Here is a 72,089-nt window from a genome sequence, read left to right as displayed (position 1 = left end):
TGCATCGATGATTGATTCTATCGCCTATTTTTGCATTCGGACATGCTGTAGAGTTACTTTTCGAAGATTACGTTCTGAATTAATAAAATCGTTGTCAATAAAAATAGTTGAATCTTCAGGTGTGAATATAATCCAATCCATTCTAACAAACCGGGACATACTTCGACACTCGACAATTATGCCGCTGTTCCCCCCCCCCTTAGAAATTTACGACAGTGCCAACCCACTACCAATTACTTTGGCATCGCTTCCGCTAAAACATCGTTTCCCTAAAGGAGAAAATTGTAAATCGTGGAACGTCTCTGAAACAACTTGATTGGATGTTTATCATGGTACAACTTGATTGGATGTTTATCATGGTAAAGAACTGAAAACTCTTACGCAAAGCATGAATGTTTGTATACTATATAAGGTTATTTCGCTTCTCTGTGACTTGAGGAAAAAATTCATATGAAAGTAAAAACGGTTTCCCGTATGATGATACTTGCTTTTGAATATTTGCAGTGTTCATCTGTTGCTCTGGCAACCTATCAAGGGACAGTTGCGATCGTTCTTATTTCTGTGCAGCGACCCTATGTATACTTGAATCACTGTGTTTGAGAAAGATATAAGGGAGCCTTCAGTTATTGTGAGGTGGTGGGCCGGAGGAAACTGAGGGTGGTCCATCATGTAAAATGTAACCCCCCCCCTGATGCCCCTTCTTAAAATTTGACCCTCCCTCTCCAAACTCAAAAGTTTGAAATGTGTGTATAACCTTGATAGAACTGCTGACTTTGTTATATTACAAATAAAGATATTAAAGGGGCATTTGCTGTATCTTTGGATCATACTTTTAGTTTTCTTGTTCTGTGTATCAAATGGTGTTTTCTGTCTAACTCCCTATAACATGTTAGTATGCCAAGTATTCTGCTTGTCAACAAAGCCAATACACGTATAATGACTATTATTATTGTTGATAAATGAATTGTTTTCAGGACTTGAATTCAACGTCAACAATAACAATACTGACTGTTCTAATGTAGGATGTGTTAATGAACTAAAATACTGGGCATTTCACCATATCTCAAGGATTTAATTAGGCAGTGCATTTGATACAAGGAACCAAAAATACTATAAAAATAGCCAAAAGTCACAACTAATGGAGCTTTAAGACTAGTTAATAAAACAATCATACGTTTGTGGGATGCTAAATGGGTGTGAAACTGTGAAAATCACACAATTCAAACTTACTTTCATTAATACTGATACCGTGGTTTCCAAGTTGTGCACACTCTACCATATCGTGGCACTTGTAAAATATCTGTTATATCATTGCCTGTATCACTATCATTGTCGCTGTTTGTAGATTCATTACAGTCTGAAACACTGCCACTCTTCAAAACATTTAAAATATCATCATCATCATCATCATCATCATCATCATCATCATCATCATCATCATCATTATCATCATCATCATGATCGACATCATCATCATCATCATCTCTTGTAACGTATTACTACTGTTATTCTGTACATTCAAAAGATTCACTCTCAGTAGTTCTCTCTCTCTCTCTCTCTCTCTCTCTCTCTCTCTCTCTCTCTCTCTCTCTCTCTCTCTCTCTCCACTTTGCTGTGGTAAAATATATAGTATTTTTTTTGCAAAACATGTTAAATATATATATTTAACAGCTTTACTATTAGACATTGCATATAGAACACGTCGTTTTTGTAAAACGTGAAGCTGATGCTCACAAGAGAGAGAATTTGTTATTCCAGTATTAAAAATGGTTTCAACTGCATAGGTATAGGTGCTTCGTGTGTACTTTGTTTGCATACAATTGTGCATTTAATTTATGCAGTTTATTGATACTATGCGAATTACACAGTGACTGCGAATGCAAATCTTATGGTATTGTTGTGACGTTGTGAAGGGCAGAGGGAATTTTAATTTTCCTTGGGCAGGGGACATATTTTTAGCTGGCAGGGAGGCGATTTTAGTATTTTTTGTCGGGAAGGACAGATATCGGTTGATTGGCCTGGGGACTTGGATGGGGAAAGCGAGGAAAGGGGAAGTTACTAGTACTTGTGAAATGTGGACGGGAAAATCGACAGGTCATTTCATCACTGGGCAGGGGAGCCTCTATATGTCTGCAGGGGAATGATAAAATTTTAAGGGGAAACCTTTTCTAGGGCAGGGGAAATCGATGTTTTTTCCCCACAGGGCAGAGAGCTTCAAAAATTCACAATGGGGGGGGGGGGGAGACAGGCAAAAACATTTAGGGAGTGTGTAAAAATAAAAATGGAGTTTGAGTATGGGAGGGTAAGTCGAAACATTTTCAGTTGGAGGACAAATTATGAACAGCTAATTAATTACCCCCTGAACTTAAATCAGTCAGTTCACATTACTTGTCCTGCACAATATATTCATAATAAGGACCCCTTTAAAGGTGCATTGTTCGTTGGCTGAACCTGAAAAAAACTATCAGATACAAACCGAGAATTCACGCTAGAATTTGCCCAACTATTTGATTGACAGCGAGTTTCAGTTCACAAATAGTCGCTTCTCGTCTAACTTTTTGTACAAAAGTCTCAAAAACACAGTCCCTCCACTAAATTTAGTGCCAAGATTGTGCCAAAAGTAAATGTAAGTGTTTCACATTCCAAAAGTAAGCGCTATTATCGATCGTCCATATATTTATATTTACGATTACGACAATGGTAGTGTTTGTAACTGTTCAATCGAAACCATCTTAAAACGCTAAAACGATAAATAAAGTAAAGTTTTTTTTTTCTTTCTGGAGCTCTGCCTTTGTTGTTTGGTGGGAGTTTGTTAACTTTAATGATATTTTTGCTTATTTTCCTCACCATGACGCAGGTTAGTTTTGACTTAAACACTTATTTTTGAGTTAATTGTCGATACCCTCTCAGATTGGTTGAATATGTCTATCCTTTATCACTTTTGGTTGAAGAAAGATTGTAATCATGTACACTGTCAAAAACCGTTTTTATTTTGCAGTACCTGTATACTGGCAAAGCTGTCGAATTTATAGATAATCATGACAAGACGAAACCCATGTTTCTGTACGTGGCATATCAAAATGTACACAGTCCTCTGCAGGTACGTGACTTTATGATTTCATCCTGACGACAAACGCATTATGTATAGTTTATGTTTTCTTTTATTCGGCTATGACACGACTCTGAGACGCATTAGACAGCGCCCACAAAATGACCCCGTCCTCAATACACGATAAAGCAATAAAAAAATATATGAAATCTATGGAAAGGACCAATGACAAACCAAATACTAAGCGACAATCATGAACACAAGAGATAAAAACCAAAAACATTCTAATAAGATCTAAACAGCTCAGATACAGATAAAGTACACTAAACTTGAAACAAATCTACGGCCAGCGAATTGCCTCTTCCCGACCCACGTAAACGTTTTTAGGACAAAATAATTATTTAGATGATTCATCATTTAGATGATTTGTGTAGTTTTTGAAGAGTCTGGACTCGCAAGATGCTACACATGCAAGCAAGTGCTTTCACTGTAAATGGCATTACATTAAACAGGTAAAAATTATGTTAAACAAGTCATAGTCGATGACATAGTCCCCGCCAAAAATACATTTGTCAATGTGCAACAGTAAAAGTGTACAAATGTCATTGTAAATGCAGATTGTACATGCAGTTTCCAAGTCGAGAAGTGCAAAATAGGCAAAAGACTATTTCCTTATCTCTTTAAATAGAAGTGGTGACATATCCTGAAAGTTTCTTGTATTCATTTAAACATTTGGGATCAAAACATGGAAAATACACAAATGAATGTGCCTGTGCCATGCTGGCAAGATAAGCGTTTTGGCAGGGTCAGGTTTAGTAGAGAATGACAATGGCGGTAGCGAAATGGTCAAAGGATAGAAACTGAGGCAAGTATCTTGCAAGAAGTCGTAGGAATTTTCAAGTAAACTGGTCGTACAGGGCGCTATCACATGTAATCTTGCAATAGTAGCTGGTAGTGTGTTCAAAGTGAACTGGATAAGGTTCACTTGAATGTGGCTGTACAATGCTCAAAAGTGAATAATGTTGACAGGTTCCCTAGGTTTTGTAAAAGATGATGGAATTGAAGTAAAATAATTCCTGGACCGAAATCACGATAAAAATACCCACTGTAGTAATGGAGAGCATGTAAAGGTACAAACATGAATTTCACTATACTGCATAAATGTATAACGATATATTGAAAAATGCTACATGTCATTTTATACATGATATAATCAGAGTACCCACATGGCTGCCTGGAGGCCATATTTGATCGTATTATAACAAATTTGATGTGCAGATGTAAGACATGGTGTGTAGTTCTTGTGCCAAGTTTAAAAGAAATTTGTCAAGGCATGTCTTAGTAATGGCTCTGTACATGAAACAAATCGCAAGAAAATGGCCACCTGGCGGCCATATTGGATTGCGTCACAAAACAAATCTCAATAAGCATATGTATAGTATAGTGTATTATCTTGGTGCCAAGTTTGAAAGAAATAAAGAAATTTGGCCAGACATGTTTGAGATACTGCTTTGACGGACGAACTGAAGGACGGACGGACTGACGGACGGACGGAGCCCAATGGTATCTATAAAGTCCCCCGTCCCCCGGACGACTAAAAATGAAGAACAAACTTATAACGCTTTCAGTTTTAAAATGAGGCATCTTCATAGAATTATCGTTGGAAAATTTGAACTGAAGACATTAATTAGTATTCCAATCAAACATACACTATTTAAACAATTTTCAAAGAAAAGTCGTTTATTTACTTCAGTCTCCTTTTTAACTGAATGAGAGCAGATTTAGTTTAACCATGTATACTTTTTAGTTGGGTTTCTGAGTATATCCCAAGCTACATTTGACTCCTCCTTTTTGAAACCTCCATATGAAGCAATGAATGTGTTGTTGTGACAGCCCCTGACTAAAAAGAGTAATCAAAAAGACTTCAAACAAGTACAAAACGTACGTTTTCTTTTGGAAGGAGAAATGTGACCGCAAATGCGTTGAATTGGTCCTACCAAGTGACTGGCTCTTTTGACAGATGCGTTTATGTGATTGTGTCATGCCAGATTCAAATATATTTCAACATCGAGATGATGGATACTGTCAACTTTCTAGAAAATAATGCATCCTGTGTATGAATAATAGCAGGGGTTTGGAAACGATTTCTATCTATATTCACAAGTTGCTCAAGCTCGATCGTGTGTTATGATACAATTTGCAGTGTAATGTATAATTATGAACGTTTCCAAGTACTTGTCGCCAATATTTTGCATGAAATTTTTTGTCTTTTCATGTTTCTAACACATAGGTTCCACAAATTTATGTCGATATGTATCGATCGGTACAGAATAAAAACCGGAGAAAACTGCTAGGTGAGACAAACATAATTAAAATGTACAATCTTCTTGATTCTAAAAAGATGTTATACCTATCACTAGGTTTGCTTTAAAATGTGTATAGTTGGACAGTTGGACGCTCGACTACAAAACAGCTGAACCGACTGGAAGTACTTGTCAGTACATAGAATGTAATATGACAATGTGATCGTGTTACGTACACCGTATACCATTTATCGTGCATCTGGGATTTCGTTGTGTACTACAGCAAAAAATCCGCTTAGTTTAATCACAGTGAGGGACAGGGTTGTATGTAAGATAAAGACAGGACTTCATAATCATTTTAAAACTTCTCATCTCCTAGGTATGGTGTCAGCTTTGGACGACGGAGTTGGTAAAGTCGTCCAGGCACTCAAACGAAACGGGATGTTGGAAAATACTCTAATAGTATTTTCATCCGATGTAAGTTAAGTCGCTAATCACATGAGAAATGTCCATTTCCCTGTACCATGTATAGGCAAAAAGTGCTCTTCTTGTGGCTTATAGTGACACTGTATGTGTCTATGACAGGGCATGATTGGTGTATAAACATAACACTGCTCCAAGAACAGAAAAATGACTGTTTCTCTGACTTCTGTCGATTGCAGAAATGCATGCAATTGGAGTTACTTACCGACCAATTATCATTTTCAAAATTGCCATCTGTACTGTCGTCGTTGCTATTGTCAGATGTTGGGGTTACGTCGTTCCTGTTTTGATTTACAGAATGGAGGACCGCAACATGACAGATTTGAAGGTAACAACTGGCCTCTGCTCGGCAAGAAACATCAGCTCTTTGAAGGTGGCACTCGGGTTGTCGGATTTGTCCACGGCGATATGCTTCACAAGTCGGGATATCGATATCATGGGTCAGTATGTTAAAAGGCTTTACATATGATTCATAGACATAGTGGCATGAAAACAAGTTTATCGCATATAACTCACTCTCGCTCCTCCGGGAAATACCTGCTATGAGATACACAACTATCTCACCAACTAAAAGAAGTCACACGTCCGATTTATTCTAAAGAGACGAAGCTTCTGGTCGACTCTCCAGTGCTTCTCCGATAGTGTCGTGTTTCTTATCCCTCGTGCTGTTTTCCTCGCTCTAAACGAGGTTTTATTAAAGATTTTTGCTACAGACATAGCTTAACTCTTACAGTACATTTGATTAAGGTAGATTGTGCTCAGGGGACAGATATTCGGACTCTCAAACTGTTCAAATTTATTGCATGAACTGGCCCGGATCGCCACCTTTGTGACGTAGACCAGGACAGATCAAATATCCATATTACCCCTGCTCTACCGGAACTTTTTTCCTGCACGCGAGTGTGTACAGATCGATCTGTCTTGATCGAGACCTTATTTGCTCACTATATGTCTGTAATGATGTTAGTGTGACGATAGCAACAAAAAGTTCTGTCCTCGATTTGTGACTATGTAAATATCTGTTAGATTCAACTGCTAAAGAATGGGTAGAGATTCTAAATAGGTGCAATGCGTTGTTACGGTATTTGGGTACATAAATGACAAATGAACATGTTTCCTGTGTAAACGGACATTTTAATTATTTGACAAGTAGTGAGAGTATTAAAAGCCTGGGAAACTAGCTAACCAATCTTTTATGTAAATGCCTTTGCAGTTTTTTTTAATAAAATTGTAATCTAGCCTTGATAAAACTTGTTTTTCCCGTTACCACAGAAAACTAGTGGCTTTTTAATCCAATAAAAACAACACAGTTTGTCCTTTTCAGCTTTGTATTACTGAAAATGGAAACATGAGTGCAAGGCAAATTTGAGGTACTGATAATAATCTGAACCTGTTATTTTCAACTCGAGTTAATATCAAGGCACGAACGAGGAACCGGCCAAGTTCACCTTCAGAAGCAAGGTAGACGCATTATGGTACAGGTTCAGGACAAAAACGATAAAACTACTTGTGGACAATTTATAATTTCTCCCCTATCAACAGAGCCCCTAATTTTTGAATTGGGATGATCTTGTCTTCTAACAGCTGTAGGTATGGTTTGAGTGGCAATTCACAAGAGGAAGAACTCAGCAAAATGTTGGTACCTACTGAACAAAACATGATTTTAGCTGAGTAATTTCCCTGTGATGTTGTTCGAAGATAGTGCTTTGTGAACTTAAATACTTACACGTCTCCTCTACCCTGCACTGTTGTTTCTATCTTAATCGTTTTTATCTTTGTTCCTCATCAATCATCCTAATCAAAATGAGCTAACCGTTCTTTAAATATTGTCCGAAAAATGCTGGTTTTCATGTTGGATGCTACTTGAACTAGTTTTTATCTTTCATTCAATGGTTGTTGTATTGCTTCAACTGACATCGATGTCACAGTCTTCAAGAAAACACGAATTCAGTGATATTCCTGTTACAACTTTTTGTTCTCCTATCACAGGATGATGCATTTTGTTGACTGGTATCCGACTCTCGTGGGTCTTGCAGGTGGACAGCTCACAGGTATTTATATCCGTTATCCAAAGGATGCAAAACTACTTTCTTCATGCAAATCAAGACCAGCCACGCAAAATGCGACTTGCTGCAGATATTGACCGAAATGATAATACACAGGTTTGCGTGTCATTCTTTTGATGCCATCTACTATGGATCTTACATGTGACCATTTTGCCGTATGTTTAGCTCCACTAGTGTCAACAGATGCGCATGGTCAGAAAAGTGGTTGTCCGCCGTCGCACATCAACTTTTCGCATTCAAAGCTTTTTCTCCCAGACAGCAAGTTCGATTGCTTTGAAATTTCATAGGCAGGTTCCTTAGGGTAACCTTAATTCGATTTGTTTAAATTTTGTGAAAGTATGCATATTTGTATCCTTAGGGTAATTTTTCCAGTTTTTTTGTAAAAAAATCTTCTTCACAGAAACCACTTGTCCGATTACCTTGAAATTGGCATGCAAGATGGTCTTAATGAGATTTGTTCAAATTGCGTGAGAAGTTGCCGCATATTTGTATTCTTTGGGCAATTCCCCAATTTTTAGTCAAAAAGTATTTTTCTATGAAATTGTTAGTCTGTTTGCCTTGAAATGGAATATGCATGATGCTAGAAGTGACCTTAGTCAGATTTCTTCAAACTGTGGTGATTTTTACATATTTTTGACTCGGGCAATTTTTCTCTTCTTGGTTACAAATTAAAGTTTCCTCCTCTGAATGCGATTGTTCGATTGCTTCGAAACTTAGTATAGCGGTTTCTTAGATTGACCTCAGTCAGTGTTCTTCAAATCGTGGTGAAATTTGCACTATTTTCTATTTTGGATTTTTTTCTTTCGTAAAAATGTTCTCTTCTCTAAAACCGCATATCAGCTTGCTTTGGACTTTGATATGAAGGTTCCTGTGGATAATCTATATAAGTTTTGTACAAATCGTGACGAAACCTGCAAAACTCTATTTTTAGGGCAATATTTGCTGTTTTTGGTCAAACAAAATGTCTGGGTGTACAGAATAGCTATGGTTAAAAGTTAGTAATCAAGCAAAGTACGCCACCAACAATGAAGGCCGCCAGCAGTCGCGGCACTGATGTATGCAAATGGTCACCGGCTGCACTCGTTCCCATCCCAAACAATCACCTACAGCACATCCAGAGATTTTCTTCCGATGTTCCGATATTTCCCATGTTCATTAGTATTCCCGTTATTGACAAAACATCCCACTCCTATCTAAATTATCCCAAACATCACGGCAAAGCCATATCGGCCGCTAGATTGCTTATTTAATGTAAAAAAGCATTGCAAAGATATTCAATGACAAAACATTTCTTCTTAAAGGGCCATTATTGTAACTTTTGATCATTTTTTACCCCGGAAAATTCCATGTTGGAGGCTCATATTTGTTGCAAAATTTTGTTTTACGAAGAAACAAACATGATTAGTGATGTTATAGCCACATAAAACTGCTAATTTTTGTTCAAACGTGTTGCCCTTCCGAGCTCGTTTGTTGACGTCTGGCATGCTCAGCGTGCTGGGAAGAACGCAAATATGGTGACGCCGCGATCACGCGAGATGTACAAGTTCACGTTTATTGCGGGATCAAAACAACATTGCGTCGTGGATTGCCAGACATCTGGCTACGCAACGTGCTCGGACAATAGACTACGACGTAAGTACCGGGCATAAGTAATGAATATTTATTTTGAAATTGCTGTAAATGGCTCGCGCAGGTGCAGAAGAATGCCTACGTTGCAATCCGCGTGTCAACAGAGTTTGTATTTCTGTCCGGACAAAAATTGAAATTTTCGTTGTAAAATCACATGTTATTTAGTTGTAGGGCACGTAATGTTTCCGAATAATATGCGATTCTCTGTTATTTGACAGGCTATTCAACATGAGACAGTAATCATTTCAATCAAAACTACCAACGGAAAAATCGCTAGAACATACAGCTATGGAACTTTAAGCTAACAGTTGGACAATACACCATGACACACATTATACATATCAATTTGTTTGTGGTATGATGGCTGCGGATAGGCCACTCTGCGAGTTTGATGTCCAGACATGGCTGAATTAGTACGCAGACAATACATCATAAAATGCAGTCATATAATGTTTATGGATCATATGTGACTGCAGTGTGGCCAGTGAGCAATTTTATTAAAATGAGACCTAATTATCATGTACGAAGGTATACGTTAGCTTATTATTTTGTTTCTCAAAACTGTCATGACTTAAATTGGAGGGTTGTTTATCATTTCCGTAATGCCACAACTACATTGTTTACAGTGCGATGTAACCTAAATTCCTGTATCTCTAGGTATATTATGATACTCTCCAATAAAACTTGCATCTTCAGAATATTCCCATCAAAATTTACTACTACTGTATCAAATCAAGCTATAATTCGTTGAAATTCTATGAAACTTTCTCAACCATATGACCTGGAGTTTGTCCACAACTACGTATGCCTCATTTTTGCGGGCTAGGTCTATCACTTGCTAGAAAGCAACTGAACCAATTTAATTGTAATAATATTCTTGGTTTAATTTTGAGTCGTTTAAGCAATTCAACACCATTTGTGAAGACCGCTTGTACTCTGCTTCTTTATCAAACTGTAGATCAAGAAATTGATGGTATTGATATGTGGAAAGCACTATCTATGAACAGACCATCACCAAGAAAGGAATTCGTCTACAATGTTATAGACCAGCCACATCTCTGTGAAGCAATACGGTAATGTCCTTCTCTATCAGAGTTACAGTGTTCCCTATAGTCACAAATTGACCTTTTTGTGAAGCATCTGTTTCAACGTCCACTCACCTTTCCATCCAGCCATTCATCTATGTAACAAATTCATATAGCTTAATATCCAAAGTTAAACAATGCTCAGTGGTGCTTTGAGTGATAATTAAAATGATCTCCGAAAGATGTACATTTTAAGCGTCCTTAGAAAGTGTCGAGATTGGGAGAGGTCTTTATGTCCAAGGGTAAAGAGATAAGGACAAGAGCTGACGACGAGAATGGGCGGCAACCTTAGGAAGTCAGATTCTACCTGGGTGTGTGAAGAAGGTGGTTATCCGGTGAGCGAGGAGTCTTTGAAGCAAAAAGTGATGTTATTAAGTTCCTGGAATATTGTGGAAAGAGTCCATTGAGGGTCTTGCAAGTGATGAGCAGAAGTTTGAACACATGCAATGACGTAGAGGAAGCTAGTGATGTTGCTTGAGAACATGAGTAATGTGGTCCAATGTCTTCGTTTTGGTGACAATTCTTGCTGCTGTGTTCTGAGCACGGTGTAAGCGCTGTAATTGCCCATCGAGCAAGCCATACATATTATAGCATTGCTACAGGTAATCCTTGCTGATTTTACAGCAAGGGAAACCGTTTTTTCATTTCTTTCTTGGAATTTTGGAAACAAACAAAAGTCCTTTCAATGGGATTTTGAAAAACGGATATATCTAGGCAACAAATAGCTGTCATGGAAACATGTGACATGAAAACATAAATTTTGTTCATTTTCACAAAAAAACAACAACAATAAAATGATTTTTTAGCAATAAAATCTATCATTCAATGGGATAGGGAAAATTGTACGTCAATTTTTTCGATAACGGATGGTCAGATCTCTCTCTCTCTCTCTCTCTCTCTCTCTCTCTCTCTCTCTCTCTGACACACACACACACATACATACAATACACAAACAAACATACACGTGAATATGTTAGTTTTTAATCTCAGGAACATTTCTTGTACTTTAAAGAAGTAAATATACGTTACGTTTGCGGTCAGAACTTGTATCATCACCTTGCAATCTACTAGTCACTCAATTTTAGTTACTCAACTGCGATGATTTTAATAAAATTCTTTTCAATAGAGTACATTTAAGCTTACACTCATGGAAAAGTATGACATTTTAACTATGCATTCTGTCCATCAGGGTTGGCGATTACAAGTTAACGAAAGGGTCTTGTGGAGACTATGGTAAGACATTTTTACTCAAATTTATTCACAAAATTATTGGCATTAATTCAAAGGCGAATTAAAACGACAAAACATATGTGCTCAGGTAACGTGCCTTTGAAGACAGTTTGTGGGACACTAGTAAGAAAGCTGATTTACAGAAGTTTAGAAGTACTTTTTTCCGCGGCCGATTACAGAAAGTGAGAAGACAACCTCGAATTCTTCTTATACAATTTAACAACTACGCTTTGCTGATTTCCAGCATGCTGGCTACCTCCACCAGAAACCGAAGGCAAGTTAGGAGAATCGCAGTGCTTTAGCGTGAGTCGTCTTGACGGCCTTTACTTGTACAATATAAAAGGTCAGTTTACAAACAAACAAACAAACAAACAAACAAACAAACAAAAAAACAAACAAAGACATTCCATATTTTGAGATGGGTTTCCACTTTGGACCTTTTTTCGACATATTCATACACATTTTGCGTAGAAAAGTGGTCTTCACATCACTGCTATAATTCAATGCTGCTATTATATCGATGGTTTCGTCTCAATAAGTTTTACAATCAGTAGTCTGGATCGAATGCGATACTGAAACGTTTAATTCACATCTGATTTTGTCCATATGATGTCATTGTCTGTACCGTTTATCAAAACAGAAATTCAATATATTTTCCTCTGTAGATGACCCAACAGAGCATCATAATCTAGCCGAAGAAATGCCGGACAAGGTCAGAATATTAACGGCGAGGTTGCAGGAATACAAAAAGAAATATGTATCTTCATTTAACAATAGCAAGACAGGGACCGAGGATTGGCATCCTCGTAATTTCGGGGGAGTATGGTCTCCCGGTTGGTGTTGAGGGCATAATATATTGAAAGTTCGAATGTTTCTTCATTGACCTTTAGTTTGAAACGTACACACTATTTGACTCTGCACCAGCATGAATACCCAGAAACAATTTTATATCTCAAATTGGCGGCCTTCAGTCTGAATATTGGGTCAAACTTTTTTGTTTCATATTCCTGTTCCTGTTGCCGTTTCATTTGATGCAAAAGGACATGGAAAACGCAGCATTGCTGTGAAATGAGTGTCATGTAATAAACTTGAATTATTCCAACTTTTGTGATATGATGTCCTCTTTTTTGTCGTTTTACATGAAATATCATGATTTACTTTCCAATTTTTAAAAGAAGTATTTCGGACTATTGGCTGCGGCGGCGCTGGTAACCTCGGACAATGTGCGATTGAAGGCTCCAGTGACCGGTAACCATAGACGAGGGGCGAATAAGAGTTCACTCAGTCCACAAATGCCCCAAGTGTCCCAATGCACTTCTATCCATTGACTGAACCTTCACATAATATACATATATATATATATATATATATATATATATATATATATATATATATATATATATATATATATATATATATATATATATATATATATATATATATATATATATATATATATAACACGATATATAAAATGGGAGTGCATGAGAGATGAATGGGAGTTATTGAGATATTGTTTCTCCGTTTTCTGTTAGTACTGTTTCTGGTTTTGCTACATATTTGATGTGGGCGACCATAAGTCTCATAAAAACAAATTAAAGGCAATTCTTCCTGCTGTTGCATTTAATAATCCTCTCCTGCTGTTGCATTATATCACGAGATATTGTCACTAAGCGCTTTGAAAGGCTCAGTCGCTTAAACCTTTGGTATTTCGATTTTTTGACATCTAGAAATTGAAATATGATCGATCAACTCCCTTAATGCATGTCGAAACATCAGCTTGTTGAGACAGCTTGTAAACACAGCTTGCACATGTGTGGACGCTATGGTATTGCATACTTAAAACTTCAGTTGTAATGAAAATGCACATTACGCATGTTGTGCTGCTGATAAACGGAATGCTGGCAATTCAGTCAAACTTGACAGGGTTTAAAATATACCAATGTTATTAATATATAGTTACACCATGCTGTCTTACAATTTTTTTGCTATCACCAATATTCCGTAGGAGGAAAATTTATACTACGTTGTGGCATTTTGATCGCTGTTTGATATTCTGCTTAATGAAATGACGTGTGTAACAGTCGCACGTCATCAAATATACATTTGATACACTGGCTAGAAAGGCCACCAGCCTGAATCACTCCTATCACAGAGAAACATTATTGGGTATTGGGTACGGGTATTGTTTAAGGCGTGAAGCGGTTACGTAACCCATCCATGTTCGCCTCGCCTCAGGTTGCTCTCACCTCTTTTTTCCGAAGAGTGCCGACCATGCATCCTTCGGTAATTTTCGGATTATCGCCGACTGTTAAGCGAAAGTATGTTCGGCAAAGTTTGTATTGTTGTTGTCGTGTGGTGCTGAGCGGAATTGACGTGCTGGCGAAAACGGGAGTGTTTTGAGCTTCAGGAAAGTGAGGTTACCGTTGCAAAAATTCCTCTCATATTTTTATGAATATATAATGAGTGTGTTTGAACCAAATTTGAAAGTCTTTTATCGATATTGTCTGGTTTTACTCATTGGTTTACGGTCAGTCATACCGTCTTTTACACGTGCGTCAAGGAAGGACATCTTTATGAAACTGCTGGTGTGTTATGTTTTGATTGGCGTGAAGCAGTGTTTCTGGCCTGAGAGCTCACCAAGTAACTATGGTTGCTACGCGACTGGAAAAGTATGATGCCATCTCGTCGTATTTTTCGCATAATCTCGTGCAATTATCAACCACAAACAAAACCTCCAAAAAGTTTAATAACACCTTTGAAGCTCGTTTTAATATGAAAAGTCAATAGTCTACCAAGACGACCATGGAACAAAAGGCATGCCGCGTTTCCAGTCTGTCTATACTATTTGTCTGTGCTCCTATGAAATAACAGTTGTGCAGTCCGTGTAGATGTAGTGTTGTATCTCGCTCAGAAGTCACAGATATCTCATCAGTATTTTCATAACGATTGTATCAGCATTCTGAACATGCAAAAACTCGTTTCGGGATTCACGCTTCCATGATGATACAAAAATTGCCCTCTGATAATATACGAGCGTTGGATGTAAATTTTTGAGCCTAACCATTAACACATTCGGAACTAATTTGGGTTAATTGGATCTTCATATTTTTCAACTTTCTAAAACGTGTTGGGTGCCATATAGCTGAATGTTGCAATCTTACAAATTACTCATTGAAACAAGTGTATAAGCTTACATTTCAGATTAAAATTACCATACATCACCATCCAATTATCCCAAATTAGTGCCAATGGTGTTTATTACGTCCTACAGCACTGAACTGAGCAAGCACACTTGGTCACTGAAAGATGCAAAGACAGGATACAGGTTTGACTGGAAAATAATAAAGCATTGCAATCCATACTCTAATATCACAAAAAATGCAATCTGTGTCTCCATGAGAAATTCATACTCATCAGATATCCAGAAATGTGCTCCCTCAACAATAGAAACGAATTAGTATCGACCTGCAGACACAGGAGAAAATTTCTCCTGTGCAGTCACTAATATATGCAACTTTTCGCACCAAACAAACAGGTGCCAACAACAAAAACAAAATAAATTGTTTCCCGCCTAACAACATATGCAATCAGCAGCCTAAACGTTTCAGTCGAACACAGCCACCCGATGAGTGTAGTCGGCTCTGCCAATCGACAAATGACCTAACTAAAGCGACGCTTTAAGGTGGAGCTGCACGTTGCCAACACAGATTTAAGGAATATTCTCATCTAAGATGACAAGGAAACCCGCTCATACTATATATTTTCAAAAAGCAGAGAATCTAAGTTTTAGTTTGGTAGCAATAATTTACTTCAAGGATGAAGGGGGTGTAAATTTTGGGGAGAACCCTCAATTTTGATATTTATGATAAACATTAATTTAAGTCAAAAACTTGACACTATTTTCTAAATGTATGTAATATTTCACTTGAAAGTAGAGTATATGTAGGAAAAAGGACTATTTCATTTTGCATTATCTACCCTTATTCTAAAATGGCATGGGTTGAAAGACTGACCCTCAAAAAGTGATTAAAACATGATTAACAAAATTGAAATGCCTCTTATTCGAAGTGAAGAACTTTCTTGCCAAACAAAATAGTCGTTTTGTTTTACAGTATTTAAGGTAGCTAAATACCTTTTAGCCACTTTAAGATTTTTATTTTTTTCTCAATTGAACACGTCCCAAACCCCAATAAAGTATACATTTTCTGAAAGCCCTGATATAGAGCTATCCGGCCAAGCACAGTACACGGTCATTATTTGCATAAGAGTCACGTGACAAGCGTTTTGCTGAACCTTCCAAAAACCGGTTTTCCCGGCCTTATGCGAACACGCTGCAAGATTTCCGGTTGGAATTTCTTCATTGACAAGCCTTGACAATATCCTTCAAAACCGTGTCTGCGATTTTTTACCGGAGGCTCCATTCAAATTATATAGCGTGATAATTAAAATTCCTTGAAAATCACCTTCATCTAACACCTTTAAGAGCGCATTAAAAAAAACAAAGGCATATAAAGAAAATCCCAGACACAGTTTTGAAGGATATTGTCAAGGCTTGTCAATGAAGAAATTTCAACCGGAAATCTTGCAGCGTATTCGCATAAGGCGGGAAAACCGGTTTTTGGAAGGTTCAGCAAAACGCATGTCACGTGACTCTTATGCAAATAATGACCGTGTACTGTGCACGGTAGGATAGCTCTATATCAGGGCTTTCAGAAAATGTATACTTTATTGGGGTTTGGGACGTGTTCAATTGAGAAAAAAATAAAAATCTGAAAGTGTCTAAAAGGTATGTAGCTACCTTAAATAACACAATGTGGAAATTTAAGAAAATTTGGCCCAGCCAGAGCGGAGTTAAATTCTTTGGAAATTATGAAATTGGGAGAAAAGAGAGGCCATGAATCAGGTGATTGTATACATTTGCATAAATTAACACGTCTTTATCATGCAACTTACGACTCCTTGACAAGCTAAAAGGTGAACCATGCCAATATTTTAATATCTTCGGTAACAAATTATTTAAAATTGAATGAATATTTGCAAAAAAATGATTTGTTTGAGCAAAATACACCGTGTTTGGTGCAGCGCCCCCTTAACAATCCCGTCAACTAACACAGACCAGGACGTGTATGACAGTCTATTGTGATGGAAAGGATGCGTTCAACTCCCAAAAAAATTATCTGCAGCGTGTTTATCTTCGGTTGTATCCTGTGGTATGCGAGTTTTCTTCATGAACATGATACCGTAGTGAGGTCCACGAAGAAACCAAACATCGTTTTCATCCTCGCCGATGATCTTGGTAAGTTGAAAATTTTGTAAAAAAAAGTGAAATGAGTCAAAGCATGTCTAGCGTTAGCAAAATGTATGTGAGACATCATTAACCAAAACACACAGCTACATTGGATGAGACTTTCTCTCTGGGAGTATCAAACCGTGCTTTGCTCTCCTCAAGCTTTGCCATGATAGTAAAGAAATGATTTAGGCTGGGCATAGAGTCATAGTGAAATTTTTGTAGGTATTGTAAACTTACTGTAATGATGTCATCGTCACAGTGGCTTACTCCTCAAAACCACAGAGTAACATCATAGACAGAGTGGCAACAGCTATTGTTTAAGGCGTGAAGCGGTTACGTAAGCAATCTATGTTTGCCTCGCCTCACGAAGCTCTTGGCTCTCTTTTCCGAAGAGTGTCGACCATGCACCCTTCGGTAATTTTCGGATTTTCACCAATTGTTAAGCGAAAGTACGTTCGACAAAGTTTGTGTTGTTGTTGTCGTGTGGTGCTGGTCGGAATTGATGTGCTGGCAAAAACGGGAGTGTTTTGAGCTTCAGGAAAGTGGGTTTTACCGTTTTAAAAATTCCTCTCATATTTTTATGAATATATAATGAGTGTGTTTGAACCAAATTTGAAAGTCTTTTATCGATACTGTCTGGTTTCACTCAATGGTTTACGGTCAGTCATACCGTCTTTTACACGTGCGTCAAGAAAGGACATGTTTATGAAACTGCTGGCGTGTTATGTTTTGATTGGCGTGAAGCAGTGTTTCTGGCTTGAGAGCTCACAAATATGGTTGCTACGCGACTGGCATTACGATGCCATCTCGTCGTATGTTTCGCATAATCTCGTGTAATTATCAACAAACAACAAGCCTCCAAAAAGTTTAACACCTTTGAAGCTCATTTTAATATGAAAAGCCAATAGTCTACCGAGACGACCATGGAACAAAAGGCATGCAAGTGTTGCCACTCTGTCTATGTTACTCTGTGTCAAAACAGAATAACTCTCAAACCGTATAAAATGAGTAGCCAAGCTTTTTATGTTCACTGTATCCGTACACAAAGAAACTTCTTATTTTTTCTGGAGATTTTGTTCAGTTTATATGAGAGAGATTGTAAACACACATACACACATATATATATATATATATATATATATATATATATATATATATATATATATATATATATATATATATATATATATATATATATATATTGTTACAGCACACAGACAACTTTCATTCAGAAGAACATGTTAGAATGAATCGGCCGTCGTTTCATCAAGATCGTCGCTTTCAACGCTAATTTGATGCTTGCGCTATCGGGACTGCTGTGTCAGGTTTTTAATCTCTTATGCTAAGAGTGGATAACACTGCACCTAACTTTTCGCAGTTGGCCCTGTCTTAGACTTGGTTCAAGTCTGTGATTTGTGAATGTTTGAGTGGAGTGAACACAATGATTTGCATTTTGCTTTCAAATGAAACGCGCGCGTGAGTGGAGTGGACGCGATGAGTCGGGTGAACGCTATACAGGGGAGTTTCACCCTGAATCCGGCAAAAACTAACTCACTATACTGCGCAGACTCAAAGGTGACGCATTCAATCGCTCGGAAAACCTGCGCTACCAATTCCGAATAGGTTTGTACGAAATAGGAGAGACACAAGAGAAACTATTATAAATGATTTTAGTTTTAAAAATTCACCGACTTGAACCAAGTCTAGCCCTGTCTATACCGCTCCCTCACTCCTGATAATGAATGAAAACCCACTTTTTCAATGTGGTATCATCTTGTTGACTATTTTATTGAAGCAGTGTGTCCCACTCTAAATATTACTGTATGAAATGACAATTCAAAGTATACTGTATCTCGCACAGCTGCAGAGAGTATTATTTTGGCATCCATATTTCTCAATGAGGGTAATAAAACTGGACGCAAATTTACTTTGCAACTCTTGCCTACATTATTATTGGGCAAAGGTATACTCAATGCTCTTTCGTTGCTTGATTTGAAAAGGGTAACTATAACTTATTCCTACCCGAAGAAGTGATAAATAAACCAAACAACAAACATATCAAGTTTTACATAGTTGCCTATTCCTCCAAATCTAAACTCTGTAAACAATTCTAGAAAATTAAATTTTTCCATGGAAGTAATAATCATGACATCAATCAAAAATATCTTTTTGATATGACAAATACAATTGTAGTATCAGCTTTAATATCTGTATAAAAGAAGTGAAAGTAAAACTGTGCATCAAGCTGTACTTGGTATTAATTCTTTAAAAGGTGCTGCCAAAACTTCAGCAGTAAAATAATTAAAACTACACTATCTAGCAATACAATTTAACACAAATTTCAAAAATATAAAAACAATTTTTACCTGTAAAACCAAGAACTTTTAAAAAATATAATTGGAATGCAAAACACTATTTTGACTGTGTACTGCATTGCACAAGCTAGCCAAGTGGTCTGTACTCACAGCCCGCAAACACAGCATTAAGCTTATTTAGTTTTATTGCGTCAGTGAAAATCACCGATTTCAATGGGCTCGATGCCTTCAATACTTTACGGTTTTTATGAAGGCTGTCACACAACTTGATAGGCGTTCTTATCAATTATGAGTGACAGCAAACAACGAAATTTTACAACCAACAAGATCAAACAGATCTATGCCAATGTACTGAGCTGTTGACGAGAAATTGAACATTTCAGGGAAATACGCCATACGTGCGAAAGGGGTTTGTTCTATTTTACTAACCTAGTCTCAGAGCAAGCTTCAAATTCATATGCATATTATGAATACAAGGAAAAATAACTAGAATAAAAGTATCTTTTAATAGTAAAAAACAATGCTGCAGACTTCTACTTGCTTTTTGCATGCAGTTCGATAAGATCCGCACTTTTTCTTTTGTATAATGCAATTTAAATAGGTTAAAAGAACGCTCTGGTGGCCATGTTGGATCATATCACATAACCAATCAGTGTTACTGAAAACATTACGATGTAGACTGTACCTGAACTCACATTCCCCAAGGTAAAATCCTAGCAAATGACTGAGCTGTCTAGGCGTGACTGGACACTAGCTCAACACTGATAAGAATGGAAACAAATCTGCCACCAAGCGTACACCTTTGATTGCACTACAAAACATGATGATGGGCAAGCGTGTCAAAGTACTCTGTCCGTGTGTCAAGTTTGAAAGAAAAACAGAACTAGTCAAGTCTGTGTAATGGCTCTGGAAGGACAAATATGAAAAATGGCCGCAAGGATGTTGTATATTGAATTCTATTTTGAGATAAATTGAAATGCATCTTAACGTCTAGGTATGGTGTCCCTTTGCCATGTAGGATTGCAATCAGTCCAGTTATGTCAGATTATCGGCACCCTACCAACAAAAATCAAAACAAAATGGCTATCAATCGCCCATACTAGAACGTGTCGCAAAACAACTGAATAGCATTAATAAGTAATGAGGTGCTCTTGTTGTGCCAACTTTGAATTAAATTAGTCAGGGTGTATGTGAAAATATGTGAAAAGGACAAATACAACATTTAAAAAAACAACAAAAAGCCACATTATAATTTTTCCCACAATGTTTTGCATAATAGCTTTATAAAGAGGCAAGTGTCATCGAAGATTTTATTTATATTTTCAGCTTATTCCACTCTAAACCACCTTGTATCAACCATGAATCTTTAGAAACATTTAGATTTGCTCTTTTTACATCCAAATTCTTTTCAGAGCAAAAGATAGTCACACATCTATGACGCTTATTGACAAATTGAAACATTTCCGTCATATGGTGATTCCATACATATCAAGGATTTTAACACTGAACACATATTTTTTTATGTAATTCTATAAGGTAAAGGCATTATATGCAAATATGCAAATATAATACGCAAATATTTAAAATCTCCCTGGTGGAATAGTTGTGATTGGATGTCCTACATAACACGCACAACGCGTTTCCGTTCGAATAACTTTTTAAATTTGCATTTGTTCCCAGAAACGAATTGTGTCGGCATTTTAATCATTTTATCTAAAGCTTAATGGTAAATAACGTTTTATATGTCTGAGTAATGCAATACGTGAATTGACCTTTTTACAGCTTGCATCAGTATTTGACTTCCAGTTCAAGTGTTGATCAACGCAACTCCCTATAGAAGTCTTTCTTCATTTTCGGACTCCATAGTATGCTGACCAATTTCATAATTGAAGTGTGTTTCTTGGTAAACTTTACAATCTCTGGCGTGTGGTTACAAGCATGGTATTTGCTTTTCTCGTATTTATAAACATTATATTTTGTATGTACCAATGTCTGACTGAATCAAGGTTATCATTAAGGGTTTTTTTTCAATTTCACAGAGATTTTTCCCTTTCACCCGTAATTGTGGAAGCATCGGCATACATTCATTGTAAATTATAGCTCTTTGCACAAAATTGCTTCCCAATGGCAATATTGGATTAGATGATTGGATTAAATTGACATATATATGTATGCCGTAGTGTGATATCCTTATACCAAGTTTGAGACAAATCGGTCAGGTTATGTTATGGACAACCTGTGGGTAGTAAGACGATTGGTAACTTGATGATTTTGTATGCATAGCACACACGTGTAAATCGAAACTATCCCATTCTACGGTAGAGAAGCGATGAAAATGAGCATATCTTCCCTGACGCTTTGCTTTGATGGCCAACTTTGTTTTCAACGGGTCTGGACAAGTGTATCAATTGTGGTCAGAGGTCAGAGTGCCAATAGGTTACACGGTTCAGCGATTATCGGCCTTCTGTCAATGATGAAAGCTAACCTAATGGAATAGTAGGTCCACCCCTCACTGACATCATGCAAGTGTGACGCGCTAATTTTGAATATATTTAATCCAAATGCAAATTAGATATGTTGCCGATAAAAAATATGGGCTGTTGAAAAAGACTACCGAGGCAGTACTATGAAAGCGCATCTAGTGTATATGCAATGGTACAGAAGTATCGACATTGACTGTGTTTCTGAAGGTCTGTACTAAAACTGCGTGAATTTGGCATAAATACAGAATGATCATCTTTCAGGATTTCAGTGCAGTTGTGTACTTTTGCAAGTATAATATAATGACAGAAATATTAAATATTTATCAGCAGTATTCCTAATTATAAATTTATTAGTTTTTTACACTCTAGCCGTGACTAATACAGCCTTATGCCACTGTGCTTACACCAAGTTTGCGACAAATTGGTTTAATTGTCTAAGTAACACCTCCGGACGCACGGACAGACGTATGTAATTAAATACATAAGTCCCCTTTCCGGTCTTCGTCCGGCGGGGACTAAAAAGCACACACATGCTGACGCATTAGCATAGTAATCTCCCCAGACCGGGTTGTGGAGCGGGAAAATGGTGGAAATATGGAAGTTGAATAACTTCAATTTAGAGATGGTTGCCATATCACGTCTTTGATGTCCGATCTCAGACTTCTGTGTACGCTCTCCTCTTAAATCGATGTAGGTAGACAAGACTCACTCCGTTGGAAATGTACGAGTACTTCTCGCTCACTATGTCATATGTGTCATTCATTTATTAAATTGTTCAAAATTCCAAGTTAAGGCATGTATGTTTTCCGAGATTCTGACTTTTATCTCTTGTTTTCTGCAAACAAAATTAAACTGCTAGTAGCTGTAACTTTTGGTGGTTCACTATTTTGTTTCGTATGTCAATTACAAGTTCTGGTTCTACCGTCCAAAACATGCTGCAACATCAAAGATTTAGCTTTTCAGCACAGCGTCTAGACGAGTTAAATGCACCATTATTGTTTACATTTGACTTCTAGTCCGGACAAGATTTCTCTTGTCAACAATAATAAAACAGACTGCACATGTACTGACCGAGTTGGCTAACGTAACACTGTGTATCTCGACATACTTTGGGAGTAGAACAAGAAACTGAAACTGGTATTAAGACACAAATGGTGCTACTCACTCTATAAAATCTTTTCATTCTATAAGGTCTCTCACCATAACGACTTCTTTCAAATACTTTGAAAGTCAAAAGTGAGATGAATAGAATCTCACACCCCGAAGGACCGATCAGATTTGTCACACGAGTTGGGGATAGTGTGAGAACTCTGATCCCAGGTCCTTGGGGATGTGAGATTCTTTTTCTCATGTGACAACAACATGCGTTATATTTACACTGGAAACATTGAATGATTATTTCAAGTGTATCAGGGACTACCCTACTTCGTGGTCGTATATCATTCCGCGTCACTAAATATAGTCCAAAATTTACCTCAGGTCACACATTACGCTCAAGGGCGGAATATTTGCTATTTCACTTCTTCTTCTTTCAAGTGAATATTTGACTGCCTTTTGTGAGTCTGTCACCGAAGAAGTTCAACAGTCGTCTGCCTCTGCATTGTGACCTGCCTACTTTGTAGTTCCGGTCCTTGTGCACCATTGGAAAACATTTTGCATGAGGAGCGATAGGCCGCTAATTAATATACATTTCATGATTGTGGTTTTATCAATAGCATCAGATAAAAAACCAAAATGAAGCAATATGATGACCACTCGTGAGTGACAAATGACATTAAATCAAAACGGTGATCTTAGCATAATTGACTGCAAGCACCATAGATATGAAGGTTAATCTTCAGTTCATAGTCTATCGTGTTTGAAATGATGTGCCTTTTATTGTTACTTCAAAAATGTATATTTCTTAATGAAATGCTGGATACAAAGCTTTGAATAAAAAATATGCCACGTCATCAGGAAACAGGAAGACGGTATAATGGCCAGTGAAAAGTTCACAACAGCGAATGGGAATGATAGGACAGGGCAGAGGAACGTATCGTCTGCCATGATCCTACGTATGAAATATTTTGGTCTGTAACACAGCGAGTGGCAAGTTAAGGTTTCACATATGTTAGCCGGTCAAGTGTTGGCTACATTTTCGTAAACTCACTTGACTTAAATAATCCTGGCTTGTTTGAAATTTCGATTTATCTCCTAATCACTTAGTACATATTTTTATGTTATTCCACCAGGTAAAGCACATAATGCTGCGATTTGAAACGTTGCTTGGTAGGATAGTTAGAATGAGTGTCCAACATCAAAAGCACGGCGTGTTTCTTTGATCTAGATATCTAGCTTATATTTGCTCTTCTTTCCGATGCACTACAACAACAGTCTGAATGGGGACGTATATTGACATCATGATATGTTCGGACAGGGCTTAATGGCAAATAACGTTTACATGCTTTCGTAATGCTATATATGAATTGACCTTTTTATATGTATCGAATCAGAATTTGACTTCCAGTTCAAGTGCTGATCAACAACAACTCCCATAAGTCCTTCTTCATTTACAGAATCCAAAGTAAGGCATTTAAAAGGGTTAAGGTCAAACCGGTATAAATGACTATGAACATGTTTCTTAAAGATCTTTGAAAGCATTGGGAGTGCAGAGACGGTACTCAGAATAAGCTCAGTCAAGTACATTTGTAGCAATGTAATATTTGTATTAATGTCCTGTATGAGCAATCTGTAATATTTATTTCTGGCCTGTCCGGGATTTTTCAATGCCGTTGGTTTCTCTCTCATGTGAATAGCACTTAGAATATCGCAAAACAGCCATTATGGTTACATTGCATTTTTGACACATTGCTAACGCAAGGGTGCATTATTTATCTAAAACACAAACAATTCGTACCTACGTTTGTATTTAAAAAACGCTTCATCGGTAAAATTAATTAGGGGTTACAGTGTTTGCCAGAAAGGTGTAACAGTTCTCAATCACCATTTATCGTCGGTAGTATATTAATCAATTTACAACAGAGTTGCAAGTGCTGCAACTTGTTATCTTTTTGCAGAGCACTTTTGTACTCTGCGTAGTAGGTTTGACTCGTAGCAAATTCAGAACAAAAATGGTTTTATATTGCGCATCAACTTTCTAAAAAAATTGAGTCGTAAAATGCTTCCAGAAATGACAATGGGAGTTCATCGGGTTCCCTGAATAAATTGTTTCATGAAAATTTTAAAGCAGAAAGTTTTGCACAGTTATAAAAGCGACACTACTGGTATAAGTTTTGCAATAATGATAGTGACGAAATATAGTTAACAACATTGACGGCGGAGACTGCAGAGAAGGCAAGCACATAAACGGATAATCTTTACTGACTAGTGTTGCCACAGGAACTGCAAATGCGTATATGCAGCAACACAGACTTACATAGACACTGTCATAGATAGACGAATTGAATACATAAAGGTTATTTATGAAGTGATCGATAGCTAGCTAGCTAGCTAGATAGATAGATAGATAGATAGATACATAGATAGACAGATAGATAGATAAATGAATAAATAGATAAAGCCAAGTGAACGTATGTCCACCGGTTTTGCAGTAATTAACGTGTGTTATAGTGCGCTAGTCCACCGTGAGACCTCCTTTATTTCTGTCTCACACCTTAGAATGTTGCAACTGTAAGAAACTTAACTTTTGTTCTATATATTGAAGTAGAGAGATACACCATTTTACAGATCTAAACGGGATTTATCGCTGTCAATCTACCAATGGTCCCTTGGGCTTGGCAAGGCAGAACGTCTTTGTATCTCTCTGATATTATTTTTGTCAAAAGTTTATACTTTTCTCAAACTTGTCCCCATAGATCCAGAAATGGATGGTATTGACATGTGGAAGGCTTTATCTATGAACAGAAAGTCACCTAGGAAGGAATTCATCTACAACATAATAGATAGGCCCTATCCCAGTGAATCAATCCGGTAATGAATGCATTTCTCCTAGATATCATCGGTTGATTATCTATGAAGCATATGTTACAACATTTAAAACCGAAAACAATGTTCGAAATATTTCAAGGTCATCCGTTACATATCTAACACAACATGAACGTTTAATGATTGCCCAAACATCACTGCAAACTTCATTTTGCAATAAAACAATCACATATTTACATTTTAGTCTCTTAGGGAGTTCATATTTCTAGTTGAAGTTCAGTAGAACAAGTGGGGAAATATAGCCTAAACAAAATACAAGTATAACATTTTACTCAATGCATAGACTTTAAAGTCTTTAAATTTTTAAAGTCTATGCTCAATGCGACTGCACAATTCGAGAACATTCTATTTTAAGCTATATGTAGTTCCAACAATAGGGAAACAACGTCTTTTAGTGAATACATGTTTTCTTTCCCTCAGGGTTGGCGATTATAAGTTAATCAATGGAGCATGCGGAGAGTTCGGTAAGACCACTATCCAAATATCTGAGAGCCATTGATGTAAAGTAGTATGAACCTCGAAAGTGAAAGACTTAAACTTTTTCTAAAACTTTCTTTGAGGAATCTTTCAACCATTTTCTTTCAAAATCAAGAATAAAAATCGGGGGTCACAGTGCAAATATTGTTACTAGAGAAACAAATAATCCAAGATTTACCGATATTTGAAATTCAAAATGGCCGCCATCCCTGTGTTAACTCTATGGAGAAAAAGATAAAATTTTCGAATTTCGGAAAACTAAGCCGGTGAAAATTTTTCTTGCACCAAGAGCAGGAAGCTGTTCGAATGCTTATTTAAGTTTTATCATGTCAAGTCAGCTCTGGCTCAAAAGCAGATTTTTTTGTCGCGATTATGAAATGTGTGAAAATGTGTGGAATGTGGGGTATGTTCTGATAGACATAGCATGGAAGATATGATGTGATAATTTCATTGACAACAATTTTGAAAATATTGCTGCGGATCATATAGCGAAGTAGTTAGTATAATAATACTGTCAATAGCAGTGTGCAATTTGTCATATTAGCATTTGTCAGAGGTTGTTGTAATTATGTACATGTAAGTTAGCTACTTATAGCAAAATTAAACGCGGTGGAACGCTTATCTTATATCGTCATAAATAGTGAACTTCAGTGGTTCAAATGCTTTTAGCATGCAGAATTCCCCCGCCGGAAACCGATGGCAAGTTGGGCACCTCGTATTGTTTTCCAGTCTGGCGTCATGATGGTGTTTACCTTTACAATTTAAAGGGTGAGTCTTTAAGCTCAGAACCAAATATGCAAATTTACCTTTCTTACAAAACCATATTGTCCTGATGTCGACATAATGTGGAGGAACACGTTGCTTCAAAGTCAATTGCTAAAAATGTGCTTCTTTGCCCTGCGTAGAAATAATGTGGTCCGCTCATTAATTTATGTCGCTCTGTGGACGTGTTTCATTGCATTAATTTGACATGATAAAATGTCATAATATTTACAGTCTATCTCAGAGTCTGCCTATAAATCAGATCTTTATTTTCTACAGTCTATTAAAATGTCATTTCAATATGCTATCTCTTGCCTATAACAATGCCATAATATTTTTTACTCTGTAGATGATCCGACGGAGCATCATAACCTAGCCGAGAAAATGCCAGACAAGGTCAGAATGTTGACAAGGAGGTTGCAGAAATACAAGTCGAAACAAGTACCTTCATTCAATAAAAGTAGTATAGACGTCAGCAAAGCACACCCAGACAATTTCGGGGGAGTTTGGTCAACTGGTTGGTGTTGAGTGCGTATGTTAACTTACCAACGTAAATCTTCTGAATCCTGATTTTTAGCAATGCATATGAAACTAAGTAACTAACTCAGTAACTCAGTAAACCTTCAACGATGATAGATTTTTTCGGCAACCAAAATAGCAAATAACATTTGAGAAAGTGTTAAAGGATTCGGAAAGAATAAAAACACCACCGGTGTGGCTTAATTGCGTTTAGATTAGTTTTTAGAAAATGACTTTTTAATAGGAGGACTTTCTGAGCAAGCTTTCACTGCTTATTTTACCTATATGCACATACAAATAAAATGGCAACAAAGTGAGTTGAAAATTTGCGTCGAGTATATGCACTGTACACAATGACATAATTTCAACCACAGTTAGCTGTAGTATTCAACATGTCGACTAAGCCTATCCATGTGTGGACCACTTTGCTATTGGTTGTTTTAATATGCCTTGGGAGTCAAACAAGAACTTACTGTTGACATAGAAAACGGAACTACTGAAAGGAAACCATCAAATATTAGTGTTACTGTCCCGTTAATATATATTTTATGAAAGCTATTGCCATACATAAATACTATCATCAATTATTATTTAGTAAAAGAACATTGTCACTTCCACCACCATCATCCACCACCACCATCATCATTATCATCGTCATCATCATCATCATAACAACCATCATCATCATCATCATCATCATCATCAGTGCTATTAACTTTAATACCCTAGTCTTTATGAAATGAGTAAGCTGTCATTGTGCCAAATCATCAAACAGTGATTTTTCTCTGTCATGGATTTAAGGTAAACATTTTCATCAGAAATCATTATGTACGTCGAACGAGGGAGCTATAATATATCCTCTTTTAACCAACATTATACTCTTTCCACTTGTTTGTATCAAGCCTCCTGTTTTGTTTCTCCTTTCAAGTAACACTTACATCAATCAGCGAATGTACGATACACCTTTTTGTTTTCATTTTTGACTTAGTATTCTTTATTTGAGGGATAGAAGCTCAGTGTTTCGATGATTTTCAGTTATTACATTTTAGTTATTTTTGTGTTCTGTTTCAGTTCTAAAAAAGTAACCAAGATACTATGTTGTAACTGGCCGGATTGAGCAAAAGCTCAAAAATTGGTACAGACAAAAAGCAATATATTAAAATCTTTTGGACACTAAGAAAAAATAGAGAAAAACAACTAGATAAACGGTGTGGTCGGTGAAATTTGAAACAATCGCCCGTGTACCAATATGACAGAATTAGGTGTGATATTGTGGATGTAACTTGTGTTCAACAACACTCACATTTACAGCCCAAAAATGCAACAGAACAAAATGTCAAAAAAACAATATAATCAAATGTTTTGTGAACATTGCTGGTGAAATGACTGAAGTATTTAAAAATTATCGGATAAGTGCTGGTTCTAAATTTGGATACACACGGAGGATACGGGCAAATTGAAGATTTTTATCGCAGTTCATCATTCACTGCTACTTGTCATTCTATACAATCTGTTGCAGGAAATGTAAACCCACCGTTAGCATAATAGGGTCATAATCAAACATTAGCATAACAGGGTGATTTTTTTGCTTCGTCTAGAAACAGGAAGGAATCACATTCCAGTGCTATTAAGGGAACCTTCAGTAATTACAAGGGGGATGGGCCGGAATTTTGGGGAAGGTCAAGTTTTAGAAAAACTGTCCAAGGGTCACTTTTTATAAAATTATCTTTGGGGGAGGTTCACTTTTAACAGAGGATGATTTTACGGCCAAATCCTTGAATGTCCATTTGATATTTCCTGAATAGGAAATCACCGACGAAATATATTGATTCTTTTAAATATAAACACATTAATGACAAGCTTCACAAGCAAAGAAGATGCAGTAGTATCCTACAACACCCTGAACAGTAAAAACCGATGCAAGACATGAGACGAAAACATATAGGACAGATGGAAAAGTGTCTATCAATTATCAAATGTCCATAAATGCACAGATATTGTTAGCTTTTATGTTTATGTTGGCAAAAAATTGATTATAGTTCTCTCATAGAGTACCATGTATAGTGAATTCAACATTTCGGTTAAATTCCAAAATCCGTTTTCTTGCACACACATCCATTTGTAACCACCCTAGTCTAATCAAGTACATAAATATTAATAATCAAGCGTACATAAATATACAGATTTACTTAGTTTTGTATTGGAAAAAATATTCATAGATTCCTCATAGACTACCATGTATAGTGAATCAATATTTCGGTGAAATTCCAAAATCTAATTACTTGCACGCGCATCCCTTTGTAACCACTCTAGTCTAATCAAGTAGATTAATATCAAGAATCAAGCATACATAAATACACAGATTTACCTATTTTTATTTTGGAAAAAAAATTAGAGTTTCCTCATAGACTACCATGTATAGTAAATCAACAATCATTTTCAATGAAATCCTAAAATCCAATTTCTTGTACATATATGCACGTTTTACTTCCCACTTCAAGCAAAGTACATTTATATATATTATCAATCACATATAAATGTACAAATATAGCTGTATTGTGGGAAAAAATTGTCAATACTTTGCCTGATAGACTCCAAGTATTGTGATTTCTGGTGAAGCCTTATATCAGCCACATCTTGCCGCCGCACTAATTCTACAAGTAATGCTTGCATGATAAATTGCAACCCTCCCTCCCAAAATGCAAGCACCCCCCCGTAATTAACAACTAAACTAATTTTTATGTTAAGTAGCTGATACTGTTTCAGTTATTCCTGGGAAAATATTGCAGTGATTAGGGGAAGGGTCAAGTTTTAGAATGCCGGACAAGGGGGAGGGTCACATTTTACAGTATAGGTGCGCACGGAATTCCCCCGGCCCACCCCCTTTAATTACTGAAGGCTCCCTAAAGCTTTACATGGTGGACTAATCAAATCGTCCATGTCTGCGCTCCATCCTAGTAAATGAGGAATATTTATTTGGTTTTGACTTACATTGAAGTGTGTTTCATTGCAACAACGGTTAAATGACGCCGTAATCAGGTGTGGTTGGCGATATAGGAGTAATTTTCATAGAGGACATGAGATTAGTGGTAGTTTTTAGTGCAATTATCATCCTTCCTACATACATCTCATTGTAATAACATAATCCAAGGGGTGAGAGGTCATGTCGCGTTTGCTAACAAAGGTGAGAGGCGTGTACATCAGATTTTGCCGCTTTAAACGATGAATTCTATAACTAAGCTGGTGCTCTGCGGCGTGTTTACCTGCACTTGTATCCTATGGTATGCGAGTTTTCTTCCCAAATACAATACGACGCCGAGGTCTACAAAGAAGCCTAACATAGTTTTCATCCTCGCCGATGATCTCGGTAAGTTAATACATTGCAAAAAAGTAGATTTAGTCAAAGTACACCGTTTAACGTCACAACAAATACCAAACGTATAAAACATTACTGAGATGTAAACGCTCATAGGTCTTTGTTTCCTGAGTATAAAATAGTGTATTTTCTGTAAATAAACTTTCTAAAGAAAAAGAAGCCCGCGAGTTAGGAACACAAATCATGCAGTACATAGAGACGAAGTATTTTTATAATTTGCTGTGCATATATTCACTGGTATGTTATCATATAATTGCACCTAATGCGGTACAATCAAGAGACACTTATAATTTCTTTGTCGGCTGATACGATATATGCCTCAAGGATCTGCTGCTATTTGATAAAACAGAGAATACATTTCCTTCACCAGCTAGGAATAAGTTTTACAAAGAACTCGATTATTGGATTTCGAGTGTGACCTTGTAGCTCTTAGCGAGTTGTGGTCATCCCATATTTTTGTTGACTATTTCCCCGAACACTGTGAAATGTTTCCGAGAGATGATAACGTTTAAATTGCGTTATATTCTCCGGTCTTGTTGTGTGTGTGCATGGGGACAAATTGCGGAATGGGTACGTAGAAAACGAACACCGTAGATGTCTGGAAAGGCTACCAGAGAGCAACGTTCAGAAATGAGTTTAGTTAAACATATCATTTTTACCTTGTGATATTTGAATCACTATTAAATCTAAATGATGCCAAAGGAGCTGCAAAATTACCCTGCGCCTTTTGGTGGAGAATGAAATAGAATAGCACAAGGGTGAGCATCCAGTGTTTGGTTTGTAGATCAAACACACAACAAAGTGTACACTGCCTGTGAGCCTCACAAGAACGCTTACAATAATTTTATTCTCGGTATATTGGGCTCGGTGCACTTTAACTATAAAGTAAACCGATGTTCCTGGTTTTTAGTAAGGTGAAAAAGGCCAGTTGTTAGGAATCTGGCAGAGTGTTAAGGCTTTTTACAGCAGCACAAAATTTACTGCAGTTTTCTGACGGACATGGTCTGAAATGGTGTAACACCTAATTTGATTAGAGACACCCGGTCAGTGCAGCATAGCAGATATTGATGAATGTATTTGAAAAAGACTGATTTTGCAAACGTCACAGTGTCAGGCCTATTTGGCTCAAACACTGAGGAAAGTAAATAATCCCAGACACGTGTTTTCTGCCAGGCAAAGAATCGTCGACTACTAATGGGCATTTGTTCGTTTGCCCATGTTTTTGATATTTAGGAATTATACAATCGCAGTTTGCGCAATCTTCAGATGTGCAGCTACCAAAATGTAGTGCAAAAATCACGTTCTCTGGGACTATACCTTTCCGAAAATAACAGTTACAGAAAAAATTTGAATTATGTTGACGGTCACACAAAGTGTATGGATCAAAGATATCAATGTTGTTATAATAGTTATCTGACAATGGAGAAGGGCTGCCAATATTTTAATTTTTCCGGAAGCAATTGAAAGAAATCGGGTATTTTTGTTGTGGTGTGACAGATAATTTTTTATGTTAAATACGACTACTTGTCCAACCTTTCGCAGTTTATACGGTTCGGCTTGATTACAAATAGAAAGCTTTGTGCACGGACTGCGAGATTACGGCAATGAGATATAGACTCCCCTGTGTACTTACAGCTTTCAGTGAAGAGGGTCGTTTTCAATTTTTATGGTTATGCCTTTGTAAGTGAACAAGTAACAAAAAAAGATATTTGCCACTATGTTCAATGAGCGATAACATTCAATGTCGAGTGTTATTGATGAAAAAGATAATAAAAAAATAAATCGCTGTAAAATAGTCGTACCTTACAAACTCGCAAAAATATCCGGTCCACATCATCACTGAAATTATTAAAATGCAGCCAAAATTCTGTGTGTCAATAATGAGGTTTACGCATTGACCGCCGACCGTCAATAGCTTCGGTTAAAATATTAAGTTCTAATTAACACTGTAAAGGCTTATTGGAAAGCCTTCCCTTATCGCCAGTCAACAACTCCGACATTTTTTTAGCATTTTCTTTTAACCAGCTTGCAGTACTTTGGCTACATTGTATTTCTATTTCTCTGTACCCTCGCATTCGTCAGTATAGAGCGCCCACTTACTGTGTCATCTGGGTACACGTCGCCTAAGTTTTATCCCTTTTAATATTCTCCACTTTATGAGTTAGCATTATGTCGCCTGATTTCTGTAATCCGCTCATAAATATAAAACATAAGTGCACCGTCCGCTCACAAATTCCAGCAGTGTGTGCACGAGTGATCAAGGATTACATTTCATTGCAGGAGAAGGATAGATGAAACTTTTGGTAGCTAAATGTGTGTTTTATTGGAAATATTCAAAAAAACTAGGAAACATCAGATCCTGTCTGTCTCCTCCAACGCCTTCAACGTTAACGCTACACTGGAAGCTGTGTTAATGCCATTTGAAGGCAAGGGTAGCAAACGCCTGAAGTACTGGGAATACGGATTCAGAATGAGAGAAAATCGAAACAAATCAGTGTTTATTTTTTAATTTTTCTTTAAGGCATTATAAAAATTTCGAAAAATAAAGGCAAATATAAAAGGGGGAATTTGGTAAAGATGAGTTATATTTGTATTCGTGAGCACAAAACCAAATTTTAACAAATTTTGCTGGGGAAAACATTGAGGAGCGAAAATTTATTAAAACCAAAATCTGAACTTGAAAAATACAGCTGATCGTTTTGTCAGTTGAAACATCTTAAACAGTCTCAATCGGACTTTCGAAATTAATTGCTCAAAAAGGAAAGGCAAGAATATTATAATTGATTAACGCTCAACTAAGGGATCATCGATCAAACGAAACTCCTTAATGCGAAATTAGTTCAGGAAAACTATGTTGTGACCTACCACACATTGTGCACAATCCATAAATGAATATAGATAAACAAACTTTACGTTTACACTTTTTCAATTTTTCAAGTTGTATATATTCTTCTGTCAGAGTTCCAATTATGTTTTTTGGTTTGTAGGTTGTCATGCTTTGTGCCTCATTTTTTTCTCGATGAACCCGAAGATAGTATTGCTTCGGAGACATATAATCACATTTAGTTGAGTCCATACGTTTAAAACCGCACACCAATACATCTCCCCTGTCTGTATTGTCATTCTGTCATTTCTTTAGAGTTTTACTCTTCCGTTCTGCTTTCATGTGTTGCACTGAAAATATCGTATTTATTATGGTTTCAATGCATGAATTTTGATTTTATTTTTTGTAACAGCAGAATCCTTATTATTGTAGTCTGACTCCCTAAACTAAGGATTACCTTTCTAGTGTGTCAGTTTTTATGATCAACTATACATATATTGTATCTCTTTTTTCATATGACAATTGTTCTGAGGCTATGGTGCATGAAAAACTGATGGAACATATTTGTTTGCCGAAATGTATCTGCACAGTGGTTGCAGCTGTGACGTGACATTAAAATTATAGTGATTGTTATTATTTCAATAAGGCTAACTGACATTTCGACATTAGTTCTACATGTAGGCACACATGATATTTAACCGTAAATCAATATAATCCTTATGAGTAGATGATAAAGCCGAAAACAAAATACATCTTCGGAGGCGACGGTTCAGTTTAGTGTGCCGGTACGACTTCCAACTTCTGCGACAGGAGAAATTCATCAAGTAAACTATTCTAGAAGTTGAAATGTCCCTACTTTTTACTGTATCCCTTTTCATCTGATTTGTGCTAACCTTGGTTTGTGGGAGAAAGTACGTGTATAACAGCTACACGACTGCGAAAGATTTTGAAAGCCTTGTTTTGGGATTACTTCGTCTTCAACACAGCCCATTTCCAATCAACAGTGCATCACCTTTTCCCGAGTTCCCCTTTTTGTTTCACTGCATTGTCAAATCTCCCCTAATATAAAATCAATTTTTTCGAGTTATCCCTCAAATCCCCCTCTAGAGAGATGTTTGTGAGCACAGTCCTATTGACTGGGGCCATCACTGCTATCTGTCTATATTCGTTTATCTGTCTATAAGGTTTTTTGTCGAACTGTCTTTCTATCCGCCTGATCGGCAATCCTTTTCTAGACCATTTTTATGCTTATTTTATTGGAGTCAGAAACTAGCCAATGTTAACTCTTTCGGTGTGCTCAATATTTGAATGATTATAATCCAAGATTGAGTGGAGTCTTGTAGACATAGTATACAATTGACAAAAAATGCATAAATTATGATTGTCATTAATTCAAAATATTTTATATGAAAATCAAGTTACTATTTTGATATTTGGTTCATATTTTTTGGGGAACGCTCCCTCTTACATTAGTTCAAATTACAGTACTTATCTGCGTAATCGTCCGGTCGCGAAATGCCACAGACTTGCCTAATGGAAACATATTCTGTTGTAATTCGATTCTCATGAGGTACGATGACGTCACGACGGCATTTAATCTTCATCACAAATTCTTTATATAAATTTTGCACATTTGTATGGTTTAAACTGTATTGAATGTGTTTATTCATTTATTTATTGAACATAGATCGTGGAATCGACATCACATACCACCAATGTGTCAACTCATTTGCATAAATTGTCCGCGAGAAATAGGGGTCATTTGTGCAGGTTTATGACTGCTATAAAGGGACAAAGTCACTTCATTTTGACAGAGGGTCACTTTCACGAGTTTCAAATATGCTTATAGCAGGATTAGAGCTTTTGTCTACATAATATGTCGCGCAAACACTCGGTTGCTCCTGAAAACAACAGTCGAGAGCCAGGCTATTCAAATTGGTACAGGCTTTGGCAATTATTTCAGTATTTCCTTTTCATTTTTATTCAAAACTCCTTTTTTCAGACAGCACTTGTCGAATTAATTTTGAATTCGACTTTGAAATTCTTTAGGACAAAGTAATGAAAATTTGTCAAGATGATAATAAAAATTGCGCCTATGGACATTCTATTTTCTTCAAAACATCAAATTCTATGAAACCATTTGTGAATTTCGAAAATTATGATGAAATCTGCCGATGTGTAAACGTTTAAGGTCACATTGCTAATGTTTTAGCAAATGATGTTCGACCGCTCGTCCCATTGCTTTGAAACTCAAAGTGTGTTATATGTTGCAGATTTATCCAATTCATCAATTTGATGAATCTGGTTGAGTTACTTGGGCTACATGTGTTGAAAATTTACTGATTAAATATGGTTAAGGAATTATATGGTTTAAATGACAGGCCGGAAACACAGAATTATTTTTTGTTGAACATTTCACTAAGCGTGAAGGACTGTTGAAAACAAAAATGGCATTCTGATATTACAAGTTCGTCGCCTTTTAATCTGTATTGTACATTTAAACCCTACTTGTACCAGAGAAATATTTTAACTTTCCGAGTTATAATATATAATAATAATAATAATAATAATAATAATAATAATAATGTTTATTTCGTACTTTGGCCTCCAGCCTATGGTACAGTAATAAATAAAGAATACGTATACATCGCCACAGGAACACAGAGGATAAATAAATCTACAATACAAAATCTTGATACACGAACAAGATAACACTATTAATCTATTCATTAGTTACAAATCTTTCTCTTCGTTTGTTTGCGAAAAACACATACTTTGCAAAATAAATAACCCGTCTATTTTCCAGTTGCATAAGTTGAAGGAATTTCTCATAGGTATGGTTTGTATAAAAATAAACAGGAATGTATTTCTGGCGCAGATCATCATAAAAAGGGCAAACTAAACAAAAATGATATTCGTCTTCGATGACATTTAACTTACAAAATAAACATATTCGCTCGTTTCTTGCAACACCATACTTGCGATCAGTCTCAATTCTCAACTCTTTCCGAGTTATGATAGGAAGAGAATTTTAGGTAATTTCGTTGTTCTACCCACAAACTTAGATTTAATTCGTTGTCACATTAAGCTGTCAATTCGACAAAGAATTTATGCATTCTGCTGTGAAACAGGAAATAGAACAACAGGATAATATGAATTTCATTATGTTTTTATTTTTCCTCTGTATTAAGTTATCGGAACTAAACACTTTCAATTATCATGGAGATTAAATATCTATGTAAACAGACTTTCCGAGATATTAGCATCACAGAACAAGCCAGAGTCACCCCCTGTGTATTACTCTATCTATTAAAAGCTATTCAGAGACGAGAATAATTTCTCGGTCTAACAGCTTCCTAGATACATTTACTATTTGTGATTTTTCTGTTGATTTAAATCCCATGATACGGTGGCCCAAAACTACCTGTTCTCCGCATTCAAAGTCTGCGTCGCATTCAATTGTTTTTCTCTCACATATGTCTCCGCATTCAAAGTCTGCGTCGCATTCAATTTTTTTCTCTCACATATGTCTCCGCATTCAAAGTCTGCGTCGCATTCAATTTTTTTTCTCTCACATAAGCTTATGTCTCCGCATTCAAAGTCTGCGTCGCAATCAAATGTTTTTCTCTCACATATGTCTCCGCATTCAAAGTCTGCGTCGCAATCAAATGTTTTTCTCTCACATATGTCTCCGCATTCAAAGTCTGCGTAGCAATCAAATGTTTTTCTCTCACATATGTCTCCGCATTCAAAGTCTGCGTCGCAATCAAATGTTTTTCTCTCACATATGTCTCCGCATTCAAAGTCTGCGTCGCAATCAAATGTTTTTCTCTCACATATGTCTCCGCATTCAAAGTCTGCGTCGCATTCAAATGTTTTTCTCTCACATATGTCTCCGCATTCAAAGTCTGCGTCGCATTCAATTGTTTCTCTCCTAGATGGGCGTCGCAGTCAGTGATTTTGTCACCAACACATGAGGGCGCTGGCAAGTTTTGGTGAGCGTGACCCTCGCTCCATGACCCATGATTGCATCCGAAAAAGTATCACTCTTTCAGTGTTCGTGATCTCGAAAAGCTCATTGATTTCGAAGGTAAGTGACAAAGTTATTCATTGTATTGTAAGCTTATGGGGTTAATGATCTAGCCACCGTCTAGCCCTGGATATATTGGCAGTTGTGGGACGGGCTTCCGTTTTACATTCGGACGCTCATGTGGGACCCATTATGATGCGCCCATACTGGTGAGCAGCGTACCCCCTTGGCTAGATCATTAACCCCATAAGCTTACAATACAATAAATTACTTTGTCACTTACCTTCAAAGATGAGCTTTTCGCGATCACGAACACTAAAAGAGTGATACTTTTTCCGGGTGCAATCATGGGCCATGGAGCGAGGGTCACGTTCACCAAAACTTGCCAACGCCTTCATGTGTTGGTGACAAAATCATTGACTGCGACGACCATCCACAGGCGGCCCAATCACTATTAATAAAGCTTATTATTGAGTTTTTCTCAGTTTTCTCTCTCACTATCAGTCCCTCTCCTTTTCTTCATGCTCTGACTGATCGTAGTAAATAAAATAAATGACTATATAGCCTAACCTAGCCTCTTGACTCTTTATTTATTTTACACCCCATTACAAGGATGTTTATCTCTCATATACACATCTTGTAATTAATTAGTCAACACAACTAATTATGCTAATCCGTGGACTTATCAAGGGTTGGTCAACATTGGAAAGATAGAGATGTAAATGAAAAAGGAGTTTTAGTAACCTTTCCTATCTTTCGCGATGTTGACTATCCTATAAAATCCCTGATAAGTCCACGGATTAGCATAATTAGTCATGTTGACTAATTAATTACAAGATGTGTGTATATGAGAGATAAACGTCCTTGTAATGGGGTGTAAAATAAAGATTCAAGGTTAGGTTAGGCAATAAAGTAATTTCTTTTTATTTACTACGATCAGTCAGAGCGTGAAGAAAGGGAGAAGAACTGATGGAGAAAACTGAGAAAAACTCAATAATAAGCTTATTAATAGTGTTTGAGCTGCCTGTAGCCCATCTAGGAGAGGAACAATTAACTGCGACGCAGACTTTGAATGCGGACACATATGTGAGAGAGAAACAATTGAATGCGACGCAGACTTTGAATGCGGAGACATATGTGAGAGAAAACAATTGAATGCGACGCAGACTTTGAATGCGGAGACATATGTGAGAGAAAAACATTTGATTGCGACGCAGACTTTGAATGCGGAGACATATGTGAGAGAAAAACATTTGATTGCGACGCAGACTTTGAATGCGGAGACATAAGCTTATGTGAGAGAAAAACATTTGATTGCGACGCAGACTTTGAATGCGGAGACATATGTGAGAGAAAAACAATTGAATGCGAAGCAGACTTTGAATGCGGAGACATATGTGAGAGAAAAACATTGAATGCGACGCAGACTTTGAATGCGGAGAAACAGGTAGTTTTTGGCCACCGTACATGAAATATTGTCTCCTTCTTTATGCAAGATTCTAAGGACCAATTTTCTCAATTGTGGTCAAATCATGTTGTTGTCTGAATTTCCGTCTTTGGTGGATATGAAACTTCGTGAATAGTTTGCTAGGAAATATTTTTTCTGGTTTGAGAAAACGAGGCTATATATTTGCACATGCTACTTTTTAGGCAAAATTTCTTGCTTTTGGTCAAAGGGTTGTTATTCTGTGAAACTGCTTGTCTAAATAGCATTAAGTGTAGTTCGTAGTTTTGTTTTACTGTGGACTCTATTCTGATTGTTCATATGGAGATTAAATGTGCACGTATGATTTTTTTTTGTAGATATTTCTCTGATTTTAGGTTATTTGGTCAATACTCTGATGTGGTATATAAATCCAGATAATTATTGTAGTTTCCTTCAAACATCTTACTACCTATATTCTATTCTTTTGACCATCACAATGAAACGGAGGGTATAAAAGTCTTACTCTGACTGAAGTCTTATGACCTCTTTCAACGATGCTTTTTGGTGCTATGAGTAGTAAAGAGTATGTGTACTTTTGGGATAATCTTGTTTTTTCCTACAAAACATCTTGTTTTTTCTACAAAACATCTTGTTTTTTAACACAGGGAACTCCCTCTTACGCACATGCGCGGGAGTTCCCGGTCACTCATCGCTAGCTATGAATTTGTTCAAGTGACCCTGACCTATATACGAACTCACGCGCAGCAGTGCATTGTCCTGAACTAAGCAGGGAAATTCCCTGCTGAGTCAGGTCCTGGACTTGCGCAATACACTAGCTATGACTCACTGGGTATTAGAACGGACTACTGATGCTGGGACATGTAGAAACTTGTTCTGTCTGACCTAAACACACAACATGTATAGACACGTTCCGAAGGTGTACGGGAAATTCCGTGTGAGTCATCACCATCAAACTAGCCTATATAAAGGGACTTTTACCCGTGTTGTCAGTCAGTCGCGGAGTCCAGCTGATGTGAATTTTTTCCTACTGCATGACTGAGGTCTGAATTTCCGGTAGGTTTTTGAACTCGGAGTTCCTATCGGTGCGAACTTGTTCACCCGATAGATAAAATTTTAGTAATTTCCTCCGAACTTAAAATATGTCGGAAGACCATTACTTCAAACAAAATGAGTCGTTTTAGATGAATGGTACTGATATCTAAAGTGTTCACTCTTTTATCTCTACGTACAAATGTAGTTCCTAAGTCGTTCTCTACTCTATTCCCACCAACAAAACATTCAATACTCATTTCATTGCGATCTTTATCGATACTTATAATAATATCACAAGTTGTTCTGTTATCTGTTTTCATAGCATAATATCCAACCAAATCGTCAAACTCGTCTCCCGTAGCTAACTTTACACATCTAATGAGAACTGTACCATGTTGAAGTATTTTCATATTATCAGTCATCTGTTGATTTACTGTCTGTAAAGTTAATTCAGCTGCCTCATCACCAACACTTTTCAGACCCAGTTTCTTTAAAGTTGTGTCCCAAAATAATCTAACTGGAACTCCGCTAGCTGTATACGAGCAATAATTCTCCCCCTCGTTTATCCACCTTCTTAGTGTATTATCTGCCTTCATTATTGTATTAAGAGGACTAATTTTAAGGTGAATCGGTATACCAAGAAGTGCAATGTATGGATTCGTAGGAGTAAGCCAACTACGAAAATCTAGCAACTTATATTGTTAACATTGCTATCGAAATAAATAACATTTGGAGTTCCTGGCAGTTCAGTAACTCCACCACTAATTTCACTATCCAATATATCTAAGATGTTACGTGGTACATTATAAGGCATGAATTTCTGACTATCCCCATCCCACGTCAGAGCAAAAGGAGTTGGATCGTTTGAAGCCTTTGTGGCGTCTATTATGGACTCATCAATGTCTTTAAGTTCGGAAAATTCTACAGCATGCTCGTGGGTTTGCACGTCGGCTAAAGCTAAGACAAAAAGTTTCTCGCGGTCCTTATAACGAAGGACGTAATCCTTATTATGATTACCTGCTATCTTAGTATTATTGTTCACTTTAACATCACTTAAATCTTCAAGCTCAAGATTTTGTACATGAATTGCACCTAGACCGGAGTTACTTGGACCAGACATAATTAACCTATATACAGTGAAAAATAAATAATACCTTGTAATAATATACAATCATGGCTTCAGCTATAGGAATGACAGTTCTCGGTGCTGTATTAAATGCAACGGCATTCACAGGAGGAAATATTATCGGACAAAAGCTTAGCGGGAATGGTGATGCTCTTATTGAAGAGAAAATTAGACATGATAAAGCATTAGAAAAATTTGAACATGATCGCAACGTCTGGTCAGAAAAAAGATTACTTCAAGCTGACTGGGAAAGAGAAAATCAGGCAAAGGATGCGCATGCTGCGGCAGAGTTAAGAGATACAGATGCAGAAATCCTGGAAGAAGCAGAAGCGGTGCAAAGCAACTCTACGTCAGGTCGTTCCGAAGGGGCAGTTCAATTCTCAGATTATTATCAGCCCAGTCCTGAGCAAAAGAAATATGAGATGATCTATATTGCTGGAGGATTGGTCGTGGGATGGTTTATCTTCCGATAGGGTTACACCGGTAGGGCCCGCTTCGAAACGGCTACAATAATTCAATACAGAAGCTAATCGGCCAGTTGTTGAAATTGACCGTGTTTCCATCCTGATCTGTTATCCAAATACGCATTGAATTCATATGGTCTCCCCCTTTTTTCAATGGCATGGAAAGGGCCCCGTTTTTAAAATCGTAAGTAACCTTTTCACTTATCTCTTTTGTATCCTGGACGGGAAGTATTTGTAAACAGTTCGATACTTTCCCCTGTATGTATTCACCAGAGCCCGAGCCAACATAATTTCCAGAAACATCGACGACATCTGAATGAACCACGTATTTAGTGACTGTTAAGAAATCTGCTCGACCTGGACTCATAGTACTTTTTGTCACTGGGTTATCCTCTGGCTTATCTGAAAAACCAACGACGTTGGCAAGCTACCTGTAGCATTGAAATAGACTTTAACATCTTCAGCCAAAGTTAGATAAACATGGTTTGTCGGCAGATGTTTTTCAAAATTAATTTTTTGCTTCAACCCGATTGCCTTGTTTAACGTATCAATATTGTAGTTACCCGGACGTATTGATTTTGTCGTCTTATTTTTTGGGTCGTTTCCTTCTTGATATTTTAGCACATTATTCGCCCTCGTTATGTTATGCCATGAATTAAAAAGTGAACACTGTAAAAGTCTTATTTTAGTAAACTGTGCCATATCAATGCAAGGGTTAAAATTAACAGTAACCGGTTCACCCGTTTTGCTTACAATCCAAATGATCATCGTTGTACGTTGTATATATTACTAAGTATAAGTTTTTTGATGAATAATATTCCGAAGGTGCTCATTACTAAGTATAAGTGTTCGATGAATAATATTCCGAAGGTGCCCATTACAAAGTATAAGGTTCAGCAGGAATAATATTTTTCTGTTCAAGGAGATCTTTGGTCGCAACCGCGGCAGCAGTCGCACCGCCTAAGCGAGTCAAATTTGGACGACTTGGATCGCCCATATCCATCTTCAAAAATTTGCTGGAGATCATAAGATATCCCATCGCAAGTCCTGCGATTACAATACCATCGTACATTGTGTTTACAACTGTTTTAGTATCCATGATTGCTGACTAGTATATAAAATAGAAAAATAAAAAAATATGGGGGAGAACAGGTTTAGTAGGACACTGTCGCAGGAATCGCCATCCTCTTCGGAAGTTATATGTTTCGTCATTGGAAACATTAGTCATAATAAAATTATGTATTACTCCATCTCATGCAATGTAGAGGAGCTGGGACACCCCCCTCCCCTCCCCTCGGAACCCCTGTCGGAACTGTTCCGGAGGGAGCCGCTACGGGCTCTGTTTTTTTCGCTTTCTGAAGCGGTTCATCTTTCCGGGGGGGACAATTATGCCGAGCACGCCCCCAATATAGCCCTAATGCAGTCAATGAAACTCCCACAATTCCTAAAACAAGATAACATTTATTATACCAGGTATCACACTGTTGTGGCGGTACCCTATCGGAACGGTCTCGAAAGGGACTCGCTACCGCATCACTATCCCCTCCCTCCCCCTCCATTGCTTGGCGTTTCTTCTCCTTGTTTTTCCTGTTCCATTCCGCTACTCGCTTCCCTGCAGCAACTCTCCCTGGATGCTTCGTCGGTAACGTCACTTTCTCTATGTTGCGCTGTGTCGGAGTCGTTTCCGTTTGCGGTGTGGGGGTCGTCGTCGTTTCCGTTTGCTGAGTCGGAACTTGCGAAGTTGAATCCATTTATTTCAGGTACTATATTAAACCCGATTTTTTTAAAATTTAAATGTTTACCCGTAATTAAACCGGTGGAAATTAGAGCAATCAGGGCCCCCATGTGTACCCTATCCGTCCTGATAATCGTTTTATTTCACTGTTTAGAATAAAATCCTTTTTAAGATCAGTGGCATAGTTATCTCGATCATCGATTGGAACTACCTGACTGATTGCGCGGGCTCCTAGATCTATGAAACTTTGAGTGATGGTATCACTTATAAGAGAACTGTATTTCGCTTCATAGACTTTAAAGACTCGTGTTATGGATTCATCGTTCCACCTTTCCACTTCTCTAACTGTAAACTCCTTACCAAAAAATAACTTACTTTGACCACTTGCGATGACACAGAGTATTTTTCACGTTTCGTCTCTATTATGGATTGAGCGTCCGCAGCGTTCGAAATTCACGCTAACCCGCTAGCCCCAGACCAGCTGTTTTCATGCCGGCCAGTAAGTTGTGAAAGAAGCAGACCCGAGTGTCCTGCTCTAATAAAGAAGGGTCAGCAATTTTTAATACTCTTACCCTATTCTGTTAAATTCTCAAGTAATCAAACCGCAAAATTTAGGAAAAATTGGCAGGTAAAATCTCAAAAGATCGAACGGTGAAATCACTTAGCGAAAGCCTTTACAGCTACGCATTTCTCGCGACTTGCGAGATTGATGGCGCTACTCAACATGTTCCATTTGTTACGCGTTGGGGTCACGTTGGGGTAGGTTCGAGATTTCGTTTAGTTCAAAATGGCAGCATTGTTTTGATGAACCTCGCCTCGCCTCGCGGTGAATATCAGTAGCGAGAAAGATGTACAGGTATTTGAATATTGAGCCACCTACAGCAGGGCCCCTGTATTTCCCTTCAAGTAAAATTCCGTATTATGCCCAGGACCAGTTGATTTCCTTTCGGGCCAGTGAATTTTATAAGTTACTGGCCCGCTTGGCCAGTAGCGATTTTGCATGAGTTTCAAACACTGAGCGTCCGACGCTGCGGTTGCCCTCGGAATGCGCTGCCATATTTGCCGCTGCGATGACTTTATTAAATTCTCCATTGTTTGCAGTATGTTATCTATTCTTAGTAAAAAATAAAAAATTCGTTTAAACCTGAATCCGAAATAAAGTATTAACATGGTCTGGAATGTTAGTATGATTCCGACAGGGATTCCGGGAAAATTCTCCTCCATTTAAATCTATATGTATATAGAAACACGAATAATGAGTACAGACCTATTCCCAGTTGCTTTTCAATTGAATAAGACGAGCGTACCGACAGTACAGCATGCTGATATTCCTTCCAAACCGAACGGGGGAGTAAAACCTATTCTCATGGACTTAGAAATATATGTAACGCCGACAGAAAAATTTACTTTTCATCCAAGGGATGTGTTCAAAGATAACGTAATCACTCATCGATCAGCGAAAGAAAGTAATGTCTGGCTGGGCGGCCCACACATGAAATACTGGGACCAGCAATTAAATTTCGCTGTATGGTGCAGCACTACTGGTTGTGGTATATCATTCGCCCATCTCGTCGATAAGAAATTTCCTCCGCAAATACGATCATTCTGCCGTTTCCATGTATACTTTACAATACGTAGGATCCTTCACGAAATGGGCGTTGCACTTCCAGACGATACCCCCACCTTCAAAGCGGGCGACAATCCATACAATCTCGTCCAATATGAACTTCTATGTACAGAATTTGGAAATATAAGTCCAACGAAGTCCGACTTTCGATATCGAAAAGGCCAGAACTCAGGTCTTGGCTATGGTTATATTACACTAATCGTGGCCCCGTTCGACAGCCAAAAGCAATATACAATGGTCATGACTTTTCCTCTCCGCCGACGGAGGCGTTTTCTATACACATACAATTTTTGGAAAGAAAAAACATGTACTGCCCGACAAAGACCGACCACACTATTATTTCTTCCGAAATGATGGATCGGAGGGACAATACAATAGTTTCATTCCTCTGAAGGGAGACTCGGACTAACAAAGGCCGGTCTCGCCCGCCTCAATGAAAGCCTTGAAGCCTACGTATATTGCATACTCGGCGCACAAGCAAATATTCGCAGTACCATAGTGGGTGATACTGGCAGTGCACAGCAAGTCCGAAAAGAATTCGTCGTTCTCCTCGAAGATGAAATTCGCAATACCGACAAAGTAATTAGTTATAGGCGATACCAAGACACAATAATGAATACTGGTGTCAAACTTGATATGGCAGTCTCACCCAATTTACTTCTCTTGCCGTCTGAGATGGTTATTCTTTCGGGCCCGGCGATCTCAGGTTATAATAATGAATTGCAATACGCAACAGAATCTATGGTGTTCGGGGTGAATGGTGATATAAACACGGAAGTTCGAGAAAGTGCTATACATGAGATGGAAGGGTGGGATGATCCTGTGAAGTGGCAGGACGAGCCCTCCGGAGGGGTCGGAGGAGCGACTGATACGAGTCGGGATCCCCCTCCCCTCCCCCCGCCTTCGGAACGGGCAGCATCTGCAACACTCACCGCAGACCCTATTCACGAATTCGGCAAAATTGGTTTGTTATCTTTAGCCATATTCATTACTATTGTAGGTACTGGAATATTCTAACTCGAGCCAGTAACTTAAAAGAACTAGAAGAGATTCATAATCAGTTCATTAATGTACAGTATATAGATCCGATCCGATGGCAATGTTCGCAACCCCACCATTCAACATGATTATAACTGGACCGATAGGTTCTGGCAAAACAGAATTTGTAATGGACCTCCTCACCGGTCCGTACTTAAGGAAATTTGAATATGTAGTTTTCATTTGTCCGACATTCATGAACAATGAAACGTACAATAAAAGATTCATTTTCACAGATGACAACGTATTTGTGTTTCCGGTCGGACTCGATGCTGTGGATGATACACTAGCCTACGTACGGAACGAATGGGCCGGTACAAACACTTTAATAGTACTCGACGACTGCGCCGCGTCAAAGATATAAGAAGCGCAGTGACAATTTAGTCAAAATTGCTTTCAGCTCAAGACACGACAGATTATCTGTCTGGGTTCTGACTCAACAATATACTAGTATTAGTAAACCATTCAGGAAAACATACAGATGTTAGTACTATTTTTCACACCGAGCGAGACAGACAACAAGACTATTATAAAAGAATATGGAATGAGGATGTCAAAACAGAAGGCAGATTCACTAATCAGTCGATTGCAAAATACACAATTCAGTAAACTAGTATTTCGTTTACAGCATCCGTACGGCATAAAATTTTTCGTATAATATAGCAATTATGGAAGCTGAAGGAAATCCCGAAGGAACTCTTAGAGAATTATATTACAACCCGAAAACTGGTTTTGGAGGTGTACAAAAATTATATGACGCAGCACGCTCCAGCGGACTCCACGTTACTAAGAAAGAGGTGCAGGAGTGGTTAAAAACTCAGCTAACTTATAATCTACATAAACCGGTACCTCGTACTCGTGGTGGCCGGCGCGTTTTCGTAACATCGGTGGACGAGTTTTGGCAGGCTGACCTCGTGGAATTCCCTCCCCCGTTCGCAAAAGAGAACCGTAACATTCGATACATGCTAACAGTAATCGATGTACTCAGTAAATACGCATGGGCCAGGCCGATACAGTCAAAAACGGCTGATGATACGTTACAGGCGCTACAAGACGTGATTAAGAAATCCGGGAGAAGGCCCGACAAACTTCAGACAGATGAGGGGCGGGAATTTACTAATCGAAAAATGCAGGGGTGGCTCCAGGAGGCGGGAATTCACTGGTTTCACACCTACAGTGACAAAAAAGCTAGCGTCGTTGAACGTTTTAATCGGACTCTTAAGACGATGATGTGGAAATACTTTACATATAAACAGACACGTTCCTGGCTCCCCATTCTACCAGAACTTCTTGAGAATTACAATAACACCGTACACGGAAGTATCAAAATGAAACCCGTCGACGTAACAGAGGACAACGATTGGCAGGCATTTTATACACTATTGGTCCTGAGTTGGCAGCCGGGGGAGTTAACCCTGAATTCAAGCCAGGAGAACGGGTTCGAATTACAAAATACAAGACCACTTTCAAGAAAGGATATTTACCAAATTGGACAGAGGAGATTTTCGTGGTTTCAAAAGTGGTGTACGCAGCTGGACTGGAACGCCACCAGTTTACAAAATAAAAGATCTGAATGGAGAGGAAATACTTGGCACTTTCTACTCCGATGAACTTCAGAGCGCTGCTGGAGCCGACGAGCTGTACAGAGTAGAACGAATTTGAAGACGAAAAAATTAGAGGAAAGAAATATTATCTGATAAAATGGCGCGGCTATCCAGAAAGTTTCAATAGTTGGGAGCCAGAGGAAAATGTTATTAGTACTACGTAAGTACTTCGTAAGTTCCTGTGCTGGTACTTGTCAAGTACTACGTAAGTACTAACGTAAGTATTTACGAAAGTTATTCAATAAGTACCATGGACGAAGTCTTAATTTCTTGAAAGCCAAAAGTGTCAGTTTACCGTTATTCTTCCATCCACCTGGCCAAGTATTTATCATGTACTGTCGTAAGTAATGTTCACTTACTGCATCTTGTTTGGCCGTATGTGGATGAGGTGGTACAGGGAGGGATCTGGAGAGTTCCGAAGGGGCACATATTAAGTTTGCAAGATCTTCAAAGCGACTTCTCATGTTGCCATTAGCTGTTCTTTTGAGTCCCCCTTTTTCAGCTTTATCTATAAGTTCCGGTTGAAGTATAATGTACACAACTGACATGAGCCATAGACAAGTAACTTCAAAGTCTTGCTCGTAATCGTAGTGTTCCTTCGGCATCATATCAAGTGCCTGTAAGTCAAACGGAGCATTATAAGCGTGCACAGATTCACAAGCATTAAGAAGTTTGTGTAGGTTCTTGAGTGAGACTCGAGGTTGTTCTGGTTGTTTTTGATTAGGTGGATAATAAGCTTTTTCAAGTTCCTCCTTGCTGAAACCGTCTATTAAAAATCCTTGGCTGCCGCCGCTCCATGCAATTCCAAAGTCAAAAGCTTGTGGATATTCTACTGGCCCGACTGTCTCGGTATCAATTGTTGGATTAAGTATATTCTTGAGAACTTCAGGCGTAAGAGATTGACGAATTACCAAACATGGAAGTCTGTAGTCGTGGCAAATTTCTAAGAAAGTCTGTTTGAACTTGTTGTGAATCTCTTCTAGTTCTTCTAAGGCGGTTATTTCGTACGACCTGGCTCGAGTCAACACATTCCGCCTGCAATAATCCCAAGGCATATCTTTGAATATGATAATGAAACTGTCTAAATGGTTAAATGCTCTAGAAACAATCTTTTTTCTTCTGCTGCCACGCCCCGGATTCTAGAAAAAGTCAGATGTTGAATTATGGAAGAGTCACAAATAATGTAGTGTTCTGAAGGGAAACCCTCCCACTCCCCCTCCTCCACCCCAGCCTGATATTGTAAACTAAGAGTATGTTCTATAAACTGTTTCTGAAAATCGGCAATCGAAACGTGGCGCCCATTATAAAAGTCGGCAATGTTGCTGGAAAAACTAGTGTCAAATTCTGGTACGTGAGTCACCGTAGCAACTCCCTCCGCCAAATTTACTGCATCGTAACTCTTACCGCTTCCAGTTGGTCCATTTATGAATATGTATGACATTTTGGGGATACTATATCATAGAAAATTTTTTTTTTAAATTATTTTTTATTAAGATATATACGATAATACAATGACAATCCTTTCTATTTCAACTGCAATAAAAATACTTGAAACCGGAGAAGGCGTTCGAATCAGTGACGGCAAACTCATATTTGAAGAATCTTTGGTAGATCCTTTCATATACGTAGACAGTGAGCTAGAAGTGGTTTTCCCCATCGGACCTAAGTACGGTTCTAAAGATCCTGCTACATGCGATGAAATGTGTGTCCGTTGGCAACCGAGTCTTCAAAAGTTTACTGATTTAATAATATTCCGTACCTTAGGTGAAAGTTTCGATGCAAGCACTGCTAAAAGTTATGCTGCAAGCCTGGCCGCTCACTCCAAGAATACTACTGGATTTTACAATCCATCTAAAGTGTATCAGAAGCGAGGGAGCGAGGCACAGGGCGTGGCGTATTTTAAATTTCGGTTTAAAAGAGGGGACGATTTCGATACATGTATTGATATGGTTCAAGAATTGACTGTGCTTTTAAAACAGTGAGCCCATTGCCAGTCCGAGAAAATCCTGCTACTGTACCTCGTAATATCAGGAAAGGTAGTAAGATAGAATTCTTGCATTTAAACCGCGCTTAAGTAAGCGTGCTCTTTCTTTCACTGTTGAGAGGTTATTTTGTGCTGCGCCTAATAAACCAGAAATTCAAGATGCGGAAGAACTAGTCGACTTAGAAAGATTAGGTGAGATATATAAACAAATAAATGCTGACAAAAATATTATAGTGGATTTTGATGACCTATCATAGAATAATTATTTTTTCATTTTAAAAATTTTTTAGGATAGTATATATCATAAAGATTATTATGGCCCGTCGATTACATACAGCATTCAAGGGAGCAGTTTTACGAAAAGAATTTCCTGAAGTCAAGCGAGTCAAGGATATCGGGGAGCTGGTGGATATTGAAGGTATGGTCAAAGAAAGAAAGATGTACTCTGTTTATACCGAAATGGAAGTCAAATTATCGGATCCGAAAACTGGTAATACACAAAATCGTACATTGCCTGTTAAATTAAAAGATACATACACAAAAGATGTAGGAGGGTCGGATGTGAAAGAATTATTAGTAAAACGCTACGACGATATGCTTGATACAATTGAAGCTGTTGAGGGTTCTGGCCTCGTTCTCGAGGAGATACTTAATTTTGAAGTAATTCTAGTAGAAGTTTTACTCGGGGCTGGCGCAGTCCAACTTCCCAGATGGTTAAAAAATAAGCATTGTGTTAGTGATCTGGTGCTACCTTCGGGCAGCGAGAACTGTTTTCAATACGCCATCGTAGCAAGTTTAAAGTTGGCCGACCCCGAGTTTCGTGAAAAGAAATGTGGTCAGGTAAGGAGAAACTGGAAGACGTATGACAAATTTATGGCCGACTACTGTTGGGAGAGCATTCCATTTCCCACGCCCGCCGATCTGACTGTATTCAGGCGCTTCGAGCAGCAAAATCCGAGCACGAAACTTCAAGTGTTTCAGATCCACGAGTCCGATCCCGCCCCGTCCGACATAACTGTGTTATATAGCGGAGCCGAGGGACCTGGCGGAGCGGATCGGGTAGCAAATATATTACTGATAGTTGGTGGGGAGGGCGGGGGTCACTTCGTGCCAATTACTTCGTTAAATCGTCTTCTTAATTCTCATACTAATCGAAAGAATGAGCGCAGACAGAAGTGTATTTGCCCGGTTTGTAAAAGAGGTTTTAAGTCAACAGAAGAATTAGAAAAACATCAGGTATACTGTGGAACAGACGCCGCCCAGCCAGTTTTTCCTAAGGAAGTATGTCAATTCGAAGGACATCGGAAGAAGGTCCCCGCCCCCTACGTCGTCTATGCAGATACTGAGGCAATTATTGAGAAGGGGACCGGTCGACATATTCCAATTTGTCTTTCGTATGTTATGGTGGAACGGGGGTGGGCCCCTTCGGAACGGCGGCCAAAAGTTTATGGTAAAAGAACATTCACAGGTCTCTCCTGTGTTACAGAATTTCTAAAGGATATGAAAGAACGGGCCGAGTATTATTCGAAATCGTATTATTGGAAAATAATACCGATGAAAGATCCTTCTAATTACGACAATCCAGTCTGTATTGCATGTGGAGAGCCGGCAGGATACCGAGTAGTGAAGGAGGGGGCGACTTTTTATTGCGAGGGATGTCGACCGTCGAGAACCATTCCTATCTACTTTCACAACCTCAAGGGATACGATGGTTCTTTTATTTGAAAGAATTACATGAAATAGATGATGGTCCCGGACCAGAGCCTAAAATCATAGCTAAGACGAGCAATGGTGGAATTATGGGTCTCTCGAAAACATTTATTTTTAGTGCCTCAATTGTTGTTGATGGGAAGAGGGAGATAAAGAAACGTTTCTTTTCTATAAAGTTTATGGATAGTGCTCAGTTGATGATGGGGTCGCTCGCAAAGTTGGCAAAGACTGTGCCGGAGGATGGGTGGACGGTACCACTTTCGTACCCGGACATTCAAAGGGCGAAAGGTTTCTTCCCCTACGAATATTTAGACTCGGTTGACAGACTGGGAGAGAGCCGGCTCCCAGAGAGGGGGGAATTTTATAGCGAATTGACGGAAGAGGGGATTTCTGAGTCTGATTATGAACATGCATTGAAGGTGTGGGACGAAGTTGGATGCCGGACAATTAAAGACTATATGGAATTCTATTGTGAGACTGACGTTCTACTTCTTGCAAATATATTCGAAAATTTCCGTGACACATGTTTAGAAGCATATAAGTTAGATCCGGCCCATTACATGTCGGCGCCCGGCTTGACATGGGATGCTATGTTACTTTACACGGGTAATAAATTTGGGCTCATTCAAGATGCTGAGCAGATGAATTTCGTACAACGGGGGATTCGAGGCGGTATCAGCCAGTGTAATATTCATTACTTACAGACAAATCATCCTGCTTACGTCGCCGAAGGGGCTGGTGAAGCTGGCGGGAATTACGATCCAGAGAAGCCGGTGACCGAAATAAAATATCTCGATGCAAACAATCTCTACGGCTGGGCAATGAGTCAGGCAATGCCTACGGGCGGACTTCATTGGATGACGATGGAAGAGTGGGAGGAATGGGAAGGCGGGGCCGGCGGAGCGGGTTCCGGAGGGTGGGGACCTGGTTCCACCTTTCCACCAAGTTTTCTAGAAGTAGACTTAGAATATCCGGTCGAATTACATGAAGAACACAGCGATTTGCCATTAGCGCCACATCACTATGAATTTCCGAGGCAGGGCACTCGACTGATTACAAGTGTGTTGGACAGAGAGAGATACGTCTTACACTACAAGTTGCTGGAATTCTATCTTCGGATGGGAATGAGATTGAAAAAGATTTATCGGGTGCTTGCTTTCGATGAGGCTCCATGTCTCGCGAAATATATTGACTTTAACACTAAAATGAGGGCAAACGGGAAGACAGATTTTGAAAAGAATTTCTATAAGCTGATGAATAATGCAATGTTTGGTAAGACAATAGAAGATGTTCGAAAGTACAGAGACTTTAAATTTGTTTCGGACTGGAACGGTACGGATAGTGGCCGTAAAAAGATTCAGAAGTATAATCCAAAGACGAAACATATAACTTTCATAACTTCCGAAGAGGATGGCGATTCCTGCGACAGTGCCCTACTGGAACTGAAAACGGATGAGCATAGATATGTAAAACCAGTTTTCATCGGCGCCGCAGTACTGGAACTTTCTAAGCTGCTTATGTATGAGACGCATTACAATTACTTTCGAAAGCGGTTCCCTGGAATATGATTGGCCTACATGGATACTGACAGTTTGTTTACAGTGTACCGATACCCTCTTCCAAAGACGTAACTTTCAATGATATAGTCCGAGAAGATGTTGAAAAGAATGGTGAGAAGTCTATATATGATACTAGTGGGATGAGTGGGCCCAACTTTCCGAAGATTAATAAAAAAGTGATAGGTAAATTTAAAGATGAGTTGAATGGTGAACCTATTCTTGATTTTGTCGGCATACGCTCGAAAGTGTATGCTTTTCGAACTCCCGTTTCCGAGACGAAAAAAAATAAAGGGGTGAAAGATGTTTGTGTTAGAAAACATTTGAACTTTGAAGACTATTATGATCTGTTTAAAACTGGGAAGGAGCCCGAGCAGGCACAATTTGTACAGTTTGTACGGAAAAAGGCTGGAGAAATCCGTAGTGAAAAGCGTAGTAAAATTATGATGGCGCCAAATGATATCAAACGTGTGCAGTTATACAATCTGAACACGGGCGAATGGCTGGCAGAAACATGGCCGATAGGACTGACCTACGGTTAAAATTGTAAAGAATCTAATTTACTATTCTTAACGTTGACCTGGGCATCACTGATAACATAAACGTGGGCAAATATATTATCATTGTGAGCGTCATCGCCACCCCACGAGGCATCTTTCTTCAGGATCTCAAGCTGTATTCCGTCCTTTGTGTTCATTACTCTAAGACCATTTCCATGAAATTCAATATCTTTAAAACTACGCAGATCGATAAACAAACAAAATTTATTCTTCAAATAATCGACCTCATCTATATCAATTTCACACCAATCTTTATCTTCAGCAAAATACCGTCGTGTTTCTTTCCAAAATTGTCTTGGTATCATCTTCTGAGCGTACACTTTATTTGCAATGCCTTCGATTGATACAGACACAGATTCAATGGATGGGTTAAAGAAAAGTTCACTGTTCAGTTCTGTCTGATTCTGATTTTTAGTGAAGAGTAATAAGATACCTCTAATGCTACGTCGTGGCACATTTATATTTTCATTGATAACCGTGTCCGATTCTTTGAATCGTATTTTCTAAAATAATGTATATGCTCGTAGAGAAAACTTTTCCCACTGTTGTAATAACCAGCAGTATCTCTCGCGAGTACGGAATCAGAAATTGTTTCGTATTCCATTTGAATGTTTTTTAATTTATAATTGGCTGTAACAACCTGATTACTGACAAGTAATTGGGAGGCAGGTGCAAGCGTAATTTCCCATTCGATATGACTCCCTAACTCTTTTGGATATGCAACTCCATGACCTGTTATGAGGGGATGAGACAGACGAATAGCATATTTTGTTTTATATGTGTCGAAAAGTAACTTATCGTTCACGACGGCGGCATCTGCATCGGTCGCACCACTTCTCAATTTTCTTAGATTTTCGTTCTGAATTCCGTACAGTGTCATGTTCGTTCTCTCCTTTTTATGTTTGAAGAGATCACGATAACATTCAATAAGGTTATATTTATTCAAATTGAAAAGTGCCTGACCCTCAAATTTGAGTTCCATACGCTCCACCAAATTTTTTGCAACATTTTGTACTACTCGGTTATATTCATCTCCCGTTACTTCGAGATCAAAAACCAGGTCGAAAGTATCTGGAACTAGTACTACTCCGCTTTCTAACTTCGGACATCGTATGATAAGTGTCTGGCCTGGATCTGCCTCACTTGGATTATGAGCAATCACATGATGAGTTCTTTCTGACTTCGTTCCCTTCGATATTCGGTTGGTGAAATTCGGTAATAATGATCTATCGTACCCCATTTTCGTGTAATGTATATAGTAGTGAAGAAAAAAAGAAAATTAATCACATCTTAAGTTTCACTTCGTGTATATAATGACTTAGAAGAAAAATCACATCTTTACATAAATATTTCCGTCTGCCTGAAATATAAATCGATTACCTGTGTCGCGAATCAATCGAAGAACCCAATATTCTTGGAGATGTTGGACTTCCATTTCATCATTGTCAATCTCCTGAAAGACGTTTATGAATTCTAGTCGCTTAAAGAAGTTAGTCTTTTGACATTCCTTCACGAAAGCTAAAATGTTATGATACAGATTATCATCTTTGAGTCGGACACCTGGATTTGCTCGAAGTATATGTCGATTTACCTGCCGAAGTTTGCACCATTCCAATTCGACAGAGAAACCAAACAGGTCTTTATTTTTAGAAAGAAACTTTGCAATATTCTTTTCACCAAACATGTCGATGCCGTAGGGGTGTGATATATTAGTACATAATTTTATTTATAATGACTAATGTTAATCCAGTTAAAAATATCCATAGCTGTTCTCCAACAAATCCAACAACCGATCCCGCTGTTTTTAAAAGAAAACTGACAAGGGAGCCGATTAAACCTGGTATTGCAGCAGCACTTTTTGCGGCCAATGTTTTTAACCATTCGCCAAATTGCTTTACAATTTCTTTCGCTTTTGTGTATACTTTGGGCGGACCTGAACCTCCTGTGTTTGCGCCAGTTCCTGCTCCCCTCCTCCTCCTCCTTTAGTCACAGCCAGGGCAATTGTTGATATTGTCATTCCAAGGGCAGTCAGTATTGCAGCGATTGTAATACCATTCCGTTTAAATAACTCTGTCAGCTTCAGCCTGAGTGACAATTCTGGATCGGAAATTACATCACGAAGAGACCTAGTAGTAGCCAGACTTTCACGTGCCTCACTGATCTTACCATGTTCGTATTCAATTCGATCAACAATTTTAGCTTCTCTTGTTATGAGTTCAGCTAGTAGTTTCTTGGCTTTTTTCTTTTCCTTGGTGTGATCTTCAGGAATTTCCTCTAACTGTTTTTCAACTTCTCTTTTCTCTAGCCTTATTTTAACTTTTTCATTGTTAAGGTCGCTAATACGCATATTCGCAATTCTTAATTCATCATTAATAGCTCTATATTCTGGGTTTAGATTGTTCCATTGTTCGATTTTATTTTCAAAAGCTTGTATTTTATCTGCATTACCAGACGCATCTTGCCGTAAGAATGTCAGTTCATCTTTGTATATACCCATGTCTTCTGGCGTCATCTTCTCAGCCGGTATTTTATCATTTTTCACATCTTCTAAATACAATGTAGAACTTACAAATTCGGGCTCTGCGCTAGAGCGGCCTCCGAATACATCTCTCATAAATTCATGTCCTCCTTTTTCTCTCATTAATGTGGTGAGCTTATAAAATCCACCTCCTCTATCTTTAGACAGCTTGAGGTTTTTATAATACAGCTTTCCATCCCTAATCTCAGATTCCGTAGCCAATACATTTAGTGCATCCGGATCAGTAATTTTATTCTCCTTTAAGAATTGATTAACCATACTTAATTTTTTATCTACTCTAAGTTTAGCCAAAAGATCCGCCTTCGGGCTAGCCAGGAAAGGATCAGCTTCTGCAAGAGCATTATCATCGTCTATAAAGAATGTTTCAGCAGTAGCATCATCATCATCATTTAAATTTGCATCATCGAAATCCTGGAGTGGTATATCTTCTCCTCCTTCTGCCATATTGTATTTCTATATTACTACAATTATTTTTTATCATCCCTTACATATACAGTAAAAAATGCACGTCTCAGTTGTTGAAAGCGTTGAACAATTGGCCGACTATATCGAAAGAACCAGCGCTGCATATCGACGAAGTTATAAATTGATGGGACGAATTGATATGGCTCTTAATGTGACTAAGGGAATTCTTGTAAGTTCAGCTGTAATAGCGGCAATTCCGACAGTTCCAGTTCTTTTAGCTTTAACTCCTATACCAGGTGTTATTATTGATGTAATACAAGGAAAAACAGGAGTATCAAAAAGAAGAGAGAAATATAAACATTATTACGTACAGTATAAACAGTTGCTTACACAAATACAAGAAAAAGGCGCAACAGAGGTCCCGGCCTCAGATCTTATTCAGAACATATTCAAACAGGCTCTAGAAATACAAAAACAAGAAGGATTTAGTCCGCCGCTGGAACGATACCTACGACATTATGGATTAAATGGATATGAAATTTAGTTAACTTCGTGTTCAACATCAGCTAGACTCCGCGACTGACTGACAACACGGGTAAAAGTCCCTTTATATAGGCTAGTTTGATGGTGATGACTCACACGGAATTTCCCGTACACCTTCGGAACGTGTCTATACATGTTGTGTGTTTAGGTCAGACAGAACAAGTTTCTACATGTCCCAGCATCAGTAGTCCGTTCTAATACCCAGTGAGTCATAGCTAGTGTATTGCGCAAGTCCAGGACCTGACTCAGCAGGGAATTTCCCCGCTTAGTTCAGGACAATGCACTGCTGCGCGTGAGTTCGTATATAGGTCAGGGTCACTTGAACAAATTCATAGCTAGCGATGAGTGACCGGGAACTCCCGCGCATGTGCGTAAGAGGGAGTTCCCTGTGTTAAAAAACAAGATGTTTTGTAGAAAAAACAAGATGTTTTGTAGGAAAAAACAAGATATCCCAAAAGTACACATACTTTTTGGTGCTATGGCTTTGCTTCTCACGACAGTGCCAAAAAAGACAGTACAATTGGAGGAAAATCTATTCCTACTGTTAGATGTAGTTGTGTCAAAATTACCTCAACGCGAAAACTACATGAAAGTTAGTATTCCTTGCCTATGGGTAAATATTTCTAGACTGTAACCTATTTGGAACATCAGCAAGACATGAATTAATGATAAGTGGCTCCAAACTCACACCGCCACACGCAAATTTTCAAGCTTTACAATTTGGCACAGCCTCAAAAGATCTCAAAGTCTGTACGCTTGTAATATGCAAACTGGCAAACCTAATTACAGCCGTAAAAATCAATTTTAATTCAGCACGTTTGTTTGTTTGTTTTTGTTCCACAGGATGGTCCGACGTTGGTTTCAACAATCCTTACGTTATTACACCTAACATTGACAGACTGGCCAGAGAGGGCGTAATTCTGAATCAAACCTATGCAGCACAATCATGTGGTCCGTAAGTAGATTAAGTACATTTCGGAACGTCGATAGTGAAGAGGGGTGTGGTGTGACTACCGCCGAAAAATAAAGATGCGGGAAAGGGGCAGCACACCAACCGTAAACATCAGATGGCTAAGAAAAGGGTGACTGTCACGGACAGAAGGATGTACGCTTGTGCACGTTTCAGAACCCCTGTATGTTGAAAATTTATCTTCATCAAAGTTAAGCTTCCTCGCAAGGAAGGATTTACAGTCGCTATAAATATGTCCTGTGATCATCTATTTAAGGTACCGTTCAGTTTTTACGGCCGGGGGGGGGGCCGGCAAAATCCAGGGGGGGGTCATCATAATTTTGGAATCCGCAAAGGGGGGGTCATCGCTTTTTCACTGGTAGGAAAGGGGGGGTCACCACATTTTCAAAAACATAATACCTACAATAAAGGTCACTTTATGCCATGGCCATGATCGACCCTCTTTACCGGCGGGCCGCCTTCGGCGGCCCACTACAATAAATATACATTATGTATTACCCATGACATTCTTAACGGGCAGACGCCTTTGGTGGCCCACTCCAATTAGGTTTACTTCATGCAATGGCCATGATTGACCCTCTTTACCGGCGGGCCGCCTTCGGCGGCCCACTACAATAAATATACATTATGTATTACTCATGACCCTCTTAAGGGCAGACCCCTTTGGCGGCCCACTCCAATTAGGTTTACTTCATGCAATGGCCATGATTGACCCTCTTTACCAGCGGGCCGCCTCTGGCGGCCCACTTCAATAAATTGACTTTATGTAATACCCCACGGCAATCTTACCGTAAAATTCCCAATTGAAGCCGCGGCTTGTATTAGAAACATTTTTGAGGGACCCCTGGGATCACGCACTGAATAATGGTAATGGCCGCGCACCTTCAGCGGCCCTGTCCAGTAAAGTCTACTTTATGCAATAGCCATGATCGACCCTCTTTACCGGCGTGCCACCTTTGGTGGCCCACTAGAATAAAGTTGACTTTATGTAATGGCCCATGACCCTCTTAACCGAGGGCTGCCTTTGGCGAACCACTCCAATAAAGTTTACTTTATACAATGTCCATGGACATGAGTTGTCTATGGAAATGAAGTTAAAAATTGCCTTACAGTCGTCCTAATTAACAGACGTTTCAATGGATGTGGCTGAGAAGTTTGTGCACTGGCATCGAATAAAGTGCGCCGCGTACCGAGTTCAAATCCAAACCATGCGGGTAAATTTGACATATGGGTTTTGGTTATTTTTCAGGGGGGTCATCAATTTTTTTCGTCTGACAAAGGGGGGGTCATCTTTTTTTCACAAAAAATGCAGGGGGGGTCTATATTTTTTTGAACACCGGCAACAAGATTTTGCTGGCCCCCCCCAGGCCGTAAAAACTGAACGCTCCCTAAGATTTGCGGTGACTTTTCCGGACATACATGTGGGTATATTATCGATGGATACTTAATCATTTTTTATCACTTTGACATCTGTTCATAGGAACAGGGTGATTTAGACTTGTCAATAAATTTGTTTAATGGGAGACAAATTAAACCTTGACTACCGCTCCTGCAGTAATTCCATTCGAAGAGACCTCATCCGTACAAAAAATCACATCGTGATACATAGTTTGGGTGTTTTAAATTTTCATTTAATTTTAATTCTAATTACAGTGCATTTCCCTAAACGCAGCCAATTTACCCGATGCTGTTTCTTATTGCCATGTTTGTATTTCTTAGTACGTGAAAGAAAATATACGGTTGGGTTGAAATGAACGCACTTTGACTAAATGAAATTTTCAATAATGGTGTACTGGTACATACTTAATGCAAATGTTATGCTGTGCCCTAATATGATCTTGTGTGTGACAGTTTGCAAAGTAAATACAATGCCTGCTTTAAAGGGATGTTTTTGTAACGGCTTCCAGTATCAGCCTGGCTTAAAGTCACTGATAATTGTGACAATTTCAAAGGTAACTTTGGAACTTTCCAGTCGTCTAAACGTCGTGCTGTCATTCTACTGTCGCATATGCAGCGGATCACTCCTATAAGCATATTTCAAACTTGTGAAAGTGGCCCTCTGTCAAAATGAAGTGACTTTGTCCCTTTAAAGCAGTCATAAATACATAATTTGTAATTCAAGCCAGTTTTCACTTCGTATTTCAGATCAAGAGCAACATTAATGAGTGGATATTTTCCGTATCGACTTCGCTATTCGGTAAAGTTTGTTTCTTATTGTCTACCAAAGATTAGATAGAGAATAATATTCTACCATCATTTGCAAGTATAAATTGTATAAAAAATAACATGGAGTTTCGTCAATAATTCTTATATTATATTTCAAGCTAAGGGTCTTACAGATAGATAGTAATGTACATGCTCTCTATTACAATTAAAGGTACAGCTAGGTGCATTTTTTGGTCAGGGGCTGCCTCTAAATTTGACTTTGCTGCCGAGAACAATGCAAGGACTCAGTTATTCGACTTACATGGTTGGAAAGTAAGTATGCATGTGTATTTACACGAAAACCTTGGCTGAATTCAGAACAAAACAATGGTGTGTTATTATTATCATAAAAGTCTAGTAGCTGTTGATTATTTTTCCCTCTATTTTGGTTGAAGCGCCTACTATACTTGTCTGCACAGCGTCCATACATGTACTATGAATTCTAGCTCAGACAGGAATTTGTCAACAATGGTTATACTTGACTGTGGCTTAAATGTCATAAGGATAACTTTTCACCGTGAATAGAAATACGATGAAATAATTAGCTTGCAGTAGTTTTATCTGTTAAGCAAAAACCTATGTTCAAGACATTGCCCCATCTTTCCCCCGTCTGTGAAACTTTACTGTTGCTGTTCTCATCAACAGGTGGGATTTGGGATTTTGCAAAGAGGAATATACGCCAACCAGACGAGGTTTTGATAAGTTCTATGGCTACTATATGGCTTCCGGAGATCACTACACACATTCCTTCTGTAAGAACGCATTACATTTCTGTTGTAAAGTGTAAACAAATGTGTCGCAAGCTTCATGCTTGTGATGACTTTTTGCTTCTATTTGGGGTTATTAAGTTTTTCCGATGGTATAATGTCTAATGTACTTCGCACATATCGGACCTCAGAAGTACAGGACGTCAGATAAGGAAAGCTGTTTTTCAAAATTGTGACAAGAAATACATGGTTGATAAAAATTACGTAGTACCACGTCGATTTATTAGTGAGTTGTGAAGTAAATCACAGTAATGATTAACTTGAATAACAGCAAAGCAAAAATAGAAACAATCAACTTACAAAATCAAAAGAACGAAAGGCGCCACATTGCAGGCAGACCTTCAAGCAGACGCACAAAATAGCGGTATCATTCAAATAAATTTTAGCTGTAGGCAAACAGGGTAGTTGTGCTATATATTGCATGTAAGGACATGCCTGAGAAAGTTTTGAACACTGCACATGCGCGCACTAAATCAAGACAAAGGCATGAAAGTTTCAGCTTGATAAGAGTTGTGTAAGATAAAGATGGAGTTCGCTGACAGTGTATTGGACACACAAACAGAGTCGTGCCATTCACAATATTAATAGTCATACTTGGCACGGGGACAGTAATTGGAAGTACGTTACGTGTCTCCTTTAAATGGACTTTTAAAACCCTTTACATATCTTTTCTTCAAGTGGGACACCTTGATCTCCATGACAACATGGATCCCGATTGGAGTCAAAATGGAACGTATTCGTCGGTAAGTACATTGGCTACAGTACAAATAATGAGATGTTTCGCGATTCGATGAAGCTAACAAAAGATGCAAAGTTGCCACTTGGTCTGATTGCTTCCATTAGAACCTCAATGGAACTGAAATTTGAAAGTATTTGTAAGGGAAAATATTACTTAAAAATGTCTATTTGCGACGGTTTCCTAAGAATTGTTTTCTCACGATGTAGTGTGATTTTCTTTGTAGTTCACGATGCATTTGAGCCCCTATAAAATACTCTCCAGAGTAACTCGGCCGCTCATTAAAATTACACAAAACAAAAATAAATAAAACTCTTCAAGTAATTTATTGGTCGCAGGAAGTCGACCAAGGCTTGTCTATGTACAGTTGAAACTTTCAGAAATGTTGCAAAAGGCTTATTGACCAACCGGAAAGCTAGATCTGATTTATGCTACCACTCAAGTGGATCGCATTCTTCATGCATGCATCACTCATTATCTTTGTAATTCTGTGTATCTGCAAAATTTGGGGGGGGGGGTTATCTAGATCACTGCAACAATTTGAACCGAATTTTGATCTCCTTTGAGATGGCAATTTTGAGATAATCCAACGTCTATGATATTTGTACATACTCACGTCATCGTAACAGTTGTTAGAGGTTCGCCAGGGCACTCGGACTCAAAGTTTAATTTCGGAATTTCCTTTAAAATTCTCATTTCGCCACTTTGAAATCAATCCAAGACGTAAAATTCGCTATACCTCAACTTCTCGTATTTACCATGAAGGTCAAGGGCCTATATGACTCCTTTACATGGTTCTTCACATGGTCCTTTAAAATTAGCTCTTCGTAGCCATGTTTTGGTTGTTATATTTATCCGTATGACAAACACACTTGATTTCATGAATTCGTGCAAAGAAGATATGTTATCGGTCTCTTAGTGACCTACACTTTTTTCCAAATTTCGGGTTTATCTTTGTTTACCCTCGAAACGCTCAACATTCATGTAGTGTTATACTAGTTTGTTCGAAGAGGAAGGCAATACATGCAACAGAAAAGACATTTGATGCCCTCTTTGACATTGTTATGTCTCATTGAATATGAACATACCTAACCTAGGCCTCCTGCAAGTAATCAGGGTCAGTAAGGCACCAGCAGTCAGTTCCATGATTTTGTGCTGACTTAGTTTCGCTGATCTATAACATGGAGCAGTTATGGATATATTACGCTTTGGAGAATGTCGCTGTATTGTCAAACGTTAATTATCAGCTCTGGCCGGAGGTTAGCTGAAACACAATGATATTACTCAATCGCATTGGGCCATTTATTGCATACCTACTTGCCAGCATTCTTCCACGCCAGCAATGCTGCTGGCAACTTTAATGGTCAATTTTGACTTAATGGTTACCGTCGGCCTCCCCATACCATCTGTTTCCTTCATTTACTGTCGTTAACAGAATAAACAGTGCACAGTTACTCTCTGCCAAATACTTTTTCTGTTGCAGTACCTGTACACACACAAAGCCGTGGAATTTATAGAAGATCACGATAAGACGAAACCCATGTTTTTGTATGTAGCCTATCAAAATGTGCACAGTCCACTGCAGGTGCGAGGCTTTCCCTTTTCTTTTGTTATAACAGTAACTTAAGTTCTTGATTATTTTTTTTATTTGAACAGCCGTATGCTTCATTCCGATCTACTTTCCAATAAGGCGTTGAGTACAAATTAGGTAATAAAACGGTAGTGATTACTTGTCACCGGTATTAGTGTTCACCCTGTTTTAACAAATATCCTGAAATGTCTTCGAATCTCAGGTTCCAAAAAATTACGTGGACATGTATCGATCAGTGAAGAATGTGAACCGCAGAAAGCTGCTGGGTAAGATACACTGTTGGTGTACATCATTCTTGAATCGACATTTTTTTGAGATCGTGTTGGCTTTCAATATAAGCATCTGCACATGCGCGAAGTACACAGTGAATTGCATAGAATGACGACGCAACCTTTCCGATCTCATCACTAGGGAGGCAGATATTTGACTCAATAGTCAACTTATTGTGATCATACATCGCCAAATTAAATAAAATCGTAGATATTATGTTTTATTAATATTGCATTATTTGTTCGGTATTGTAAAACTATGCATGGGTTTAATCAATCTTAGCTGACAATACCATGTGCAATCGCACAAAAGTCGTCATAAAACGTTTTCGTTGACTTCAAACTCCTTGTCCCGTAGGTATGGTCTCAGCTTTGGATGACGGTGTTGGTAAAATCGTCAAAGCACTGAAACGAAACAAACTTTGGGAGAACACTGTATTGCTATTTCTATCAGATGTAAGTTGCATCATGTTTTACAATACAAACATCCTGTAGCCTTTCACCTTTTTCTCCCCTGCTCGTACTCATAAGAATCTGAATTAACATAAAACTGAGTATATATATATATATATATATATATATATATATATATATATATATATATATATATATATATATATATGTACGTCCCAACCATATAAATGAGAGTGTTGATAGGAATCCTTTCACTTCTGTCTGAAGATATCAGGATGCATGAAACTTCAGTTACAGATATTATTACTTTGTTATTGAAGTAATTTGTGTTATTATTTGTGACGCTCTGTTTTCCGCATCAAGCATTGAATTTCCCACGAGGACATCTGTATAATTCGAGATATATATATATATATATATATATATATATATATATATATATATATATATATATATATATATATGTGTGTGTGTGAGACATCTGCATATTCGATATATGATATATATATATCGAATATGCAGATGTCTCATATATATTATATATATATATATATATATATATATATATGAGAGACATCTGCATATTCGATATATATATATATATATATATATATATATTATATATATATATATATATACAATAACACAAAATTACTTCAAGTACAAAGTAATGATATCTGTTACTTAAGTTTCATGCATCCTGCAATCATCAGACAGAAGAAGTGAAAGGATTCTTAGCTCGACAGTCTTATATATGTATTATCGGGACGTACCATTCTATTTGTAGGTGGTGTTAAAATTTGATAAATAATATTTGTTTTGGTGGCGACATTTTGAAACCAACTCCGAGCGTTTGTTTAATAGCGTAGATTTGTCAGCGTTGATAATGTGTAGTTTTTCTGATATACAAAGATTACATCGCTTGCTTATGTTAGAGTAACTTGGTGCTTTGTCAATGATTGACCACGAAATGTCAAAGACCTGGTTCTTTTGTCTCAAGGACCAAATGTACTTGGACAACTCCGTGCAGTGACGATATCTTTCGTTACGGAACGATTGCATGTGATTAGCGAAGCGCGTCTTGAAGGTGTTATCAGTGAGTCCGATGTAGACCTTCTCCGTGTTGTCCCCTGTTGATACCTTGGCCTTGTAAACCACACCCTTGACTCGACATTTCCTTTCCAGTTAGCATCGAGCACTGTAATTTCCCACGAGGACATCTGTATACTTCGATATATATATTATATATATATATATATATATATATATATATATATATATATATATATATATATATATGTATATATACAAAATGTATACAATGTGCCCTCCCGGTTATTTCCATAATGGCTTTATGGCAACCTCTGAACTTGGGCACAGAGAGTACGGTTATTATATATATATATATATATATATATATATATATATATATATATATAATATATATATATATATATATATATATATATATATATATATATATATATATATATATATATGTATGTATATATATGTATAGAGATAGCTTCGCATGAAATTAAGAAAAAACTGCCCAATGCCAAAACACAGCGTTATAAATTCCTTCAAGTACAAAGTAAGTATTACTGAGCCTTCATGTATCTTGCTGGTCTGTCTGAAAATTACAAGATGTCTGAAAATTTCAAGACGCATGTAATATATATGTACCAGTCACCACATGTAACGGTATGCAGAGGCTATACTCTCCTTAGCTTTGAATATGCTTCCGTCTTAAGGTAGTATGCGCCTCTAAAGTGAAAAACTTAAACGTTCCTCAATGAAATTTTCAACCAATCTTTTAACACAAGGAAGAAAAATCATGAGTCACCACGCAAAGTTTGGTACTAGAAAAACAAATTACCAAGCATATGTCTATATTTGAGATTCAAAATGGCACAAACAAGCGGTGTACCACGAAAATCAGTTTCGCAACATCCACAAAAAATTTGTAAGGTCAAATATTCACCATTGGTACTAAAACGACATCTTAAATATATATATGATGAAATAAAATGTTGTGTCAAAATACATAGGGTTCACTGAGTGGCAAGATGCGTCCAATCTGTCCAAATTCTTTTAAAATTACCAGAAAAATTTACTTTTTCTCGGCTTTTGGATGTAAGCTTTCAAATATTTTCGAAACGTTGAAAAACTATCAGTCTCCATCTTGTAATAGTCTCTGCGGCAGGGCTTGTGAAAACTGAAGCTGGTATTACATTTTGGAACAAAGTCATTGTACCACTAGAACAGAGATATTGGTAATTTAAAAACAAACATCACATCTGTGATTGAAATACCAAAGGAACAGGAAGGAATATGTAATACTGCAATTGTCATTTTGTTCATAAAACATGGTTAGCGTCATCGTAAGTTACATATGTACTACCTTGACGATCACAACCTTCAAAACTGTCATGGTCACAATTACCAAATGTCATGTGTTGAATATTGCAAGTCATTTTCGTTTACAATTTCAGAATGGGGGACCGCAAAATGAGAGGTGTGAAAGTAGCAATTGGCCTCTTCTCGGCAAGAAGCTTCAACTCTTTGAAGGTGGCACTCGGGTTGTCGGATTTGTACACGGTGATATGCTTCCTGAGTCGGGATATCGATATCATGGGTCAGTATACACATTTCCCCTTTCATTGAATTCTTGATTTTCAAGGGACCGTCTCAGATTGTCGCACAAGTTCAAGAAACGAAATTCCTTCGTCTAGATCAAAACCTCCTCCCCCTCCCGCTAAACGAAAGTTCAAAAGTGTGAAATGTTGATGTCTGTCAGAAAGTACAATGTAGCATTTTGATATAACTTCTGAAGATTATGTCTCCCCTGACCACATTACATCGTCAAGTAATCGATCAAATTTGCATGACACGAACGAGGTGGAAACAGTTAGAGCAAATTTTTTTGGTACAAGTGTGCAGTTTTTCTTTATTTCTACAGACAATGTAAAGAGAACTTGTGATCACAAACTGAAAGCGCGAAAGTGAAGTTCACTAATTGAATGGAGGTCAAACCCCTCCCCGTAAACGAACGAATTTCGCTTTTTGAGCTACTGCGGCCACCTGAGACTGTCCCTAAGGACAGCTGTAAAGGATTAGGTTTACAAGCTTGCGATCAAAGATTTCATGTACCTAATATAGTATGAGATTTTACTTCCTTGAAAGGGCTATTATCTGTAACTCCTGATGACCATTTTCACTATTATTGGTTTGTACGTCAACTACAGTTTCTTGTTCAGTGACACCTTATTTATTGTCTGTCAGTCAGTCAGTCATTCTGCTATCAGTAATTTAAAATCACTCTGTACAGGAAAACACACGTTGATATTGCTGTTACACCGTTTTGTCCTCTCATCACAGAATGATACATTTTGTTGACTGGTATCCGACACTCGTGGGTCTTGCAGGAGGCGAAATAACAGGTATGCATAGGCTGCAAAACCACTTTCGTTGAATATTCATAATAGTACCACCAATAAACAAAATGGTGTTTTCCCGCGACCAGACCTATCTTAAGCCTTTAATACCGCTGCTCATTTTTTTTCATTTTCAAAAATTAACTTGCCATTTTCCAGTTTGATCCGACATTTTTTTAACCCAGAGCCATGTTATAGTGGAGATCCATGTCTTTACTTTTTTGAGACCAGGAAGACAGGTCGATAGGAGAGTAGTCGATGGGTGTTTACAGAATGTACGCTGTCCTGATTGCCACTGCTGAATCACTGCAAAGCGTCAATAGTATTTTTTCGGCTGGAATAGCTTGTGTTTTCTTTTGCGTCTTTGAGGCTGAATTCACAAATACTGGGTAGGAGCCTGGAGGATTTCACTAGGGATTTGAATAATGATTTGGAGGTAGTAGAGAGAGATTTGAACGGTTTGTATTGTGGTTCCTGATTTTCATACATTTTCAGATTCCAAGGTTTGGTAGTTAATACGATAAAAGCATTGTTATGTAATTCCATGGCTCTAATGTTGATAATAATTAGGGCATATTCTGGATTATTTACAGCATTTAATGACTTTTATTCTTTATTGACAAACATAAATATACATCTATTTATTTGTACTTTATTGCGTGTGGAAATAATCATACAGAAGTAATAAACAAACAAAAATAAAAACAAGTAGACAAACAGACAAGGAGCCTGAGTCTCCTGTGGTTACAACGGTAAATATTTCAAAATTCAAGTGAAATCCAGAGTATACGATTTATCCTACCTTTCACAAACAACACGATTGGAACTAATTTGGGATAATTGGATGGTGAAGTAATGTCGATTTAATCTACAAATGTAATCTGATCTACTTTTCTTTTTTACGTTACACACTAATTTTATGAGTAATTTGAAATGTTGCAACATTCAACTTTAGGGCACCTAACATTTTTGAGAAATTTGAAAAATATGAAAATCCAATTATCCCAATTTAGTTCCAATCGTGTTAAACATACTAATGGCATGATATTAGAGGCATGGAATTACATAATAATGCTTTCATCCTTTTAACTACCAAACGTTGGAATCTGAAAATGTATGAAAATCAGGAACCAATACAAACCGTTAAAATCTCTCTCTACTACCTCCAAATCATTATTCAAATCTCTAGTGAAATCCTCCAGGCTCCTACCCAGTATTTGTGAATTCAGCCTCAAAGACGCAAAAGAAAATACAAGCTATTCCAGCCAAACAAATACTGTTGATGCTTTGCAGGTGACAGTCAGCAGTGGCAATCAGGACAGCGTACATCTGTAACCCCACTAATGGCCAATTATCGACGGGAACTGTGTCGGCGATGACTTGTTATGTAAACATCTAAAACAGTTTCATTAAAATACGGTTCTGAGTTTTAGTTGAAAAAAATAAAACAAAACTTAAAAATCATAAAAATAATTCCACAACACCATTTTGTCTTGAATTAATAATCAAACACTAAGATCAAGAAGTTGATGGTATTGACGTATGGAGGGCGCTGTCTATGAATAGACCATCACCGAGGAAGGAATTCGTCTACAACGTAATGGACAGGCCATATTTCTGTGAAGCAATACGGTAAATCATTTTCTTCTTTAACAGAGGTGAAGTGCCCCATAAATTTCACCGACTTGCTTGTAATTGAAGCATTATTTTTGAAGCTCAATAATTATTGGAATGTCTTCAAACTGCCTTACAAATTAAGTGACGAACCGTGAACTCATAGCGATTGAAGTAGCATGATACAACGATGAAAAGTTCGAAATTGATTGTGTTACAACTAGCTGTAATAATTGTAGCCTTGCTTGGCTGGGCCATGCGGCTTGAGTCCTCTGTCGTGTGGCCATGGCCCCTAATACGGATAAAACTTTTGCTCCCTTAAAGGTATACTGTCACCTGTTACAATTTTGCCACAGTTACCAAGGAAAGAGAAAATGTAACCAATCACAGATTTTAAGCAGGTGGCCGCTTTTTAAAAACAGCGCCCTCACATGGGCATTTTGAATACCAAGGAACGCCCCTTTGACCACATACGGGCATATTTAGATTACAGGTGACTGTATACCATTAAACTGCCGATGTCACGCACATAAATTTTATATTACATAGGCTGCATTGAAAACTGGGGCGAAAAGTCACATTTCAGTCAATGCATTCCTTTCATCAGGGTTGGCGATTACAAGATGATGAGAGGGTCCTGTGGAGACGTTGGTAAGACACTGTCACGCATTTTTTAAATTTAGCAGTTCTTTGAAACAAATTAGCAACTTTAAACTCCTACGTATATTTTCTTATTCAATGTGAATTGATTGACGTTTGCTTGAGCTTCGAGACAGTAAAAACTTGACACTTTTGATTAACAGGGGAACAAAGAAAGTAAACAATTGACATGGCTACAAAAGTTTTCAGAATGTACATTCTCGTTTTGATTAAATAACACAAAAGGGGCAAAGTAAAATAACGTGTGACCTTACGTATTTGATAAAAGAAAAAAATCAATTTTTTAATTTAATATCACCACCGAGAATAAGCAATGATGATGTCATTATTCACAGCATGCAGAGCACCGCCACCGGAAACTGAAGGCAAATTAGGCGAACCACAGTGTATTGAAGTGTGGCGAAAAACGGGTCTTTACCTGTACAATTTAAAGGGTAAGTCTACCAACAACAAACAACTAGATAAAGAAGTTAAATACGTAAAATACAAACAAACAAACGCAATAAAAAACATGAAAATCCCTAAGATTCGTAATAATGCCTCGATTTAAAAAAATTACCGCGTGCAATCATCCACCCGTCAATAGCAACGCTGATGCCAACATTTATTTTAAATTTCTATATAAATGAACTTTGATAATATATGATGACTATTGAGGCAGTGTCTTTTTACGATGTATTTTGCACATTGTCATGTGAATCATTCCCTCCTTAACCGCATATTGAACAAGTCATATTGATATATTCATTCTGTAGATGACCCGATAGAGCGCTATAATCTAGCCGAGAAAATGTCAGGCAAGGTCAGGACATTGACGGCCAGGTTGGAAGAATATAAAAAGAAATATGTTCCCTCATTTAAGAGAAGCGAAGCACGGATCAAAGAAGGGCAACCAGACAATTTTGGAGGAGTTTGGTCTCCTGGTTGGTGTTGAATGGGTATACCATTGCATCATCCATCTTCTGGATATTTTTTATTCTGAATCCCTAAATTTGATTGGAATAAACGTGGTCTAAATCAGACAATGTACGGTATTACTGCATTGTAAAAAGTAGAAGATTGTAGGGAATAAATACGTCATCAGAGCTATCCAATTGCAACGAACGGATTACAGGATGGGTTTAAACAGAGGAGTAATGACTGCACAAAGAGTTGGATTTCATCGATTTAATCATTCTGATGGTTATTTTTTATCAATTTTAAGCTACATATAAATAACAAATTGCTTCGAAATCGACGCAGATATTCTGATCAACTAAGAGACAAATAAACCAACCTATAAAGCCGATCAATACAACTCTCACTAACGCACATAGTCATCTAGCTGACAAAAAGTTAAAATAGCAAACTGGGAACCAGCTGCCACTCGACACTAGATAAGCAGCATGTCACTAGATTACATCATACTTTGCAACTGATCAACATGAACCCTTTGCCCTTTTCCCTAAGTATATATCATGATGAAGGAGTCGACTTTATGGCCCAGTGTTTACAAACGGACCGGCCAATCAACAGAACACATTGAACCCATCGATAAACAACTGATCGATAACCCGATTAATGACACGATACGACGTGATCAAAGTATCTCAGAAATGGATGCAGCGAATGTGCCTAAGTGTCGTACTACGGACGTAACATAGTTGCTTGAACTAAAAAGTAAATTTCATTCATTTATCCGTGAATACAGCTAAAATACATGTTGAAAACATATGTTTAGTTCACTTCATTCAGTAGAAACATTTCTTCCACTATTGTTTTTTTTCAATAAATGTCACAGTGTCATCTGTCCAATGTTGTGTATCTCGTCCTTACTCAATTCGTCACAAGATAAACATGTCACATGCAGCGTTTAAGTAAACTAAGACAGCAATATCTGTCAAATCGCTGAAATTGCTCAAAACGTAAAAATATGGCACAATCGTTTTCCTTAGAAACAAAGTATTGGAAAATTTTAATTTTTAAAACTTATTCCAATTTTAAATATTTGAAGGTTTTCTCTCACGACAAAATTTTCAAAAGCACCCGATATAGGGCAAGCTTTACTGAAATCGGAAACATAAAAGTTCCCGAAAAGTGACAAACTGCGCTGGAGACAACATTGTGTTTGACAACGTTCACATGGACGACGAACAAACATGTTGGAAC

General features: G+C 37.9%; 2 protein-coding genes across 3 annotated transcripts in view; both read left to right on the top strand.

Annotated features, from left to right (window-relative positions):
• LOC139114000 (arylsulfatase J-like) overlaps window positions 1–12,945 on the top strand; it is a 14,947-nt gene extending 2,002 nt beyond the window's left edge. Inside the window, exons 4-12 of the mRNA XM_070675472.1 lie at window positions 2,999–3,100; window positions 5,340–5,403; window positions 5,732–5,829; window positions 6,133–6,275; window positions 7,825–7,886; window positions 10,489–10,603; window positions 11,805–11,848; window positions 12,090–12,188; window positions 12,511–12,945. Coding sequence (XP_070531573.1) covers window positions 2,999–3,100; window positions 5,340–5,403; window positions 5,732–5,829; window positions 6,133–6,275; window positions 7,825–7,886; window positions 10,489–10,603; window positions 11,805–11,848; window positions 12,090–12,188; window positions 12,511–12,689 — 906 coding nt within the window. The 3' untranslated portion in view covers window positions 12,690–12,945. The remainder of the gene's footprint in view (window positions 1–2,998; window positions 3,101–5,339; window positions 5,404–5,731; window positions 5,830–6,132; window positions 6,276–7,824; window positions 7,887–10,488; window positions 10,604–11,804; window positions 11,849–12,089; window positions 12,189–12,510) is intronic.
• A 3,878-nt stretch (window positions 12,946–16,823) lies between these two features.
• On the top strand, window positions 16,824–71,735 carry LOC139114679 (arylsulfatase J-like). Of its 2 annotated transcripts, none has more exons than XM_070676543.1 (15): window positions 16,824–17,144; window positions 58,122–58,233; window positions 60,394–60,445; window positions 60,626–60,726; window positions 61,099–61,205; window positions 61,899–61,963; window positions 63,440–63,541; window positions 63,750–63,813; window positions 64,175–64,272; window positions 66,726–66,868; window positions 67,612–67,673; window positions 69,185–69,299; window positions 69,889–69,932; window positions 70,277–70,375; window positions 70,697–71,735. In XM_070676543.1, the coding sequence occupies exons 1-15, from the start codon at window positions 16,991–16,993 to the stop codon at window positions 70,873–70,875; spliced, it is 1,497 nt and encodes a 498-aa protein (XP_070532644.1). In that variant the 5' UTR covers window positions 16,824–16,990; the 3' UTR covers window positions 70,876–71,735. The 2 variants fall into 2 exon arrangements, with proteins under 2 accessions (XP_070532644.1, XP_070532645.1); XM_070676544.1 differs by lacking the exon at window positions 16,824–17,144 and adding an exon at window positions 30,876–31,045.
• Window positions 71,736–72,089: the final 354 nt, after the last annotated feature.

Source organism: Ptychodera flava, chromosome 16 (assembly GCF_041260155.1).
Source record: "Ptychodera flava strain L36383 chromosome 16, AS_Pfla_20210202, whole genome shotgun sequence".
NCBI classification, from domain to species: Eukaryota; Metazoa; Hemichordata; class Enteropneusta; family Ptychoderidae; genus Ptychodera; species Ptychodera flava.
Note: the sequence above shows the minus strand (reverse complement) of the source record. Positions and strands in the feature narration are given on the sequence as shown.

Coding starts and splice junctions, on each gene's coding strand:
- LOC139114679 (XM_070676543.1), top strand. CDS start 16,991: ATGGAAAGGATGCGTTCAACTCCCAAAAAAATTATCTGCAGCGTGTTT. Junction 58,234..60,393: donor GCAGCACAATCATGTGGTCC/GTAAGTAGATTA, acceptor TTCGTATTTCAG/ATCAAGAGCAACATTAATGA. Junction 70,376..70,696: donor TTACCTGTACAATTTAAAGG/GTAAGTCTACCA, acceptor TTCATTCTGTAG/ATGACCCGATAGAGCGCTAT.